At 41.9% G+C, this 72089-nt stretch overlaps 1 pseudogene across 1 annotated transcript; it reads left to right on the top strand.

Annotated features, from left to right (window-relative positions):
* Window positions 1-14235: 14235 nt before the first annotated feature.
* LOC307092475 (small ribosomal subunit protein eS1-like) lies at window positions 14236-56805 on the top strand (annotated as a pseudogene). The gene is made up of 2 exons: window positions 14236-14998; window positions 56750-56805. The product of its transcript is annotated as a small ribosomal subunit protein eS1-like (transcript).
* The last annotated feature ends 15284 nt before the right edge of the window (window positions 56806-72089 follow it).

Genomic DNA, 72089 nt, shown 5'->3' with positions numbered 1-72089 from the left:
TGGGAGTAGAGAAATGCCCATGAGAATGTGTGGAGGACCCACCCAGGGCAGGGGGATCCCAGGGCTCTGCATGGAAGGTGATATGGCACCCCAGGACGTGTGTCCTCTTGATAAGGCTGGCCTGAAGTCTGGCTCTGTGGGGGAAGAGGGCCTGGCTCCCCAGAACCACTAGGAATGATGATGAAGGCTCAAGTGTGAAAAGTTCTGGGGAAGCAACCTTGGGCTCTTCGATTCCTTAAGTCTCACCGTGGCACTAGAAGGTTTGGGCTCCTGTCTGCCTGGCAGCTCACTCTCAATGTCCTGTGCACATCACATATAAGAAAACAAACAAGCACCACTCTGCTGGGGACAGGGATTAACCTGTATCCTCACAAAATGCCACAGGAATCAGAAACATCATTCTCTATCTGTCAGGAAGCGGTAGGCAGCTTGCCTACAGGTGGTATTTATTTCTTTACTCACCTGTGCAATGGAAAATCATCTCCACAATGCAGATGTTAAGCCTCGGTAGACACTTGTGAATTTTCAAAGAAAGTTTGAATAATGCCTTGGGGTGTGTTTTTTTTTTTTAATCTGCAAAAGGATATAATAACACTCACTTCATAGAAACATGATAAGGATTAGTATGAAAGAATCTAGGCTTATTATTAACTAGAGGCCCAGTGCCTGCACCCTCTTGCAATCCAGGACCCCTCGGGGGATGTCCCTGTGGGATCAGGCCTAAACTGGCAGTTGGACATCCCTCTCGCAATCTGGGACCGCTGGCTTCTAACCGCTCACCTGCCTGCCTGCCTCATCACTCCTAACCACTTGCCTGCCTGATCACGCCTAACTGCTCGCCTGCCTACTTGATAGCCCCTAACGGCTCACCTGCCTGCCTCATTGCCCCTAACCGCCTCTGCCCCGGTCCCTGCCACCGTGGCTTTGTCCAGAAGGACATCTGAAATGATGTCCGGAAGGCTGTTCGGCTATCCAGTTTAATTAGCATGTTACGCTTTTATTATGATTGATGTCATTATTTTCAATATTCTTAAGAATATTCCAATGTCTTAAAAATATAACTAACTTACTAACTGATCACTATATCTCAATATAGGGTATGTAATTGAGGTCAAAATGACATTCACAAGGAGATATCTGGGAGGCTTCAACTCATTTTGTACCATACCACAGTGTGTCATCCATGTGTCCATACTTATATACCTTTTGTTTCACATCCCCACATTCAGAACCATGGAACAAAAAACCATCTTCTGCACCCATCGTTTCAATGATGTAAAACGATTTAGTGATTTTTGCTAAGAGATCCAAATGGATCCCAGTAAGATATGTTGACACTCACATTCCAGCCAATGCAAAATATTCTATGGTGGATTTCAAGTGTGCCAACAGATACAGAATACATTCCTATAAAAAGTGTTATTGAAATCTACTTGAAAATCCCTAATGCAAATAATACCATCTAACATACCATGATTAAAAGCTAGACTCCTTTAATAAAAATGGAGGTACTATGGACAATGACTCTAGCAGTGGTCCCAGCAAGAAAGATACTTAATTATGTTAACAAAGGATATTCTTCCTCCCTTGTTCCCCCTTTTTTCAAACAGTCTCACCACTTTGTTCACAAAAGCCATTCGTTTCCTCTCGCCCTGCCTTGGAAATCATGATTATTAACTGCTACAGGTCATCTGGGTGGGATCCACTCAGCTATTCTTAGGCTCTGATTTCTTCGTGGCCTAGAGAACAGGCCTTTACTGAATTTTAATTTTAGCTAAAATGTTTGACGCTTTCCCATGGCTCAAAGATGAATTCACTAAGTGAGCGAGTCGGAACGGCAATTTCTCTGGAAGTTTTCTACTTTCCAAAGCCATCCCAGAAAATAAACCATTGTCTGCACTGAAGGATTTGATACTCACTCAGAGTCTTCATGGATCCTTAGCTTGAACATGTTATTTTTCTTCCAGTGGGAGTAGAGAAATGCCCTTTGCTTTTTTTGCTTTGTTTTGTTTTAAATAATTCTTTATTCTTGAAAGTATTACATATGTTCTTCTTTTTCCCCAATTGGCTCCCTCCAGGACCCCCACCCCCCACCCCACCACCCCCCCCTCCCCCGCGCCGCATCCCAGGCCTCACCACCCTATTGTCTGTATCAATGGGTTATGTATATATGCATACCAAGGTGTCAAACCTGCTTTTGCATCCATCCCATGCCTTCCATGTGAGTGAGGAATTGTGATGCTGAGGAGTAGGGCTATTTGACCCAAATGGATATGATCCTGAGTTCACAAAGCCCTGTGTATATATTCTTTATTTAGGTTTTGTAATCATGGTCATTCTCAAACATCAGATGAATATATAAGAGCCAGAGTTTTCTTTTCGAGAGAGTGCTGCAGATTTGGCTCTGAGATCCCACTCCACCCACTGCTGCAGAAGGAGAGAAGGCTTCCAGGGCGGGTGATACAGCAGAGGGATGTTTGCCTGCTTCTGCTCCACTCATTTTTACCGAAATGCCAGACCATCCTTGTATAAATGGAATCAAGGAGAAATGGAATTATGCAGGCTCAGGCAAGAGCATTCACACCCCCTCACCAGCACATGCACACACCGGATGGATCTCCAGGTAGAAAATGGTAGAAGGCTAGGTTGAAGGTTGCATTTTTTAGTGAGGTTTAAGTTCCCACTGGGAGCCCAAAGACCAATAAGCAAATTGCTGATAAGTGACAAAGGTGTGATTACTTCTAAGAAAACTATTTCTGGACCCGATATTGGAACTGCTGACACTGGTCATTGTGGGGGCGGCAGGGTGTATAGATACATCTCCTTTCTAACAAGAGCATTAGTGCTTAAATTCTTCAGAAGAAATGACTGTCCCTTCTCTTGGGACATAGCTATGCATTATCTTATTAAAGACTGAAAGAAGCCCTTTAGCCCGCATATCTCCTTAACTTTATTTAAGAATTTCCTAAAGGAATTATCCACAGACCACTGTTTTCCAGGAATACCTCTTAGCATCCTAGGAGATGCATGCTTTCTGGTGTTTATGTTGCAGCAATACATGAAAGAGATGGGCTAGATCAAGCATGTCAAACTCACGGCCCACAGGCTGCATGCCTCCTTTATTTGGCCCGTGTTAGCCTTTGAGTTTGACATGCTTGGGCTAGATGATATGTAAGGACACACCCAGCTCTAAATTTCAGGACTTCTGCTCTCTCGAAGTGTATAGTCCTCCGTTTCTTTCTGCTGCAAACCAGTTTCAGGAGGTATCAGATTCAAGGGCAGGAGCTCCTCAATCTCTTCCTTCTGCTTTAATGCAAATTCACTTTTTTTTCTAGCTCCTCCTTGAATGTTTGGAGAGTCACTTTGAGGCAGCACCCGTATCAGAAATAACCCTTTCCTCAGTCAGAAGACCACACACAAATGTCACCTGTCAGAGTTCTCTAACATTAATTCTTTGATAATTCCCTCAAAAAAGCTATTCTTCCACCTAGGTATCATCTTTTTAAAAAAAAAAAAAATAGAGCCTGTGGATTTGAATATTTTAAATAAAAAGTACAGAGACTTGAAGATATAATAAATTTACAGTTGAATGCATCAACTTCTGAAAAACCTTCCCGAATCCTAACTGTTTCAGACCACAGGCCCTTCCTCGTTTTTCCTTCCCTAACCTCGGGCCTCACCCACATGGTGGTCCAGCTTCAACGAGCTTCTATTCACTCCTTCCCATAACTGCCCATCACAGAGAGAAAATACAGCCCCAGCAGCACTATAGCCCCTAAACCTCACAGAGTTAGAGGGCAATGGGAAGTGGGCTTTAATGTATAATAAGAAAACCTGGACCCCTATTACAACTCACTACACACTCGCAAGGTTTCTAAGCTTCGTGTTTAATTTTGGCCCCCTAAAAAATGTGATCAAAACTGATGTATGTCATTTGGGAGCTATGGTAGCAAATGTCATGCACAAATCACTAGTGTCTGTCTGCCTTTGCTGTGGTGACAAGGTGCAGCTGCAAAATGGAGGGGCCTCAGTCAACCTTGGTCCCTGCAAGACTACCTGCTGGAAAGCCCCCTCTCACCTGAGTGGGTCAGGTAGGGTGAAGGGAGAACTGTTGGTTGAGTGAACCTATCATGGCTGGAGTTGTTTAGTTTCACAGCCCAGCCTGGTGATCCATCCCTCAGAAAGCATTGGGGAAGAATTACCACCAGCTGCATGGTGGGCAGGGACAGGAGACAGATCTCTGGGCACACTAAATGCTGTGGAAAAGGAGGCTGAATATTAGGTATCGAGAGAAAGCAGTTTTCATGCCCATTTGTAAACATGCCTTTAGTATTCTTAACAGATCCATTGCTTATGCATAAAGTCTGATGTTAAGGAATCCTGAAGATTATGTTACAGATTCTTCATTCACATTGAGTCCCTGTCTGGCCATCAAGTCAACATGTTGGTGCCCTGAGTGGCTCAGCTGAGGAAAGCAACACCCCCTTTCTCTTAAATAACTCAGCCTTACCAGGCCTTATTTCAGTCACACTATCTTTATACAGAATGACATAACTAAATAGAAATCAAGTGCTAAGTTCTGATTTATAAATAGGAAAATTTGCTAAAGCCATTCCTAATCCCTTTATGGTTTTACTACAGCCATGTTCTAATACACCTTTCCCCAAAAATGATTAAAAAGGCCAAAATATTTTTTATCTAAGTTGTAGCTAATAATGGTATGAAAAACACATTAAGACTTTCAGTCCAGCTTCCACTAATTAAGTACTTTATGTAAGTGTGTTCTATATAAAAATGTAAAAAAAAAAAAAGTAAATAATAGAGAGACCATTGGCTTAGGATAGCCATGCTATTACCAGGACTCAGCTCTTAAGGGGGAAAAAATATGCCTTGCCCCCTATTTTGACAAGAGCAAGTAGAGTGTAGGTGAATGAAAGGAGGGAGAAAAGACATATAACCAACAATCTTTCAAACTTCCGTTCACGAACATTGTTTTGTGTCATCGCAATTGCACAATGAAATATGAAAGTTCAATTTCCTCTTCATTTCTTCTTAATAAAACTTCCGTTCATTTCATTTCTGAGAGAAGATTGAATCTAAATTACTTTGACTTCCCTTGGCCTAACTTTGGCGAATGTTACCAGACATGAAAACGGAGGCCTTTTTCAGCATCACCCATAGAAATAAAGAGCGACCGCCTCTGTCTCTGTGCTGCTCCGAACCTTCCTCTCCCCACTGTGCATCTCCTGCGGGAATGGATGGGGGAAATCAACAAGGGCTCTTTGTAGACTTCTCTCTCAGCAATTGGACTGGTTAAGAGAGGGAGCAAGGATTAAAACATAGAGGTAGGGCTCCTGCCTAGGAAAGTTCAAAGGAGTGGGAGTTGTCTCTTTCTGTGAATTTTGGAACCTGATCTCCAAGGCTCCCTTTTTGGACAGAGGCACACACTCATTTTTTATTGTCCACTCCATTCTACCCCCACCCCAACCTCTCATGCACTGTCAGCTCTTTGACCTTGCAAAGGACTACCTAGAACCTCGGAACCCAACCTTCTTGCTAGATGCCTTTTCTCCCTCCCAGATCTACTTAACCTCCACATTTTCTGTGATTAGATTGATTGGGAAGAGGAAGATTGGGGCACTGGGCAATGGAATTAAAGTCGTGCTCCCAAGATTAATTACATGTTGCTTGCTAAAAGGGAAGCAGACCAAACCAATGAACACTAAGGAAAGAACAAATCTCTGTCAAAGGATGAATATCAGATGGGAACCAATCCAGAGCTCATTGCTGGTGTCAACATCAGCAATAAGATTTATCCTTAGGGGCAGGCAGAGAGCTGGTCAATAGTGGGAGTGGCCAGAGTGAAAACAACTCCCCCCAAAATCATACATTCTGACTCCTGGGAAGGCTCTGAGCACATAGATCTTCCCCTTGAGACAGGGGTCTTTTAAAGCTGACCTTGGTAATGCTCTTGTACTTACAAGCATATAGACATCTATCTATCTATCTATCTATCTATCTATCTATCTATCTATCTATCTACCTACCTACCTACCTATCTGTTGGCAGCCTAGAATGAAAGAAAGGGCACAGATTATGGCTTAATAGAGATTTAGGTTCAAGACCTAAATCACTTTCTAGCTTTGAACAAGCTACTTATTATCATGAGCCACTGTTTCCTTAAGTTAAAATGGCACCAATAACCTCTATGGATTCCCACAAAAATCAAATTAGAGAAGACAGATAAAGTGCTTTCTTATGGTTATTAGTAATATTACATGAGCTGTTGTAATATATGCATTTGTTAGGACTGCATTTTGCAAACCATATTTTATTCTCCTGTTCCTACATGTATGAGGGTCCTCATGGAGAAGACTGGAGAGAAGATATTAAGATAAAAAATATTTCAGAGAACACAGGAGGGGCGTCTCCCGCAGCTTTGGTGCCTGACCTAGTCCCTGGCTTCAGGACCTGATGCCTGCCTAAGACATTCACTGTCCTCATTAGCACTAAAAGGGTGCGTCCCCAGGGGCTTGAAAGGAGGCTTCTTCTCCTGAATCCACATTTCCTGTGTGGCTGGCTTCCTGGAGTGTAGGCCTCTGGCCAAAGGAGGCAAATCTGTGGGCACAAGCTTTCCTCAGGATGAAGGGAAGAGATGAAAGAAGGAGAGAGAGGGAATGTCAAAGGACTTCTTAATGAGAGCTCTCCTTGTTGTGAGCCCTCTGGGCTGAGGAATTAGTGTGCAGATAGATACTTTGCTAATGAGCATGGCCACAGCTATAGAATAACCTTTAAATGCTTGAAGAATGTACAGTAGTTCTGCCCTGTGCCTTCCTTAACTGGGTGTGCTGAGAAACAAGATGAGCCATTACAAATTGCAACTCCTAAAAAAGACAGTGGAACAAAATCCGCAATCTAGTAAATAACTCTAAGACATATAGCATTAATAAGCACTGTGTGACTCCACCCCTTGTATGTGCCTGTGAGTTTTAAAGAGATAGCTTCTCCTCGGAAATCCATGGTGGGCAGGTGTCCAGCTCAGACCTAAATTGCCTCTTTCTTTGCCCCCCCCCCCCAGCAGACTAATACTGAGCAGTTTCCTCCTTAATTCATGGGAGTTTAGTGAACACTTCATGATACTTCATGGTACTCCTTCCACCTTCCTTCCTTCTTTCTTTCCCCCCCCCCCCAATTTTTCCTTCTTTTGAATTATGTGTAGCCTATAAACACCAAAGACAAGGTTGGGGTGTGATTTTGTGTTTTGTTGTTTTAGTTTTTTTTGTTGTTTTTTTCACTTTTAGGAAATGCAAGATAAGAAGACGCTAAAGTACTCAGTATGTCTCTAAATGGCTGTCCTTGTGTTGACTAATTTCTTATTAGAAATGCATGTCTAATGCATTGTATTTCTAATTGATTTTTATAACATACACATATACACACAACTACACTTTGACCTTTGCTGCTCAACCTCTTTGGAGAAAAGGAAGGCATTTTTCATGGTTCCCCAAGTGCTTACAAGTTTATCAGCAAACCGTGCACATTCAATCACGTTCCCCTAATGAACTGCTGCTGTCAATTTAGTTCTCATAAAAGCACAAGTGAGGCAACACATGGAGTCGTGATTCCTGAGCCCCGGTCTATGAAACCCCAGGGTGTCTCCAATTATTTCCAGGAGGGGGCTGAGGGTGTCATGAAATTCTCTGAGAAAACTAATTTCAATCCACTTCAATTTGCAAAATTGGAGGCCACACAGCACTTTGATTAAGAAGGACATTTCAGAAAAATCAAGTGAGTCACAGGAGGGGTATTGAGCATGGAAAAACAAACAAACAAAAAATTCTGTACAGAAATTCATAACCAATTATCGTTCTTCTTTTGTCCACATAGCAGGTGGTGACTTCTATTGCAATCCCAATACTTAGGTAGATGTGAAGGTGCTAAGGAGAAGAAAACCAGGGAATCTCATATTTATTGAGAATTTGCAATGTGCAAGCATTATAAGAGAAGTTTTTGCATATTCCATTTCATATCATGCCTACAACATGCTTACGAAATAAAACCAATATGAAAGGAAGCTGAGAGCTTAGAGACTCTAAATCAGTAGTAGCCCAATGCCCCAAGCGGACAAAGCATGAAGCTAGAAGCTGAGCTTATATCTCTCTAAGTTCAAAGCTTACATTTTTCTCATTAATGTCCTATATAATAAAACCCTAATATGCCAATCATCTGAACAGCAGAATGACCAACAGAACAACTGGTCACTATGATGCACACTGACCGCCATGGGGCAGACAATGCAGGAGCTGCTTCCTTGTGGTCAGTGCGATCCCACTGACCACAGGGGGACCACTGCTTAGCCAGAAGCTGGGCTCACGGCTGGCAAGCTCAACGGCAGTGGCGGGAGCCTCTCCCACCTCCACTGCAGGCGGACGGTAAGGAGAGAGGGGTCCCAGACTAGGAGAGTTCCGGACTGCGAGAGGGATATCTGACTGCCGGCTTAGGCCCTATCCCTTTGGGCCTAAGCCAAGAGGCAGACATCCTCCTAGGGGTCCCAGACTGAGAGAGGGTGCAGGCCAGGCTGAGGGACCCTCACCCCCCACCCCAGTGCATGAATATCGTGCACTGGGCCTCTAGTATTTTCATAAATAGGGTATGAGAACCCACAAAGAGGATATGGTCTGACCCAAAAGAAAACCACTTGAGAACCCAAGAACAGTTAAGTAGATATTAGACAATAGAGGGGTGTTGAATTTTAAAATATATATATATATATATATATATATATATATATATATATATATATATATATATAGAGAGAGAGAGAGAGAGAGAGAGAGAGAGAGAGAGGATATCAATGTGGGCTAGGGGAAATAAAAGAAGATTTCATGAACTAATGAAGAGTGAGTAAAGTTGGAAGACACTGAGAAGGGCAAAAAGAGGATTTTAGGTAAAGAAATAGGTCAGAGAATTTAGTTGGATGTAAGAAAGGCCACCTTGGTGGTTTGGAGGTTTGATTGCCCGGAGTGGGCAATGTGGGGAGAGTAATAGTGTGAAATCCACTGAGTTAAGCAGTGTATGGCCAGGCCAAGAACTGTGAGCCCATGGCAGATAGCTTCTCCTTGACTTACCTAGTTGTTGTTTTTCAGGGATGTTGACTACCTACTCTGCATGCAGGAGGAGGCCAGGAAAAAGCTCTGTTGGAAGTTACTTGTCTGGGGAGTCCTAGCATCTCCACCCACCTGTGACTGAACAAGCCACTGAGTCTCACTTAATCCAAAATGTCCTTATACCTTGAAATGAAACCATAGCAATATTTGTATGATTGCTAAAATTATAATTTACAGCCCTGACCTCTTAACTGATTTCCAGACCTCTGACTTCAAGTATCTATTTGACAGCTCTAATGTCTAATCAGACATTATAATTTAACTAGAAGCCCGGTGCATGAAATTCATGCACGGCGGGGGGTTGTCCCTCAGCCCAGCCTGTACCCTCTCCAATATGGGACTCCTGGAGGGATGTCCGACTGCCCGTTTAGGCCCAATCCTGGTGGGATCGGGCCTAAACGGGCAGTCGGACATCCCTCTCACAATCCAGGACTGCTGGCTTCCAACTGCTTGCCTGCCTGCCTTCCTGATTGCCCCTAACCGCTTCTGCCTGCCAGCCTGATTACCCCCTAACCACTCCGCTGCCAGCCTGGTTGATGCTTAACTGCTCCCCTGCCAGCCTGTTTGCCCCCAACTTCCCTCCTCTGCCGGCCTGGTCACCCCTAACTGCCCTCTCCTGCAGGGTTGATCACCTCCAACTGCCCTCCCTTGCAAGCCTGGTCCCTCTCAACTGCCCTCCCTTGCAGGCCGGGTGCCTCCCAACTGCCCTCCCTTGCAGGCCGGGTGCCTCCCAACTGCCCTCTCCTGCTGGCCGTCTTGTAGTGGCCATCTTGTGTCCACATGGGGGCAGGATCTTTGACCACATGGGGGCAGCTATATTGTGTGTTGCAGTGATGATCAATCTGTATATTACTCTTTTATTAGATAGGATAGAGGCCTGGTACAGGGGTGGGGGCCAGCTGGTTTGCCCTGAAGGGTGTCCCGGATCAGGGTGGGGTTCCCTTGGGGCCTGGGGTGGCCTGAGCGAGGGGCCTGTGGTGGTTTGCAGGCCGGCCACGCCTCCTGGCAACCCAAGGGGAGGCCCTGGTATCTGGAATTTATTTTCCTTCTACAATTGAAACTTTGTAGCCTGGGGCGGCAACCATTTCTGGGGCGGCAGCCATTTCTGTGGCAGTTAATTCACCTTCTACAATTGAAACTTTGTAGCCTTAAGCGGGTGAGCCCGGCCAGGGTGTGCAGAAAGCTTTGCTTCCCCTGTTGCCGCCGGCAACCCTGGCCTGCTCTCTCAAGCTCCATTCTGCCGCCATTTGTTTGAATTTGTTTACCTTCTACAATTGAAACTTTGTAGCTTGAGTGGAGGCTTAGGCCTGCAATGGCTAGGGAAAGCTTGGCTTCCTCTGTTACCTGGGAAACCTTGCTCACTGTGGCTGTATAGCCATCTTGGATTGGGGTTAATTTTCATACTCGCCCTGATTGGCTGGCGGGCGTGGCTTATGTAGCGGAGTGATGGTTAATTTGCATATTACCATTTTATTAGAGAGGATATGTCAATACAACTCCTGATTCCACCCCTTCCCGAAACAAAGCACACAATATAAAACATAATCTTTTTAAAGGGAAAGATTGAAATGTTATCTTGGCCATGTCATTTTTGCTTTCTTCTTCAGTCCCTGAAAACTTGTGTGCAATCAAATCTCCAAAGCATAGCCAAAATGTACTCTACTAGGGTAAAAGAATGTAAGTCCCTATCTTTAAAATATTGGAACTAAAGGTGAAGAAAGATTTTTGGTAGGAATATGCAAACTGATGCCCCTTAGAAATGATGTGGTACATCAAGGAAAAAATATCCAATAGGGAATTTACTAACCTAACATGTTGGGAAGACCATAAAACTTCAGGTACTGATGTTGGCAAATGTGGTAGATGGGGCTATTGTTGAAAACTTTTCACCCCTTCCATGATTCTATGTAGGGAATGGACTTCTCTGCCCCTTAATTTTGAGCTGTTATTTGACATTTTTGGATGATATGAGACAGGCTGCAGGCACTTTTGAAATCTACTCTGAGAAGCTTAGCTGCTGTTCTGAAGGAGGAAAATAGACACATGAGAAAAACTGGATCCAACATGTAGCCTGAAGCCAAGCCCAGACAAGTCCAGACCAGGCCAACTGAATCCCAACCAGTGTGAAGTCATATGAGCAAAAATAAGTAATTGTTGTCTTAAGGTAATAATTTTGGAGTGGTGTGTTAAGCCGCATTGTGGCATTTTTTGATTGATGCAGAATTGTGAGAAAAGTTGAGGACTTAAAACTGTTAAAATAATTCAACTTACTGAACGAGCGAGCATATGACATTACAAGCTGATAATTAATGATTAAATAGGGAAAATTTTCTTCATTTGAAATATTTATTTTGATATAACTCCTCTCTCTAATAATATTTTAATTCACTCCCTTATGCACTTAGTTATTCATTTATTCAAAAATATATATTGAGTGATATAGCCATTTATGTGTCAAGGTTATGGCAGAAAAAATATATATATACTAGATTCCCAGTGGGGTCCCTCGGCCTTGCCTATGGGATCGGGCTGAAACCAGCTCTCTGACATCCCTGGAGGGGTCCTGGATTGCAAGAAGGTGCAGGCCAGACCAAGGGACCCTGCTGGTGCACGATTGGGGCTGGGGAGGGAGACGGGAGGTTGGCCAGCCGGAGAGGGGTGTGGGAGGGCTCCAGAGTGTTTCTGGCCCATCTCACTCAGTCTCTATCAGCAGGACCCCAGCAGCAAGCTAACCTACTGGTCAGAGCGTCTTCCCCCTGGTGGTCAGTGCACATCATAGCAAGAGGTTGAGCATCCTTAGCATATCATTAGCATATTATGCTTTGATTGGTTGAATTGACAACCAGACACTTAGCATATTAGGCTTTTATTATATAGGGTATGTCAGCCTTGGTATCCAGACTTTCTAATGCACTTTTCTGCAAACTCTTCCAAGATGTACTACTATGCCCTCAGCTGTCTACTATACTTGAGACATATATTTCAAAATGTCCCCAGAATCTCTTGGATGTCCCAAAGGTATCTTGAATTCAGCATATCCAAATATTAGTTTATTAACTCTCTCGCCTTTTAACCAAGAATCTACTCCTCTTCATGTCTTTTCCACATGTAAATCTGCCATCAGTTCACTCAAACCAGGAAATCTGGAATGTTAATTTCTTCCTTCTTATCCTATTCCCAATCAACCTTCTCCCACCATCAAGTGTATCTTGTAAATGTCCCTTTGGTCAATTCTCTCCTATCAAATGTTGCACTACTCCCAAGAAAAGTCTCTATTCCATGAGAACAGGCTTTATGTGTGTGTGAGAAATAAATGATGAAAAATATGTAAGGAGTTATACAGTTTCTAATACAAGTATATCATTAGTTTTTTCTCTGCTAGGTAATTCATAGTTACTGCTGAACACTAGCAGAAATGCCATTGTTATGTTGAGAATGAGTATAACAAGGTCTAGGGGATGGTAAGTTGACAGGCCTAAGGAAATATAGAAATATTTCTCCTAGCAGTTTATCCTATGAGCCTAAAAGGGGGGGGGGGGGCGTCGAAGGGAGACTTAAATAGATTACTTGCACATAGAACCAGTTTTCATTTCAAAACTTTAATGCATAATTCAGAAATTAGAGCATTACATTTATTTCTTTAGAATTCCTACCAAATATTTTACAAAGAATCTTCTGACAGAGTAGTTTATTTAGAGAAGGAAACACTAGACCTTCAGAACCTCAATTTGCCTTTATTAAAATAAATGAACTTTGGCTTTGTTTGTGCTTAATCTTGGCTGGAAATTTACATTACCCAATCAGGAGTTAATAAGCCCCACAGGGGAAATCAAGTGTCACATAAAAATTCCACAGGAAATCCACCAATAAATCAGTGCAGGCAAGGCTGAATATATGGAGATTGCTAGGCCTTCTAAAGTCTATTAAAAACCTTTCAATCCTATTTTAGACGAAACATAAAGGAGGGTTGGGAACGCTGTCATTCCTGAGAGGCCCTTCAATAACTACAGACTAATATTTAATCATCAAAAATGTCTATATATCCAAAATTAAGTCATTTAGGCTTGGTATATATAACACATTAATTTTATATAAACTCATATTCTGACATAAAGTAGTTTACATAAGAGGGAAATAAAATCTTCTGGAGCTGAGCACAGAACATTGCTCCTCTATCCATCCTTTATCAAAAGAGGGTTGTGATGATGGTTTACTATAACATTTGGGAAGCAATTCTTGATGGCATCTTTCCCACCCCTGTGCCATAATACCTGTGAAGACACTAAAGGGGTGAGAAATCCCATCTCTGAAAATTAGACATGACTGTCAATTTTACTGCCACGATTTCAGAGGAATTTCTATGCACCCCAAGTCTGAAGGCAAGAGATGGAAAAGCACTAGACTTAGAATAAAAAGGTTATAAGTAGGATGGTCCCTAATTGTTTCTGCCATTTTTTGGTCCTTATTTCACAAGTTCATATTGTGTAATATGCTGAATATTGAATAAGCTGTTACCCACCCCTAACATTGAATGCCAACTTGTCATCATTTGATTATGTGCCTGAAAGTCGGGGGGAGGGCGGGGGGAGGGGGAAGGGGAGTGGGTCTCCCAAATGCTGCTACTTTTAATACCCCTCCTCCATAGAAATTTTCCTTTTTAAGGAAAGTGTGAAACTTCAAGAAAACTATTGGGCAGGAAGTAAACTAAAATGATGGACAATTGCAATTCTGAAGGTAGAAAAAAGTCATAAGTAAAAGTGGTGTCATGGTCTTGGTGATAAAGAACTCTTGCAATGGCTCATCCAGCTATAAATTTCCATCCTGTCCAACCATACACAGCATCAGAGGACCAGGAGCTGGAGAGAGTAAACAGGCATTTCTTGTACAGCAAAGTTGAACCCTGCAACAGGGAGAGTCCCATCGACTTTGAAAGGGAGGTTGACCAGCACTGAAATGAACTGTGAGGCCAAAATAAATCCATGTGCTCTGTTTATTGTCAAGTACCCAAAACAAAGGGAAAACAAACAAACAAAAAGCACTCTGGGCCATCTGTCTCTACTGGTACGTGATGAAAACAGACCTCGGGCTCTCTGAGCAGCACCATGGCAGGCAGCAAGAACAGTTCCTTAGGAAAGGCAGCAGCAAGGGAGCTGAGAAGTGGTTGATCCATTTCCTAAGGAAGATTGCTGTGATGTGGAAGCCCCAGCTTTGTTCAATGTAAGAAATACTGGAAAAACACTAGTTATGAGAACCCAAGGAACCGAGCTTACCTCTGATGGTATCAAGAGTTGTGTTTTTGAAGTGAGCTTAGCTGAGCTACAGAATGATGAAGTTGCACTTAGAAAATTCAAGAAAATCGCTGAAGATGTTCAGGGCAAAAACTGCCGGATTAATTTCCATGGCATGGAGCTTACCTGTGACAAAATGTGCAAAAAATGGCAGACCATAGTCAAAAAATGGCAGACCATGATTGAAGGTCATGTTGATGTCCAGACTATGGATGTTTATTTGCTTCATCTATTCTGTGTTGGCTTTACTAAAAAATAATTTTTAAAAAATGCAGCAATCAGATTCAGAAGACCTCTCGTGCTCAGCATCAACAGGTTCATCAAATCTGGAAGAAGATGATGAAAATCATGACCTGAGAGTTGCAGACAAATGACCTGAAAGAAGCGGTCAGTACATTGATTCCAGACAGCATTGGAAAAGACATAGAAAGGGCTTGCCAACATATTTATCTGCTCCATGATGTCTTGTTAGAAAAGTCAAAACGCTGAAGAAGCCCAAATTTGAACTGGGGAAACTCATGGAGCTCCATGGTGAAGGTTGAAGTTCTGGGGATGAGGCAGGTGCTAAAATTGAATGCACTGATGGATATGAACCCCCCTGTCCTAGAATCTGTTTAAAATTCAGACATTTAATGGTACAGATAAAAATATTATTTGTTATTTATAAAAAGAGAATAGAATATTATCCTAAAGAGCCAATGAGAGGATGAACAGACCTTCCCTTCATAAAATATCTGACTGAAGCAAATATTATGCATATTACAGTGAGACCAGCAATGGACAGGAATAGACTTTGCCTCACTCATGTGGTTTTAAAATACCATACTTTTTATCCCCTAGGGTCTAGGCCATTTTTACAAATGACATAGAGCATATTAAATTATTCTATGATTTGTGGCAAGGAATGAAAAATTAGGTTATCTGTATTCTCCACATTAAAATCTCTGTCCTGAGAATTAGAAGGTTGGCACAAAAGAGACCTCTTTTCCCCTCCTAAAATTCTGAGAATTAGAAGGTTGGCACAAAAGAGACCTCTTTTCCCCTCCTAAAATTCTCAAGTTACTTCACAGTGATGTGATTCCCATGTTTCCAGTTTCTTCCCATTGGAAATGATACTTTAATTTTATTTTCAAAGTTCTCAAATTGGAAACCAAGGTACAAAAGCTTGACTTAGTAAGTCCCCCATTTCAGGCTGGTCCATTAACTTCTCTCAGTCTCCATTTCCACCCCTTTAGAAGGAAGTGATGGGACTTAAATCCATGCTTTTCTACTATAGTCTGTGGAGTTGAGGAGCTCTATGGTTGGATTTAGGAGAGAGGTAATTGGATAGGTCTCCAATCCCTGGGATGGTTTCAACCAGGGCAGTTTAGCATCACACACTGCTCTTCTGCATGAGAATACATCATGTTTCAGTTTTCCACAGAAATAGAAACAATAGGAGATTGATTAAGCAGATCTATTATAAGCAACTGGATCACATAATTATAGAGCCTGAGAAGTCCTGCTGTCTGCTGTCTACAGATGAGACCCAGGAGCCAGTAGTGTAATTCAGTGCAAGTCTGGGAGCCTGAGAGCCAGGAACAGTAGGGGCAAGAAAGAGGTGATGGATGCTGCAACTCAGGCAAAGGGGAATTCATTCTGCCTCCCAACTTTTTCTTCTACTCAGGCCTTCAAAGGATTGGATGATGGTGAGCTCCCAGGATGCAGAGGGAAGATTGCTTCACTAAGTCCGCCGAGTCAAATGGAAGTTTTATCCAGGACAAAATGGCCATGCCATTGAATAACTTTTTTTTAATTGTAAAATGGATTTATTCTAAGTCAACTCTTAGAGTGTTTTTTGCTATCCGTGAATTTTCCGTATTCACAATGAAAAGTGGGAATAGTTTTCTCTAACATATCTAACCTGTCTTTGTCAGAGATGTAATCTAGACCAAATTTATAACATTAGAGCATTGGTGATGATAAAATAAATTATTGTTCATTTTTTCTAATATCAAATATACTACAATGAGTGTGCTGGAAAAGGAGGGTACGGATAAAGAAATGTTTAAAAATGTGTTTCTGATGCTAGGTATGCAGGAAACTTTCCTTGCCTTAGACTTGACAGAATAACATGTGGAAAATCCACTTTTATTTTTCCAACTTACAAAAATATATAGAAATAACACGATTAATGGGGAAAAGCTACTGTTGCACAATTTTGTCATCAAGTGTTTTATTCAAAACAATGAAAATCAAGGATTTTGGCTTTTCTGTTTTTATCATAAATTTTACCTTTATGTCTGGATAGAGCTGATTAGGAAATGTAAAGTGTAATTCAAAAGAAATACAGCCACAGCAAGGGTCTATAGAAAGATCTCCTTGAGAGATGTAGTACCTAAGCTCTATCTAGACCACTCATAAATTTTGGGAGGGAAATTGATTTTGTTTTCTCTTCACAGCAGCAGTAAATAATTTCATAGCTTAGAAACAATTCCTATGTAAACTTTTCAGTGTATACTTAAAGAGAATAGAATTTATCTCTTGCAGAGATATCACTCACACAACTGTAACTCTATGCCTTAATTAAAAGTAAAAAAAAAAACACATTTTAAACCATTTTGGATGATATATGCATTATAATGAATTTTATTCTGAAAGGTGTAATATAACTGAAATAGAAAGCAAAATAATAGCAGACAACAACTGTGTGATCAAATTGCATCCATCCATCCATCCATCCATCCATCCATCCATCCATCCATCCATTTATCCAATATATATTGTTACCACATCTAGTCTGTATCCAGCCCCATGCTGATGGCTGAACACACCTTTTATGAAGAAGCTCATAAAATCCTAAGTGAGTGGGTATCAACACCCATAGTATAGTACATGCTATATAAGTGATGCCTAGTAATATGTGTATGTTGGAGTGTGGATGACTAGAGAAGTCTGAGCTGGCAAGCAGACTGTGTGAAGTTGCTAAAATGAGAAGCAAAATAATATTGACTATAAGGAAGTGGGCTTTGGCTTAAGACAAGTTACAGTATAAAAAAAAAAATCCCCTTTGACGCCTGGCCAGTTGCATGACTTGGCCAAATTCTCAACATCTAGAAAATTTAGAATGTCTGGTATGAAAATAGGAAGAGAATTCCACTCAAAAAATGTTGTGAGAATAAAATGATACAGAAATAATTATGAATATTGTCAGGCATGTAGAAAATGTCTGACAGACAGTATTTGTCCTCCCTTCCTCTTTTTTATAAATTTACCAGGTGAAGAGGAGGCATCAGTGGGTATAAGAGTGTCAGGTCCTAAAAGAAGGGACATAGCAGAATCGGGGATCAGGTGGATGTTCCCTGTACTGGCGTATGCTTTCTATGAACCAATAGCTAATGTAGGGTGGTGGGCTGCATGTCAGAGAAGGGAGTTATGTCTGAACTTTTAGGAACCTTGTGTGCCATGCTGACTTTATATATTATCTCCATAAACCTACTTTATTTTTTTAAAAAATCTTTATTGTTGAAAGTATTACATATGTCCCTCTTTTCCCCCCATCAACATCTTCTAGCCTGCCCTGTCCCCCTACCCCAGGCTTTTACCACCCTATTGTCTGTGTCCATGGGTTATGCATATATGCATACAAGTTCCTTGATTGGTCTCTTCCCACCCACCCACCTTCCCCTGCCTTCCCTCTGAGGTTCGATAATCTGTTCCATGCTTCTGTGTCTCTGGATCTATTTTTCTTCATCAGTTTACTTTGTTCATTAGATTCCACATGAGTGAGGTCATGGGATACTTATCTTTCTCTGACTGGCTTAATAAAATGGCATAAATATCATGAAAAGAATTCAAAATTACTTGTATATGGCAAATAGTTTCTAACCACTGGTATTAAAAATCAAATTGGTTCCTTGTATCAGAACATATGTTAAAATTAATTCCAAATAGATTAAATTATAATGTAAAATTCAGAAAGATATATTTTAAATAAGAAGCACATACTAATAAATCATGGAGAGGCAGGACTTTTCTACTTACTAAGCAATAAAATGACAGCAGAAAGGATTAAGAGATTTGTCTTCAGAAAATTGAAAATTTCTCAAATACTGGAAAAATAAAAATTAAAAAACAAACTGAATTAAAAAATTATAGATCTACATGTATTAACATATGACTAAGGAATTGTTTTGTTTAACCTTCTTAGACTGTGCATATATTTAGTTAATATCGTGTCCTTCTTCAAATTTGTATTAAATGTAAAAAGGAAGATCATTAATGTCACTCCTACTAATCCCAGATCATGAGGAGCCATAAGAACAAAGTTTAGTTTCTCAGACTGAACCATGCAAATGTTTCTATCAAAAAAATAACAACCACATTAATAAATAATCATTAATTTACCTGGTAATATTTGGTCAGGTAGAGTGAAATGTTGCTTATTTATCAAAATACATTGATACAATTTCAGCATTCTAATTAAAATAAAGTTTTCTACTCTGTGTCTTCCCTGCTTAATTGTGAAGCATAGCATTGGCACTTATCCTAAAAATAAGAAGAGCTATATTGAAATTAATAATCTAGAATCAACTACCACTTATTGAGTATTGACTATGTACCTGAAACTGTCCTGGCTGCTTTGGCTGTATTTTATTGTTTATTCCTTCACAGAAGCCTGTGACACAGGTATTTTGATTGGGATAAAAATGTTGAAACTAAATGTGAGAGAGATGAAGTTAAATAAGTTGCCCTAAGTAATTAGTGTAGCTAAGAAGAGTTAGTTTCTGGATTCTTATCCAAATTCTAAATTCTAACATCCACTTACATCCCATGATTGCTCTGGGAAGGTTTAATTTACAATAAAGATTATAAAACAACACAAGAGAGGAGATGAAACCAAAAAACTCTTTTTTTTTTTAAGAGAACAGTGACCCTGAATGAGCTGACCCATTACTGGTCAGTGCGTTTAACTGTCTTTGTCAAAGCAGGTAACTCCATCTTTATGAAAACGTGTCTCATCTGTGTGATTTAAATAATTTGTATTAGCAGGGGTTGAGAGTCTTAATCTCTGTTGCAACTGAGAATAATCTGGAGGCCCTTAAAAAAATACTATCTCAGAGATTCAGAACGAAATGCTTTGGGATGAGGCTTAGGCACCGACCCTTCTTCTCCAAGGCTCTCTGGAAGATTCCAAGTGCAAAGCTGAGAACCACTGCTCCAGATGCCTGGTGATTTCCACAGCCTGAATTTGGGTTTCTAAGCTGCATTTCATGTTTAAAAAAAATTACTTCTAACTAGATTGTACAGTTTAACTAATAAAACAATCACACACGTTTTATTTTATTTTAATTTTGGGTTGAAATTATATGCAGTCTCTGTCATTAGTTAGTTCTTGCTGGTAAGGCTCTGAGTGAAACGCCTAACAATCTAAGGAAGCCAATGAGCTATTAATAAATGCAGTTTATTTGGTAAGTAAACTCAGGTCATGAGATTAATAGAATAAAGACAGTAATTTGATAATGAAAAATTTGGAAACCACCCCACACACAATTATAAATTATATCTTAATTGCTAGATCCAAGCAGGCCAAGAATTTTTTTTTTTGGGGGGGGGGGCAATAAGGGGTTATAGAATTTGCAGAAAGTATTAAACAAAAATAAGACAAATTCGGGAAAAGACTGAATTTCTAATAATTGAATTAATAAGCTGCAGAATTCTGGGAAATTTTAGAGCAGGTTTTCCAGTCCCCTCTACATTTCTCCAACTCCTGGGTATTGGGAGGCAGCCATGTAACAATTCTGAGTTACAATAAGAGAAATGTTTCTTGGCTTTAGGGCATGTCAGAGACTTTAAGACAGTAATGCACATTTTTCAGTCTCTAAAAAAAAAAAATACACCGTGGAATTTGTTTTCCTACCATATTATAGGACAAATAACTGTAAGTCCCACATTCTCCTGTAAGCAGCAGCACAATCAACACATCCCACAAAAAGTACCAAGCTCCTATTGTATGCTAAGGCTGGGTTTGAAATACCTCAGGACCTGATTTCAGCTTTCATGTGACTTTCGCTTCGAGATTTCACAAGGCAAAGGACTGTTCAATAATGGCAAATGTCAGATTCTCTTATGGCAGATGATGCTAACAAAACTATTCAAAGTCTTGACGCAGCTCACTTCAGGACATGAAGGAAACCGGTCTTACGGAGTGGAATGAATATACCCTTGAAGATTGACAGAGGTGTGCTAGAGAGGAAGGGAGGGAGGGAGAGAAGGAAGGAAAGAAAATACTCAGGTTTCCTGGTAGCAATGTGGAAGGTAAAATCACTGGCATGGGTACAAGTGCCAATAATTAACATGTTTTGGGGTGTGTTTTTTTTCTTTTTAAAACATATTTTTGTTGATTTTTAGAGAAGGGGGAGGGAGAGGGAGAGAGAAAGAAATATCAATAATAAGAAAGAATCATTGATCCCCTGCCTCCTGCACGCCCCACACTGAGGATCGAGCCCATAACCTAGGCACATGCCCTGATGGGGAATTGAACTAGGCTTAGAGGGCATGTCACGAGTCGCAACTATCTCCTAGTTCATGGGTTGATGCTCAGCCACTGAGCCACCCAGGCTGGGCCAGTAATTTACAGTTTTTAAAAGTTTTCTTTACACCACTTTTAAAGCGTGCCTCCAGACCATTGTGGTTTGAGATGACTGCTATCTTCTCCCCTCCTTGCCATGCTCTTTTGTAGAAAGCAGTGCCAGGAATAAAGATGAAGAGAATAGCAGATTTCAAAACAAAGAGTTAAAAGAAATGGCCAGCAGGAGATCTAATTACCCTCTTCTAAATTGACACTATAAAGTCTTGTGATAATGCTGCCACCAGAGAGACCAAAGATGGAATTTGCCTTAAAAGTTGTTAATTAAAAAATTAAACTGCCCTGGCAGGGTGGCTCTGTTGGTTGGAGTGTCATCCAAAAGATAGTAGGATGGATTCCCAGTCAGGGCACAAGCCTAGGTTGTGGGTTCAATCCCATTTCAGGAGTGTGAGGAAGGCAACCAGTTGATGTTTCCCTTTCACATCTATGTCCCTCTCTCTCTCTCTCTCTCTCTCTCTCTCTCTCTCTCTCTCTCTCTCTCCTCCTTCCTCTCTCTAAAATCAATTTTTAAAATTAAACTAAGATGTGCATAAATACTTACAGTGGACCAGGTTTACCCTTATATCTTTACTTGACCATTGTTTGGTAAGCAAACTTAGATCATAGGGTTAATAGAAAAATAATAGAAACAGTACTCTCATAATGAAAAACTTAGAAACTATACCTCACACAAAACCACATTTCCTATCTCAGTTGGACTCTTGACCCATCTGTGTGAAATGTATCACTATTATTTCTGTTCCCTAAGCCTGAGGATAGGAAAGATGAAGTCACTGGCTCAGTGACACTCAGCAGGGCTAGAAATGAAAGGCAGGTGTTCTGACTCCAAATTCAGGGCATTTTCCTCCATGTTCCATTATGCTCACTGAGCTTTCCCTTTCCTTACTTCTCTAAGGCCTCAGAGAGCAGGTGCTGGGTAACATTTATCTGGCCCTCTCTCATGTTGCTTCAGCACTTCCCAGAACGCTTTTCATAGAACACTTCATAATTTGGGCATCCCTTAAAGTGCTCTATGAAAAAAGAGATCTATGATCAAATGCATTTAGGAATGCTTTATCATACATTAATTATTTTTAAGAGAATAATGAATATTATAGCATACTAGAGGCCCAGTGCTTGAATTTGTGCACCTTGAAAGGGACTGTGGGCCGCAAGGCTGAAATAGGCACAGGGGTGGGTCTCAACCCATCCTCTGCACTGCTGCCCGGCCCCTCCCGCCACAGCCTCCAGTTCCCTGTCTGCTGGCAGCCCCGCTCCCACTGTCGCTCCCACACATTGATGGTGCTGGCCCCACTCACACCCTCTGAAGGTGCAGAGTAATTGGGGCCGGTGCCGGCAGTGGGTGTGAATGGCTGCTGCTGCCCTGATTGCCCCTCAGGAGCAGGGGGAGGTGGAGAAGCCCTCATCAGTGATCAGGGCCAGTAGCACTGCTCGCACCAGTGATTCGGACCGGTGCCAGGCACTGGCAGCAGATGCTAGCAGCGGCTCTGGCACCAGCTGTGGGTGCGAGTGGGGCTGGCACTGGCAGTGGGTGCGAGCAGTAGCTCCAGCACCAGCAGCAGGTGTGAGCGGGGCTGTCGCCGGCAGCGAGTGCAAGAGGTGCAAGAGGCGGCTGCTAGCCCCAATCTTGCCTCAGGAGCCAGGGGAGGTGGAGAAGCCCTGAGGGGAAATCGAGGCCAGCAGCTGCTGCTTGCACCCACTGATGGTGCTGAGCAATGGCAGTGGGTGTGAGCAGTGGCTCCAGCACCAGCAGTGGGTGCGAGCGGGGCTGGTGCTGGCAGCAGGTGTGAGCGCTGGGCAGGACCACGGCATTCGCTGGAGCAAAGAATTTTCAGTACCCACCAGAAGCTTGCCCCAATGACAGCAACTGGCACCCCACCTTGGTCTGGTGCCCCCACTCACCTGCTCCACCATTCCGCCATGGCTGACGCCCGCCATGTTCCACGCACAATCCCTGGTGGTCAGCGCACGTCATAGCAACCAGTTGTTCAGTTGTTACTGTTGTTCTGCTGTTTGGTCTATTTACATATTAGCCTTTTATTATATAGGATTATAAGCTCTGAGAAGTCCTGCAGAAATTCTGCAGGTCTCAGAAGTAAGGAGTTTTTGTTTGACTTAAGTCCACTCGAGCATTTTCCAAACTTCTGTGACTGCAGGGAGTGTCTCTAATTTCCCCATTTTCATTCTTCAAACTCCACAGAACCAAGTCTCTATTTGGTCTTCTTCCTATACATTGAAACATCTTTTACCCACTCCTTAAATAAAACATACACATGGAAAATAGTTTTATATAATTGCAATTTGGTATTTTCTGAATTCTTCCATTAACCAGAGTATAGTAGATTATCTCCAAGGAAAGCTCAAATAATACAGAAAATTGTATCAAGTGACTGAGTGTGTTTACACTGGCATTATATAAACTAATAGATGTGGCAGAAATAGCCCTGTTCCAGATCGAAGACTAGCCCTTTAAGAGGTATGTTCAGTGTCAACTTTTGCTTTCATTTAAAACAGTGTGGATCTGAGCTACTGAATAAGAACAGACCAGGAAGACCACAAGAGGCCACATGTAGAATAGACAACAGCCAGAACTAAGATCCCAGACCTTGGAGGAACATCTAGAACAGTGATGGGCAACCTTTTGAGCTTGGTGTGTCAAACTTCGCCAAAAAACTGAGCATAACTCGGGTAGTGTTTCACTTTGAGGAAAAAACATTATTTCGCAAATGTTTCATCCTCAGGAGCAGCAAATGTTTCATCCTCAGGAGCAGCAAATGTTTCATCCTCGGTGTGCGGCCGCCTCAGCAGCCGCGTGTCATCAGAAATGGCTACGCGTGTCATCAGAAATGGCTACGCGTGTCAGTGCTGACACTTGTGTCATAGGTTCGCCATCACTGATCTAGAATGTTCCAGGTCTATAAGCTCCCAGCAGAATAAACCATATGGTGTTCTTCTTCAGTCAACACCACATGGAGAAGAACCAATCAGCCAAGCTCAGCATCATAAGAATGAGTAGATTGTTATTGCTTTAAGCCACTCCATTTGGGGGTTGTCTTTTATGTCAGAATTGATAAACAAAGCACACAGTATCTTACACAACAGGGCAGAATGTGGGGCAGGCCCTGCGTTTGTAACTTTCCATTGCTTTTTAGTATAGACTGCACAAGGACATTGAAAAACTAGATGGCCTCAGGGTTAAAAATTGCAGTCAGGAGAGGAAATTCCTCTTTCTCAAGCTGACACTTGGTATATGCTTACTTCTCTGCCACCATTAAACAACTTCTGTCTTAACCATAATTCCTGCTAAATGCACATCACCAGCATGGATAAATGGATAGATAACTCCAGTTTCTGCAGGCCCTGTCCTTGTCCACTTCTTCACTTGTCTCTCCCCAGTCAGTCCCCCATCCTTCCTATCAGATGTTTCTGTTCCTCTTCTGTGAGATATTTGTCAATGAAGACCCCAGAGTGAGAACTATTCAGTCCATTGTAGACTTAGACTTATAAATGCAATTTTTGTTGTTATTCTTTATTTGGCTGTTAAGTTGGAATTGCCAAACTATTTCAGGCAAGATAGATATCCAGACTGACAGTGGTGTTTGCAAAGGAATTTGATTTAGTAGCTGACTTGGAGGAGGAATGCCCAAATTATGAATGTGTAGTAATAGTTTCCAGACAAAATCTCTGTATGAACTATTTTTTTTAAATCTTTATTTTATGAAGGTCCCCACAGGAATGGGCACAGTCAGTATTAGAAAAACTCATGCACTGTTGGTGGGAATGAAGACTGGTACAGCCACTATGGAAAACAGTATGGAGTTTTCTCAAAAAATTAAAAATGGGATTGCCTTTTGACCCAGCTGTCCCACTTCTTGAATACAGACAATCCTTAGGTTATGTTGGATTCCACATACGTCGTTTCGTGGTTACATCACCATCTCCCATTTATTTATAAAAAAAAAAGTTGCGTCATTTCGACATATATACATATGTGCTTTATGTTTTTTATTATTTATTTACCACAAGTAAAAGTCAGGAATTATTATCTTTGTTTTAATTTTTTTTTTTTTTTTACTGTTTTACTTCGTTACTGCTGTGCATGTGCTCCATGCGAGTGACGTAGGTGCTTATGTAGGTGAGTTCCGACTTAAGGCGAAAATCGTGTTATGTCGCGCCTTAGGTACGGATCTCCTACGTAATCCGAGGGCATACTGTATATCCTAAGAATCTCAAAACACCAATCAGAAAGAATATATGCATCCCTATGTTCATTTCAGTGTTATGTACAATAGCCAAAATTTGGAAATAGCCCAACTGTCCATCAGTAGATGATTGGATTAAATAGCTATGGTGCATTTACACAATGAAATACTAGTTGGCCATGAAAAAGAAGAAAATGTTACCCTTTGTGACAGCATGGATGGACCTGGAGAACAGTATGCTAAGTGAAATTAGCCAGTCAGAGAAAAATAAGTACCATGTGATTTCACTCACATGTGGAATCTAATGAACAAAGTAAACTGACCAACAAAATATAAACAGAGGCATGGATACATGGAACAGACTGACAAGAATCCGAGCAGAGGGGAGTAGGGGAAACTGGAGGAAAGAAGGTGAAGGGATTACCCAAAGAACATACAAACATTACCCATGGACACAAACAACAGTGTAATGATGGCTGGTGGGGAGGGTGGCAGATACTGGGTAGAAGTGGGTGAAGGGAGGATAAATGGGGACATCTATAACGGTGTCAACAATAAATGTAAAATATAAATAAAAACAATAAATTCCATTTATTTAGATTTGTTCTTTCCTTCACATTCTAACCCAACTGACAAAATCAACAAATATTCCATCTAAACTAGTGGTTTGTAGACTCTTTATATTCTCCTCCTTTTTCCTTTAACATATACCCAGGGGTTTGTAAAGATAAATTTTGTTGTGCTATGGAATTATAGACACTAAGAGCCAGAAGGAACCATTAAAGCTGCCTATGTCACACCAAAACAGTGTCAGAAATGACATAATGTGAACTGGGCTCTACTGCAGAAAATGTTAACTCCAATGGGAAGTCAGCTAAACCTGAGTCTCCCTGTCCCTCTCTTCCACCCCTAACTGGGCCCAGATGCCTATGTAAATAATCCCAATTAGAAATGCATTCACGACATAAAAACTCAACAAACGAATGCCTACAGGAAATAACACTGCAATAAATCTTGCAAAATGTCTGCTACTCACCATCTTGGAAGTTATGAGCATATGGAAATGAACATAATGTTTGCAATTAAAGGGCTTACTTGACTTCAGGTACAGTAAAAACATGCCTGAACCTTTCAAACGTATTCCGGGACTATGAATAAGGTTCTATAAAAATTGGAGTACACTTTATTATACAGAGATCTATCATTTATTTCTTAAAAATTGCATCTTCCTCTGACTTGCTTCCCTCCATCAATGTGCTTTGTATGCATACATTACAGAGATGAGATCTGAAATTCTTCCATGTATTGCAGAAAGAACAAGGTAATAATATTTTGTTGATGATCATGAAAATGACTTTGCAGTAGCTATTATGAACAGTTAAACTTGGAATATTAATGCCTCCCACTCATGATTATTTTAATGAGGTAATCCATAAATTCTCCATCAAGCTATAATTCCCTTTATAGTACTTATTCATAAGGGTGTGTTTCTGCAAAATATTTTTAGAAATTAAATCATTTTCTTCTCCATTGCTTCCAAATAGAGATTACTCTCTTTTAAAAAAAAAATCAGCAAGCCAAAGTCAGAAAATTTAACCTCTCAGGGTCTTTCTTAGTGTGCACACTTGAGTTTCTTCTACAGTGGAGATTAGCAAACTTTTTTATTTAAAGAGTCAGATAGTAAGTAGTGTAGAGTGTTGGAGCCATATAGTCTCAATTGCAAATGCTCAGATCTTTATAGAATTAAGGCAGGTATAGACTATGTAAATGAAAGGCTGAGGTAAGTCCCAATAACACCAGCAGCAAGCAGGCTGAACTTGGCCAGGGCCCTCCTTTACTGGTTCCTCCTCCACAACATCCTATTGGGATGCTTTTGCAAGATCTCAGTAACCATCTAGTGACTGGGATTTTACTATATCCTATAAAGAATGTGTTTCCATTTATTTGAGGATGAATCTGGTCTTTACAAAGTAATCTTAATTTATTGAGATATATATTCAAACTTTGAAAATTACTGGGGGGAAAAAGGTCTTACCTTCATTGGATACGTCTTCAAATATACCCATTTTACCTTCATATCCTCTCGTTCATTTTCTTCTCTGGGCTCCAGTTCCTTAATTTTTCCTAAAAGTATATTTGTTTTCCTCCATTCTTGCCATTTGAACACAATTTGCTTGTCAAAGTGTATTTAGTGTGGTACCCAGAATGAAAACTAACACTCCAGGTGTGAGACAGCCACGGTCACAGAGTAGAAAGTTCATGTTCCTCACTTTGGACATTATTTTTCCCTCAGCAACATTCACAAAGCTATTGTTTGACCCACCATGAGCTAGCCACCAATTACACTTAGCAGGGAATTTTTAAAAAGGAGGTATTTGGCAGGTAAAAAGATAAATGCCATGTAGAATGAGTAGAATAACAGAAAGAAATGTGAATTTCATTGTGCAGTCTTGGGAAGGAAGATTAAATTAAACCCTGGTGCACTGAGGCCAAAGGAGTGGTCCCTGAAGTTTCAAGGGGGGTGCTGAGACTCATATGGGCTGGTGTACCCTCATCTGTACACCAGTGTGATGCTTTCCTAGGCCATCTAAAGCCCACTCCTGTGCATTACCTTTTGAGATGCCCATGAAAAGGATGGAGAAATGGCTGGGATATACACAAGATTTCTCCCCCAGCTACACCTGGCTGAGGAGATGAAAACAAGATCACTTACTATTTTAGGTAGCTCTAGCACTGGGCTTATATTCATTCATTTCTAGGGCTAAGACCAATCCATGAGGTTGAAGTTAACAAATCCCTAGAATCATTTTGTTTTTCTCCCTACAAGCGCATGCCTCCACCATCCTGACACTGGGCTCTCCAGCTCACTTAAGCACTCACACCCCAATGCAGAGGCCCAGCCCATGGCAGCTGCCTGGCTTCCCTGTGGAGGTGGAACCCTATGACTTCCTCAGTGGAATCCTGAGAATGAGAGTCCAGGGTTAACTGAGGTCTTGGCACAGCAAGAAGCAGAGGGCAAGGGACAGAGCAGAAGCTAAGTGTAGTCTCCCAACTCCTTCAGATTGGCTCTGCAAGGTCAGAGGTTGTCCGAAAGGATTGCATGGCAACCTGCAAGGGATCCGCCTCTACTTTCTGACAGCTTCTGCGAATTTTAGACCTCGGTGCTCACTTGTTTCACATCTGTGGTGCCCAACCTTACTGCAGCCTTCCCCAAAGCCCCACTTTTGGTTCTCAAAGGATGTCCTAATAACTCTTCCTAAAAATGCTTGAGGAATTAGTTAATTATAGCTTTTAGATATATGACATGAGTAAGCAATGAAAGGTTTATCTTTATATTTTTCTTTCATTTTCAAGAGAATTCTAATAATGCATAAAACATTGTCAAACTTGCTATTTCTTGTCTATTCTTAATTTTATTTTTTGCTAGGCCAATCCCTCTTCTGTTAGAACTTTTGTCTATGACTACTTTGGGGAAAATGAGGAACCTTGTTGAAGTAGACAGGTGCACATCATTGCTCACATTTAAGTGGTTCCAGGTCTTTGCTTAGATGTGCAAAGTGATGATAATGCTTTCTGGTACCCAGGTTTGCAGCATTATATTTGCAAAGATGATATTTCTGCAATATTAGACATTCTCAAATTTCAATATCATTCTCTTCTAGTGCAACAATGGACTCTTCCCTCATCCTTTCTTTCACAAAATATTCTTGAGCTCCTATGTGCCAGGCTCAGTTCTAGATGCTAATACTTGGGACACAACAGTGTAAAAGCTCACACTTCATGTGCTGCATCTCTCCCATCAATATTGGCAAAGGGTTCAGCACATATCCCCCTGCCTCTTCACTCCCCCCGCCGTCCCCCCCTCCACCCGCCATACACACACACTGATGTGAAACATCCATGGAAAGAGACGTCAAATGTTTCATATGCAGTCACTTCACATGCAGAGGGCATTTCTTCTTTTTTCATGACTACCCTTTCCTTTGAAAAAATGGCAGTGAAATAATCACATTTTCCAAGTCCTTAGAGCCACATCGAGTTTCCTAATGATGGAGCTTCCCTCTAGCCATCGTCTTAATCTCAGTTTTGACTAATGTGTACTTAGTCATTTTAAGTATTTGAGTTTATCTGCTATACACTTACTTCTAGGTCAACTAATCTATTGTCTCACTGACAAGGAAACAGATTTTCATTTTGCACATTTGGAAAAAAAAATGCAAGTAATTATCTTTAAGGAAGTCAGCTCACTTCTTCAGGGAGAAGAAAAGCCACGCTCTCTATCAATTTCTTAAGGAAAGAAACAGATGGAATCAATGATAACCGAGAGCACACCCTTCCTTGATGTTGACTATGTTCACGGCTGTAAGCAAAGTGTGCTTTGATTATGATGAATGGGTGTTGCAGTCTTTTCATGAGTGTGCAACATACAATCTGTGATGAAGCTGTGAGGTTCTCCTTTCTCAAGGAACAAATCTGGAATTTACCCAAGCTTAGCGGGGGCATGCTCGGTGCAGATCAATCCGCGCACGCTGTGTTTTGATGCTTCTAGCAGAAGTCTCTGATAAGCTTGAACACGTTGTCTTTTCTGTCTCAGTGCAGTGGTTCATTACACTGGTTTTTGTCTGGGATCACTTTCTCTTTTATAACCGACACAATCACTGACAGCTGAAGGCAGTTATCAGCTGTTCTTGACTCATCAAGTTAAATGCCCACCCACTTCCAAGGGCCTGAAACTTGGTATCTTCTATAATTTGTTACAAGAGATCCTGGCTCCTTTTATGAATTCCAAAGCAAAAGGTTCTACTTGACAACAAAACACTATGAATACATTTTGTTTATTTTTGGTGCACAAGTTACAACACTATTTTGCCGTTTACCAGTCTAATTTTTTAAATATTTTAAAACTCTCTTTCATACCAGCCCACATCTAATATGATATAATATAATAGGATATATTATAATATATATGATATAATATATTATTATATGTTTTTATTTTCTTTCCAAATTACAGTCTACATTAGAAACCATTCTGCATTAGTTTCAGATGTATAGCACAGTATCTAGAAAAGCATGTATTTTACAGATGGCCCCTCCCCTCCCCAGTGCTTGAAGCACGCACCTGACCCATGCATAATTATTATGATATTATTGACTATATTCCTTATTCTGTAACCTACATCTCTGTGAGTATTCTGTAACTATCAATTTGTACTTCTTAATCCTTTAACTTTTTCACCCAGCCTCCCATCCGCCCGTCCCCCTGATACTGTCAGTTTGTTCTCTGTATCTATGAGTCTGTATCTATTTTGTTTGTTTCTTTGCTTTGCTCTTTAGATATAAGTGAACTCATATGGTATTTGTTTGGAGCCGCACCACTTCCACGGAAGGTGGGCCCCTCTCCTCTCTGGGCCTGTGCTTGGCCATGGAGGCTGCGAGCCGGCCCCCCTGTCCCTGTCCGTGTCCATTTCAGCTCCAGCGGGCTGGCCCAAGCCAGGCATGACGGCTTGCCTGCGCCCTGTCTCTGTCTCCGTCTCTGCTCAGGGCCTCACCTGCGTGTGCAACCTCCTCCTGTCTGGTCGTGACCCATTACAGAGTCCCACCTAATTTGCATATTTCCTCTTTATATAGATAGATAATATATAAGATATTATATAAAACATAGTTATATATATCTATACTTATAAAAGCCTAAGAGACCGTTCAGCTGGTAACTATGATGCGCACTAACCACCAGGGGGCAGACGCTCAATGCACAGTCATGAAAACATGGAACAGACTGATGAATCTCAGAGGGAATGGGGTGGGGGAAGGGCAGGAAGAGATTAATTAAAGATCTTATATGCATACTAGAGGCCCAATGCATGGATTTGTGCACTGGTGGGGTCCCTTGGCCTGGCCTGCAGGGATTGGGCCAAAACCGGCTCTCCGATATCCCCCAAGGGGTCCCAGATTGCGAGAGGTCACAGGCCAGGCTGAGGGACCCCCCACCAGTGCACGAATCCGTAATATTATATTACACCTTGATACTAATGCAAATTCTTATGTTTTATGTTTGTATGAAAGGAACATAACATAAACTGGAATAAGCAAAATAGTCGCTATTGACTCATGTAATTAAGAAGTCCAGATGTGGTTATGATTTCAGGATGGGCTGGATCCAGGGGCGCACTCCACCTATTTGAAATAAGGCTTTTCTTCATCATTTTACTCTCTGTTAGCTTCTGTGTTGTTTTTGTCCTAAAAGAAGTTATTTTTACATATTGATTACTTCCCTGTCCCATAGCAGCTAGAAATATATATCCTCTAATCTCTAAGTTAAGTAAGAAATTGTGTCTTCCCTTTAAATAAAATTTAAAAAATTCTGTGTGTTTTTTTTATGTGTTTTTTGTTTGTTTGTTTTTTGTAATGTCAACTAGATTGGCCCTGCCTGGGCCCTCTCACTATCTCTGAATCAAGCTTTGAGAAATGTGAGGCTCCAGGAGAGAAAACCTGGTTATATACTCAACTCCTGGCACTAAAATCAGTCAGCTTCAGCATACCCAGAAGACTGAAGGGAATGTCTCCAGAATCTGAGTATCTTTACCAGTAGAAGGAGAGTTCAGTGCAGAGCAGGTAGAAACCATAAATATTCTGTATAATATCAATTGTATGCTTAGCAAGGACTTCCCTAGTGACCAAGTTCTAAATGTCTTCAAAGTTCGGCTGTCATCATATCAGGAACTGGTAGACTTCAGTGTGTCAGTGTCATATCCAACTTCACTTCCAGGTAACATTTCAGTTCAGGCAGCATCTATGGTTTGAGATTGACATTTAGAAATAATGTGTTGCAGAGAATACATTACAGTCCCCGAGTTCTGTCTACTTTATATCACCTAAATATATCTATTATAAACAAACAAGGTCCTTACATTTGTACTTCAACATGACACTGACAAAAATCCACGGATATTAGTAGAAATGGCACAGGGTATTTTTGTGGGAGTCTGCTCTTTCCAACATATATAGTTAAGGCCTAACTGAATTCATAGGAAGACTTTGTACAGCCAGATCATCATATTGGTGCACATAAAAAAACAACACACCCACAGAAATGCAGAAGGTCAGGTTTAACTCTGACTATATAATTTAACTCAGGCATCTTTCCTCTACGTAGCACATTACAGATCCTTCATTGAATCATCAACATACTAAAAATGCCCCAGCACAAATTTATGAGTTCAGTATCTCCTGTTTGGGGTTTCAGCTTAATTTATACTTGTAATGGTTTGACTTTTAAATCACATGTCTTATATTCCAAGAAAAAGTAGCTTGCACCCTTAGTTACCATACATGGTATCATAAGCTGAAATGCAAGTATATTGATGTCCCATGGTTATATGCCTAGGAAGCTATGGACTGAGAAGTTAAGTATACAACAGTCTCTGAAAGAAGTAGCCAATGATTATCGTGGCTATGTTGAATATAATCAGAAAGATGAAAATGCCACTTTCTGATTCTCATGACATTCTTACACTCTCCCCCATTCTATTGCTACAAAAACCAGGAATTCCTTATCTACTTGCACATTCGTTTCTGCTGGACACTCACAAATCCAAACCATGCCTCCCATTTATCTCTTCAATGGAATCAAAAACTCTCTTCATTGAATGGAACCTTTAAAATCACCTGACTCTGTACTTAACTTACCTCTACATATTCCCAATAAGTAATTCATCTTTGAGGCTCTGCTTTATAAAGGGGAGGTATTTGGAATAGTCAAAATCATGGGTGTTGGGGACTAACCACTATGGTTTCCAATCCCAGGTCCCTTAGAAGAGTGGGTAATATTGGTAATTTATCCCCTAAGATCCAATTCCATCATATGGAATTAATGATGGAGATAATTATACTTACTCCCTGAGATTCTGGCATAGAATTTATGAGGCAATGCCTATATAATGAGTTTAACACAAGACCAGGTATGTGTGGTAAGAGCTCAATAAATGGTATCTACATATCTAAATCTATCTATGCATTTATAGTAACTCTATATTCAATATGGTTTTATTTAAATACATAAAATAGGCTCAAAAAAAGAAAGCTTGGGTAATATATCCAATGAGAGCCAAAGTTTCTTAAATTTGGTGCTTTTTCCTTCAAGTTTTTCCCTCTGAATATTTTCCTTTGCATAGTTGAGATCATATTACATATATATATATATATATATATATATATATATATATATATATATTTAAATTACATTTTAAATATTATATTGTAAGTCATTCTCCATGTTATTAAAAATGCTACACCAACATAATTTTTAATGGCTGATTAACTTTCCATCATACAGCCTTACCCCAATTTACCTAACAATGCTTATTTTTGAAAATTGAGGATAAACATCTTTTAAAGCCACATTTGCATAAAAATATGAGAACTATCCATATTGACATAGGGTTTGTTGGAAAGGAAATAGGGTACTACACACCCAACATGAGCATGAGACAAAAGGTAGAGGATAAGATACTGAGAATGGCTGTGCCTCTTCTAATTCTTCATCATACTGATACTAATGCTAATACTATTACCAGTAATAACTCTTATTGAGTGCCTACTATGTGCCAAAATTCTGCATTATTTAATTTAATCATCTCAAAGACTCATGAGTTAGCTTTTAATATCCTGTTTCAAAGAGAGAAAATGAGACAAAAGAGTTGTAAGAATCTTGCAACATTCATGGCACTAGTGGCTGAGTCAAGATTTTAATCTAAATCTTAAATGTGCTAGTTTTTTCACAAGCCCAGGTGGCTAGCCCAATCTTGGTCTACCTGAGATTCTCACCCTGGTGACAGGTCTGATTCCCCTGACAGCAATAGCAGAGCTGATATTCTTCTTTAGATTCCAAGAGAACCCCAGTTCAGATGCTATCAGAATAAGGGATCCATCCATTAAGAAGGAGATGCTGCTCCAGGAATTGAAAACCATGTTATACCTAGGTGTTATTCTGGTTGATTTCTTACCATCCTAACTTCCATGTGACATGATGAGTCCAAGCCAATTACGGAAACCCCATTCCCTTTGCCAAGAATTCCTTTAGGAATAGTCATGTGACCCAATTCTGGCAATAAGCTTTGAGGGGATTTTTACAAGAAAGTGACGGAAGGGTAGAATTTATGTAAATATTTCTTCAGGCTGAAGGAAGACAACCAATGAATAATAATGACCCTTCTTCTTGCTCTTACTGTTTTATCTGGGTATGTCACCTGGAACAGACTAAGGATGAAGTTAGCATGAAGGAATCAATGTGGAGACGTGACACAGACTCGAATTAGCAAAGTCTGCCATGTTAACCTTCCTCTGGACTTGCATTAGGAAAGATAAGGGGTGTCCTCATTGTTTAAATCTGTATTAAGTTGGCTCATCTGTTATTTGGTGCTGAAAACATCCTATCTGACTTCACGAGGGTCTATAGGGACCTAAAACCTTCAACTCGATCTATCAATATGTTACACTTACAAAAGACAATGATTTTGACCATACTTATTTTTCTTCTTCTAAAAGAAAACCTCATAACTCACACATCATAGTTATAGAGTAAATATATGTGATTCCATTTAAATAATGGGACATATGAAACTTTAAAAATAGTATGCAGCTTGATAAAAAGTAGCTTAAATAAGTGTTTCTGTCAGAATGTGAACAAAGATACCATGGCACTAGGATGCACATTTTTCATGATATATATAAACTTACCTTTGGATTCTGCTTTGAGAAAGGCCCATTATTTCATGGCCATTATTCCACTTGATCTTTGACACAATCCTACCACTTGAAATACGGTTTTGTGTTCAAGCTTTATAAGGTTATGAGGCAAAGTGAGACATTCATGATCCAGCCTAAAAGAGATCTGCTGTAGCAAAACAGTGAAACAGTGGTGCTCGCTGTGCAACTTCCCTTATTTCAGTCTCTCTCCGGTAAAGTTAGGGCTGTGTGGCTAGTTCTGGGCAGTAGGCTATGAGCAGAATCGGCATGTGTTATTATTAGTTCAAGGTAGTTGGGAAAAGATGTGAGTCTTTTATGCTCCCTTATCTCTTTGTTTGATGAAAATGAAAAGCACCAAAGTATCAAAGTTGCTAAGAGAAAAGTAGCCAAGATACAGCATGGATCTCCAAATTGATGTGGGTGAGCATTGCAAACCTCTGACCTGCGTTGCACTGAGCATAAGAATGAAGTTAAATCTGACAGGTGAAGCCACAGAAACTTTGGGAGTGTGTATGTTACTCCAGCACACATATTCTAGTCTAATTCAGCTGCAATAAACTTGACCTAAGAAAAGGTTTGGTCTAACTTGTGAGTGCCTAGTAGACCATTTCAGCATGTCATAGCTTTCTAGGTTTTTAGCTTCTGCTCTGAAGTCCTTGGATACAAAGTTCTGGTGATTTCTAAAGCTCTTTATTTCCTTTGTTTTACATGGGTGAATAGTTGCTTTATTTATTATGCAGTTGGTGGTGGTTATGGAGAATTTTTCTTCACTATGCTTGAGATTTATAGAGCTGGGCTGCCCTTTTATTAGGCAATATATTCAGTTTGGCGTTCTTAGGTGCCTAGAGAATTTGGCATAGATGTACTTTTATCATAAAAACATCCTCATAATGATCATTATTAGCATACCCTGTTGTTTATCAAGACTTGGTGCAAAAAAAACATACACATGTAATTCTGAGAGGCTAAGTATTTTGGTCTTTGAGTAGAACAAATAATGGCATAAATATTTCTGAGGGTTGGCAAATACACTCGCCAAGAAATACATGAGCTACTAAAATTACAAATAGGGCATTGCTGCTGGCATCCTTGAAACGAAGGTTCCCCACTGTACAATGGATTTAACTAAGCACCTGAATTTTGCCTCCCGGGCACAGGGACAATTTGTTTGAATTTTGAAACCATCAAATCCCTTCTGACCGACTACTGCTCCCAAGAACAAATGAAAAGCTTTCTCTCTCACCCCTAACATTGTAAAGTTCGAAGAAACATTGACTATCACCCAATTAAACTCCTTAAATTATAGGCAAGAAAAAGAAAGGTCAAGAGAATAGGAAATTATTTTCAGGTCACAGAGCAGTCAGGGCCCAGCTGGATATATTTTTGCCCATCTTCTTCTGGACCTCAGAATAAGGAAGGACTGGGCCACAGCACATATCCTCCAACATGTTTTCTGTAGCAACCGTCATCTTGCTCTGCATCTAGGACTTAACAGAACAAAAATATAGACTGTTAAGCTGGGCATTATCTGAAATCATTAACTACTACCATACCATTTGTTGAACACCTACTAAGTGCTAGAAACTAAGCTACAGTCCTGTAATTCTTGCAAGAATCCCATGAGTTAGGTGGATTCATGATCTTAAGGAGGTTTGGAAAAGTTAAGTGGTTTGTCCTAGTACCTTCAGTGATTTATGACCAAGTCAGGACCTTCCCAGCTAGTGCTCCCACATAAACTGTGTTCTTGGAAACAAAGCAAAGTGTCATTATCTCCATTAACATAAAGACCGATACAGCAAAGGAATGTTAAACGTGTTATTTAAAACATTTAAACTATCACAGAACTCCCAAGGATCAGAGATTATTTTTCTCCTAGCTACATCATTGTTTTCTGTGTTGAAGTTAATGTCAGATGAAGTTAAGAATAGAATGAGTATAGTCTGGAAAACACTTCCAAACTTCTGTTTTCCATAGAAAGTAGTGTCTACATAGCATTTGCATTTCACGCCTTAAAATGTACCTGAAAGTAGGGTTTCATGTTTTAGAAGAAAAGAGAAGAGGGAATTTGGCACCTAGCAGCACCCAGCTGATGCTGCGTTGTCATCTGTGAGGATATAACTGTGGTCACCAGAGCCAGGCAAAGTCCAGACAACTCCTAACAGTCTATCCGCATCACCCGTTCACAAGAAAACTCTCCATCTGACAATTTATTTCAGAGTTTACTTACTTCTGGAATGAGGGTAGAAATGGAATTTAGATCATTAAGGGCCTTGAAAACCAGTGACCCTGCTGCCTTCTTTTGCTCATGGAAAAATTGTGGTTCAGAGAGGGCAGTAGCTTGTTTGAGGCCTTGAAGTTAGATTGGTAGCAAAGTCTAAACCAAAAGGAAGGTTGATATGAATCTCACGTTGTGATCAGCCAAATGCCGGGAAACTAGATACATAATCTGTGAACAAAGTCATGATGAGCTGGAGGCAAAGAATGCTGGAGGAAAGAGTTGGTGGTGGTGACTCTAAGCCAAAGGCAGAGTTGAGGAAGTAAAGTGGGCAAGAGATGGTTCTGTATTCATTTAGCCTGTATTTATCAATTAATGCATCCATGTAAAAGCATAGCCCTGGTGCTAAGGGCACTGGGGGATGAACAATTACATTGAGTGTGTCTTTGAGGCACTCAGGTTCTAGTATGGGAGAGGAGACCTGAGTCACAAAGATGGGAAGAGATACATTTTGGAAGACTTTAGATAAATGGTATTGGGGATGGTGAACAAACAGATTTTACAGATGATCAATCATCTTTAGCCTACTTAACTTGAAGGACATCTGTTCATAATTGGAGAGTCTCACATTGTTAGAGCTTATACAATTAGAAAGCTTTGAGAAAAAGTACAGAGCATCTGATTAAAATAAAAAAGATGTTACATCTTCTCTTCCTCAGCTCCCTCCATCCACATAGGTACCTCAGATGGCCCTTGAATGTCATTTTTTTTCTTTCAAAGGCCTTGTTGATGGGCCCTTGTATAAATAACTTAATTTCTCATTTATTAATATCTACTGTCTGCTGACCACTAAGGCCACCATTGATATACATTCTACCAACCACCAGCCAACATAATAGACATATGACAAAATCAACTCTATTTTCAGAAGGAAAGATGCTGAGTAGAGATGGTAATGCCCTTTACCAAAAGTCACACAGCTAGAAAGCATTGGAGCCAAATTTCTAACTATAAAGGTGAAAAAATCAATTAGACCATAATTAAATAAAAACTGTACATTCATATAAGATACCATTAAAACTATGTATAGATCTATTCAAATGATCAATATATCTAAACTAAATACCTATCTATTATCTCTATATTTATTTACCTGGATGAGATGGAGAGAAAGGGCAGAAGGGATGAAGAGGTGGGGGAGGGAGGAGAAGAGAAATGGAATTTTCATTTAAAATTTTATATATTTTTTTCTCCATACTGGATACTGGTGATATGAGGACACCACTCTAGCAAAGTTCTGCTATATTTTCTGCTATATTAGGCAACTCAATTTCCTTTCCCTGGGCTTCAGGAAAGCAAAAGCTGATTAAACTAAAGAGGCATGTAATGAATGAAATTAACTATGCAGATGTCAGCCTCAGAGTGTTCTGGTTGCAGATTCCAGGTTCAATAAATCGCTAGTTTGTGGACAAACTACTCCATTTCACTGTAATGTAGTTTTATAATCTGTAAAATGGGAAAACAGTAGTAAGTATCATACCTAGCTGTACAAACATGAAAGGTGATCATGTATGTAGAATGCTCAAAACAGTGCCTTCCATCAGACAGTCCAAAATTAAAAATTGTGGATCTTTCAATGCTTTGCAGAAACGAACATTTTCAGTCAGAGAGGGATGTCCGACTGCCCATTTAGGGATCCGACTGCCCACCGGGATCGGGCCTAAATGGGCAGTCGGACATCCCTCAAGGGGTCCCATATTGGAGAGGGTACAGGCTGGGCTGAGGGACAACCCCCCTCCGTGCACGAATTTCGTGCACCGGGCCTCTAGTATATATATTATTCATTTTTTACAGAGAAGAAGGGAAAGGTATAAAGAGTTAGAAACATTGATGAGAGAGAAACATCGATCAGCTGCCTCCTGCACACCTCCTACTGGGGATGTGCCTGCAACCAAGGTACATGCCTTTGACTAGAATCGAACCTGGGACCCCTCAGTCCGCAGGCCAATGCTCTATCCACTGAGCCAAACCAGCCGGGGCAAGTGACATCCTTTTACATCCAACATTTTCTCATGGTCATTTTCTCATGGACATGGGCCAGTCTACCATCCTGGTTCAGCCACCTCCCTCTGGTTACCAGGGGCCAGCTTCTTCTAGACACTTATGTTAGTACCTGGGACACTTCTGGAAGGAACCTCAGAGACAAAAAGCATCATCCCTCCTGTCCATTTTTAAACAAATATTAAATGAAGGCCCAGAGAGGGGAAGTGACTTGACTAAGATTTTACATTATGAGACACTAGAGGCCCAGTGCATGAAATTCGTGCACTCAGGGGGTTGTCCCCCAGCCTAGCCTGCACCTTCTTGCAGTCCAGGAGCCCAAAGTCTCTTACCACCTTCACTGTGCTTGCCAGCCATGAGTCTGGCTTCTGGTTGAGCGGCGCTCCCCCTGTGGGAGCACACTGACCACCAGGGGGAAGCTCCTGCATTGAGCGTCTGTCCCCTGGTGGTCAGTGCGCGTCATATCGACCTTTCATTCAGCCATTTGGTTGATTTGCATATTAGCCTTTTATTATATAGGATTATATCAGAGCTAGATGTAGACCTAGGTAGACTTGACCTGAGTCCTAAGTACCATTGTGGGAAGATAACTCCTTTTCTTTTCTTTTTTAAAATATATTTATTGATTTCAGAAAGGAAGGGAGAGGGAGAGAGAGAAACATCAATGATGAGAGAGAATCATTCATCAGCTGCCTCCTGCACACCCCCACTGGGGATCAAGCCCGCAATTGGGGTATGTGCCCTGACCGGGAATTGAACCGTGACGTCCTGGTTTATAGGTTGATACTCAACCACTGAGCCTCACCAGCTTGTCATTCCTTTTCTTTTCTTTCTTTTAATGCATTGTAGATACAGGGATATGTCCAAGTAGCAGGGCTATTCCCATGGCCACATGCCCAGGCCCTCGTTCTACATTCCACTAACTCTCTTCACACCTCTCCCTCTCCCAGTAAGTCAGCACAAAGGGAAGAGGCTGCTCCTCCACTCTCCCTCTTTTCACATCCCATTGCAGCTTAGGCTCAGAATACCTGCACCACCACCCCCCGCCCCGCCCCCCAGCCCAATACACACATACCTAAGTCTTAATGTAGGGGAAGACTTGAGATATACTGAATAACCTACTGAATACAGGCAAACACAGGAGTGCAACTAGTTCAGTCTTATTATAGTTCATTTTCATGTAAATTCCGTGATCACTAAGGGGTTCCCCAAAGCAATGACTCTGTTCCCCCCAGTGAAACTCCCCAGCATCTTGGGGAAAATAGACAGAAAGAGAAACAAGACCCACATGTTTCACGTCTGTTCACTGCAGCATGTGGCAACCACCTAGGTTGCTGTAATAGGAAACTGTTATAATTAGGCCCTGTGCTCCCCGTGCCTCGCTGGAGCCGAGAGTCTGCCGGGAGCGATAAGAAAGTTCCTTTCTACTGAATGTTTTGACGTTGTCTTTTGAAATTTACAGCTATCGTATATAAAACCTTTTTATTTTATCTGGGTTGTGGGAAGCTGAGAACCTTATAAACAATTATATGTGACGTGGAAATGCAATATGGAATGGTGAACAAAGGGTATATTTTCTCCTAACTCCAGTGAAGCTGTATTTTTCTAATGGATGCCCATGATGCAAAGATATTTAAATTGAAGAGGGCCAGGGAGCCTTCAGTCTTCCATTTCCTTGTAAGACCCTAGTATACATAGCAACTTTATAGCAGCATGCGAGTTTATAATCCCCAGCATGAGGAGAAGAAATTTGTGATGACAAAAGTCTTTAATCTTACACTTACATAACTGCACTTTTATTTTTTAGATTTAACTTGTACAAATAAAAAAAATGAAGATCCTTTTGTTCTTTTCTAAAGGGTACTCAGAGATAAATGATGGCTGGTTAGAGCCTATTGAACATTGGAAACATTTGTAGAATGTAATTTATTCATACCTAATACATCAGAGAAGCAACTCTAGTGTTAAATTACAGCGTGAAGAAATGAAAAGGCAAAAGTGAACAGTTGGATTGAAATGGATACTCTGAGGTTTGTAGAAAATGTCAAAAGAGTTCACATGTTCATAATGTGAAAGTAAATATTTGGGCATGCTGTAGGAAGGCGTTAGCCCAGTGCAAGATAATAGAGTTCTTGATGGGATGTGCTATGAAGAAAAGACTGTTTAGTCTAGCTCATTTAATGTCCATATATTTTATTAATAAACAATCATGCCAGCAAGGTAATATTATTGCCCCCTTTCTTCTATTTAACTCGATGTATTTTCCCCATAAAGTTAATTCCTGAGGAAACCAAATTAATAATAATTTTCATTTTATCTTATTGATTTTTTTATTTATCAGAAAATCCACTAGATCAACAAGATATATATTTGTGGGACTTGAGGGTGGGAGGCTAGGGTACTAGGTCCTCAGGATCTAGAACTGCCTAAACACTATAGTCATCTGGGCACAGTTCCTCCCCATCGTGTGAGGGAAGATACCCATCTGCACCTCTCACATGTCATCCTTCAAAGCAAGTCAAATGGCCATGCCTAACACCACCCTAGGCCTTGTAGAAAAGGGCACAAACTTTTCAACTAGATCTCTCGTAACATCAGCTAGTGCTCACTTCTATCACCCCAATCAGAGTGCTTTAACACAATGTGATCAAAGGACACTGGGAACACATCACAGATACATGTGGGTAAATACAAATCACCTTCCATTAATGTCCCTTGCATAGCAGCATGCTTGATATACGGCAATGCTCCCTGGATATTTGTTGAATGAATGAAGACAGCTGAAGGTATAATGAATCTGTGCAAATGATATAAGTATCAGAAAAAGATACCAAACAAAAGGTGAAGAATGCTGAGAAAGTATCTGAAAGAGGAGAGAAAAAAGAAAATCAGGAAGGAGGGTAAATGGAATACTATAAGTAATGACAAGGAAGGAGGAAAAATGCATGTTGGAGAAATTTAAATGTCTATAACGGCCAAGTACATATGATAAATGAACAAAACAACCGAGTGATAAGATAGGAAAGGATAGGGACTGTGCAAACAGAATTCCTTCCTCATCTATGCAGTTCCAACATTATTGCCAGGCAGGAATATGTGCTCACTATTTCTAGACATATTCATGTTTTTATAGTGTTACCAAATTTTTAGCTTTTTAAGTAAAATATCCTAATTTTCAAACACCAACTAGGTCAAACAAAACACATCTGTCCATCAGATTTAGAGTGTGGGATCCCGATGTGTCACCACCTAACGCTTGATACAAGTGAAATGTAGGGAACAGTGATTGTAGTGCTGACATTGAAGCTGAAGGATGAAATTTGGTTGTGGACAACTTCACAGGAAGAGCCTTAAATATTTTACTTCCAAATTTACAGACATGTAAATAGCCCTGGCCTGTGTGGCTCAGTTGGTTGAACATTATGGCATGCACCTAGAAGTCACAGGTTAGATTCCTGGTCAGGGCACATGCCCAGGTTGTGAGCTGGAGTACCAGTAGGGAGTGTGCAGGAGGCAGCTGATCTATGTTCCATTATTTCCCTCCCTCCTTTCTTCTTTCTTTTCCTCTTTCTTTAAAATCAATAAAAACATTTTTAAAAAGATTGATGCAACTTAAAAATACATAAAATTGATTTTAATGGTTCCAAAACTTACCCTGGTTTCAAAAGATTCCAAGCAGTCATTGTAGGTCTACAAGAAAAAGAAAAACATTGTTTTCTCAGTTGGTGTTGTTGATTTTGTGGGATAATAGTTCAAGAGTATCAACAGTAAAAACAATACAATGTGTACTACCAGTATTTTGCTGTTGTTAAAATACTCAATACGATTTGGCTTTCATCATAATCAAACATTTATTGAGTAAATACAATGCAAAAAGTTTCTGCCTAAGTTAAGTAGATATAGTAAGGTCAAAATGTTCCCATAGCCTAAACATTTCAGATCCAAGAAAAAAAAAAGAATGCCTCTTATTAAGTATTTAATTTAATTATTTTTCTGTGCTTGGGGCTCATAGTGCCTGAGCACATAGTTCTTTATTTCATTAGTAGGCATTTATGAGTCCCTGCGGCAGGTAGATGGAAGAAATAAAAACTTTAGGGTATTTTTCTTTCTTATTAAGATAAAATGCAAAGCAATTCATTGTAACTTTCAGGGTCAAAATAGAGCAATCTTTTGTGGCTGCTTCTGGGGAGCATTTGTCAACCTCCCCATTCAATAAAAGAAGGCATCAGTCCAGATTTCTAGACTGAAATTCATCCAGTGGACATATTTTAATACTCAAAAGTTTCTGTTAAGTCCTCGATTCTAAAGAGAGCTCAAAAGTGACCACTGTGACGAATTCGTGCACATTGAAAGGAAATTGATTAGAAGAAATATTTTAATATTGCTATTCGCCCTTTCTCTATAATAGAAGTGTCAACCAAATTCACGATTGACAATGACAGATCGAAATACACACGTGCGATTGGCACCAGCGAGAGCTTTATATGTATTGCACATGTATGAGTCAACTTAGTCTTTTATATATATAAAATAAACTTGCTTAATTAGACCTGCTTTCTGATTTAACTACACTTTTTCTAGCCCAGTGAAGCACCCCAACTTCTCTTTCAGGTAATTGTCAGCAACACAGCAGTAAATATCAACACAAAGCAGATTATTGTAGATCAAGCAGGGAGAACAAAGGGTAAAATATTTAACTGCAGCAGTGTTTGACTATATTCTGCACAGTGAGAAAACCTGAAGTCATTTTCAAGGTCCACCATTTCTTACTTCTTTTCAGTTGGGTCAAGTTTCTAAACTTTCTAAATCTCCATTTTCTGGCTAATGAAAAGAAAATAGGATTCCACCAAGTGTCCCATCTACCTACTCCAAGACTTCTGTAAGGATCAAATGAGATGAGGCATGGGAAAATGCTTCACAGACATTTGGTTAAAGTGTAAAATGTTTGCACCTGGCTATAAAGCAAGTCTTGTTCCTGGACTGAAGAAACTTCAAGGAGGCTAGTCGCTAGGGAGAGGAAGCCAGGTGTTGCTATGTGACATCATTACCTGGTGCCCACAGCCACCTTTTCTGGGCTGGGCTCTGGGCCGCATTTTGCACCATGAGGTCTCAGCAGCATCAACTGCAATTTGGTGGGCTGTCACTCTGGGGTGGTGGTGGGGCCTGTGTCCCACTTGGGGCCCCGAGTGTTGCTTTGTGGGTGCCAGATCCGCAGTGCCTTTTCTCTGTAAATGGCCGGTGCGCACCACAGCATCTCCTGCGTTGAATGTCTGCCCCCTGGTGGTCAGTGCATGTCATAGCGACTGTTCAGGCAGCTGGATACTTAGCATATTAGCCTTTTATATATATAAACACACTCCTGTCCAATTGCCCACATATAGGGTTTCATTTGATTCAAACCACATTATGTCTGTGAATGGAGGGTTCAACCCTAATATCTCATTCCCAACTTCTAATGCCCTCAACAGCCTTCAAGGCACTTAGCCAAGCAGAGGAAAATTCCATCTCCAGTGGGGAATCTGAGGAAATTCCACCTTGGGTTATACAGATAAATCTCACTCAGAGAAACAAGAAAGGAGTAGAGATACTGATCAAAATGACAAGGTAGTATCCTGAGGAGGTAAGCATTTACTCAATTCAACAGTCTTCTCACATCCAAAAGAGCTATACACACTCAGAGTGTTGTTCAATGGGCATGGATGGATATGCCCCATGGATAAGAAGATGAAGAGAGACTAGAGCACTGAAGGGCAGAATTTCCATTAAGAATCCTGCCTATCTTGTTCTTGAATATACCAGGAGCTGAGAAATCAGAAGCATGCTCTTGGTATTTGTCTTATTTGGTCCCCAGTTTGATTGGGCTCTGGCATCAGACTAAAGGGGATGAAAACCCAGCTTCATACCTTTAGTTTGTGGCATTGTGTGAATCTCTTAACCTAACTGTACCTTAATCCTATCATCAATAAAATGGGATTATAATACTACCTGCTCGGTAGCACTATTGTGTCTAAAGAGATATTACCACAGAGACAAGGTACTTGGTACAAAATAAGAATCCAATTGTTATCACTGCTTTAGTTGTTGTTGGGGAGGGGGGACTTATTATTTTTTTATCTGTTTCCAGAATAGGGAATGTTTTATTATAGCTGTGAATTAACTTACACTTGAAAATTTCTTTGAATATTTATATTTTCCCTCTTTTTCTTCAGGAAGTGTGGGCTTGTTTATTTTGGCCTTCAGATATTCACCCAACTAAAGGAGGTGATTCCAGGTCCTTCTGGTTTCCATAGGTTTTGGGATATTGATATTCAGGAACGTGCAAATTCACACACAGACACATTCTCTCTCTGTCTGTCTCTGTCTCTGTCTCTGTCTCTGTCTCTCTCTCTCTCTCTCTCTCTCTCTCTCTCTCTCTCTCACACACACACACACACACACACACACACACAGCTGCAGACTCATAGATCCCTTTGCCTCAGTCATTTATGCATTCATTCCACACACACTTATTTGCATACCATGACTCTGTGCTATATCTCAAGGTTGCCTTGGCTGCAGTCTATCAAATCTGTAAGGAAGACAGTTTTAATGCATTTTCAAAGCATGCTATGTGTGTGGAGGAGGTGGTGTTCAGGGTATATAATTGCTATAAGATTGTTTATTTTTCAGCTGGGGGACTGCTACAAAGCAAAGTTAAATAAGTGATGTGAAAGCTTTTGAAAGTTTGCCCTCAGGGCACAACCACAGGCTTTAGCCAGAGCCCTCTGCCAACAGCCACCTTCCAGGAGCATCCCTCTTTCTTAAAGTGCCCAAACCCTGCTGTCAGTTCACTGCTCTTGCTTCTCACCTGGAGCCCGGCCAGGTTTAGCCGTTTTAGCTGTGTCACTTAGTGATGGGCACTGCTCCTTCCTGGGACTTCCCTTGTGACACACTGATTGGCATGTGGGCTTCTTCCTGAGATTTTGACTGACAGCCTATTCCTGAGTTTGGCTTCAAATGCTTTTCTAAGAGCTCACCCCAGCCCCCCTTATCTTCACCAGCTGTTTCTTTTCTGTTGTTGTTTCCACCTAATTAATTGTAAGTTGGGGACCACTTTGCAGTTACCTGCCTCTAGATCTCTGTGTTTAGAAATCCTCCCTGGTCTAGAAGCTCACTTCCTGCTTCTTCTCTGCCCCTCCTCCCCTGCATAAATTTTCCTGGAACAATTTGGGTCTCTAATGAAAGGAATGGGAATCTTATTGCTCCATAACTACTGGCCTACTGGATGCACTCCCCTCCTCGGAGCTCCTCCCGTGCTCCTGAGACTGTTAGCTGGATTTAGTTAGTGTCTGTTGAGTTAATTGATCAAATTTCACCCATGTTCATTTTCCATAGCCCACTTTTATTCAGGGCTGGTGCACTTCAAAAAGAGGAAGTGATTATCATTTAACAGCTGTTGTGCAGACCATTTGCAGAGAATCGTTCTCAGTTTTCTTTACCAAAGCACAGCTCCCCAATACAGTCTGCTCCATCATCTCTCAGAACACAAGCCCTGGTGCTGATTACCCCACTCACCCACAACAAGCAGGCAGGGTGGTGCAGAGTACATGGGTATGTAGGCAAACAGGCCTGGGTTCCAATCCCAGTTCACTTCCTATTAGTTGTAGGAACTGAGGCAGGTTTCGTAACTTCTGGGTCTCACAGCAACCATCCATATATTAGGGATATTGTCTGCATTCCAGGGCTTCACCAAATAGTAAATTATATCATATAATTTATATAATTTACCTATGTATATGTAGGTAGGCAGATAGATTAGATATAGATAGATATAGATATAGATATAGATATAGATATAGATATAGATATAGATATAGATATATAGGTATATAGATAAATAGATATGTCACTAAATTATATTATATATGTGTGGAATTTGATCCCAAGAAAATACCTAATGAACAAAATAGTTATTGTTATTATTCTTCAGTATGGAAAAGGAAAAGGCAAGATTTCCTTGGGCCAAAAGTTTATGTGATTTAGGTTTAAGGCAGATTTCTTAAAAATTACAAAACATTAGATAGATAGATAGATGATAGATAGATAGAAAGAATTAATTTTAAAAATTCTTGAGGCTAAATATATACAAGTTCAACCCATAAAGTAGCCCACCAACTCCAAGACTGCCTGGGCCCACCCTCTGGGACCCTTTGTGCCTATGAAATTGACTTAAAGTCCATGCTGTCCATGGATGTCTGCATCCAAATCAGAAAGGAATCAGCCCCAGAGCTTGATACCCCCTTCTGTTTCCATAGAGTCCACTTGCTGCACTTGAACTCCAGTCCCTGAGGGTTTGGTCAGATCTTGTTTGTTGCTATAATGTTGCTGCCAACTTTCTGCCCCAGCCAGCTCTGTGGGTTATCCCATCAGGGCTCCCACTTCAGGGTCCCCCCAGCCCACCAGGGCACTCATGTAGTCTATCACTCAGCCTTAACCCAGGGACTCACAGCAGCCTCTGGTTTCAATTGCTTGTTTGAAAAGAAAAACCAAAATTGACAGAGAGAACGAAAATGCTGACATTCCTCTCTTCCATCCAGCGGCACCAAAGACTTTCTCCAAGGAGAATGTCCTCTCCATTAGCCTCACCTGATTGCATCACCTGGGCACCCCTGAGAGTTTGCACATGCTGGTGGGCAGCCACTCCTGCCAAGCTTCTGCTCTCTCCTGCCTGATGGCTTCCTATGCCCCAGAATCCCTTCCTGCTAGATGTGGGTCTAATTTACTGCCTTTCAGGGAAGTGGCAAGAGAGGCTTCTGACAAGAGCTGATTAGAGGGATCTCTGGTGAGACCATGAGTTCAGAAAAGCTCAGTGACTGACGGGTTTGGTTTCAAGTTAACCACTTTTTATACAAATTCCTGAGCTTCAGTATATGTCAAATTAGGTACCATTCATAGGGAACGCTATGTAAAGGTCTCCCTGGTGTGTTGACATCAAAAGCTACCTTCACACCTTTTTGCCCACCCCTACCTCCAGCCCCCAGTTCCTTAAACAATGCTTGCCATCTTCCCCCATGCAGTGCCACCTCCACAAATAAACCCTCGGTTTATTACCATTCCCAAAGTGTCTAAATATCTCACCTCCCTTCATTCTTGCACTGTATTATCTGTGAATATCATTCTAAAATAGCATTTCCTTCAAAAGGCTTTTCCTGATTTTTTTCCCCAACACAATCCTCAAATTAAAAAACCATACAAACCAAAACAAAGCACAAAGACCCACATCTGTTAATTTCTTGCGGCATGGCACATGTTAACATAGATTATTACTATGGGAATGGTAGTGACAATTATGATGGTGGTGGTGATGTTGACAATGATAGTAATGATAATTTAGGTGCATGTCTTCTTTTCAGTGTTAAAAGGTGGAGTTCTTACAGAAGATCTTAATGTTCCTGCCTCTTGAGCATGTTGAATGGCACATAATGAGCACTCAACAACGTTGGTTGCATTGGATTGAGTAGGACATAGAGACAACTCAAAGCAACTCATGTTCTTGGTATATTTGGTGCTAAAACTTCATAGTTATTTTCATAGCAATTACTTTTCTTTAGACCTTTTCTCCATCTTCCAAAAATAGATTGTATCTTTGGAAACTACCAGGGTAAGGGTAATTGAAGGCTTACAAATGCAAAAGATATAGGCTTTACATTTTGAACAATTACTTTACATTAGTTCTCTTGTACTATTTTATGGCTGGGATCTCTTATCTAAGCCGAAGCAAAGAGCATATTAAGCTGAGATTATTCATATGTATTTTGAATCCCATTTGGTGTACAGAATTCTGATTATTTCTATCTGCCACACTCTTTCTTTAAAAGAAGTAAAATAAATGTAGCAAGAAGCACTCTTGTTAGAACAAAAAAAAAAGATAGTGGATAGCAAATGATAATAATTGTGGCTGCTAAAACAACCACTGTGCTACATCATTTGGAACTTCTTTAATTTTGATCCCTAGAAAAATTAAAGTACATGGGAGCAAGGAAGTTGAGTTATTACTCCTCTGGCCACCAGAGAATCCCATGTCCACCTGAAGGTGGAATGAACCAGAACCCAGGCATGATGTCACAGTGAGGTAGAGAAGGAGGAGCGACGATGGAAACGGTCATTTATGATCTACAGTCACACAATTTCAAGGGTAGGCAAAATGCGTGTGTGTACATCTTCCTCAGCCCAGGAGACAGGACAGTGGTTTGTTTTGCGTTTAATCACAGGACTCCACTGAATATACTTAAATTTGCTTATGCTCTAATAATGTGAAGTGACTGTGGGTCAAGACAGGCACATAAGGGAGGCATTTTGTATTTTGGAAATAGACATTCAGAGATTTTATTTTTTGTGAGGAATGCTCATTCTCACCCTCACCTTTCTTCCTCCACCACACTCCTCAAGGTCACTGACTGTACGTGGAGCCCATATACAGAGACCTTATAGGTAAGGTCCCCTGTTTTGTCATCTGACTCAGAGAAAATAAACTAATATCTAGGCAGTTCCACCAATCCAGTTATGGTACATTTGATTTGGCTTTTTGAATCACGATTATGGTATATTCATAACAATGACATATTACACAATATGTGCACAATATTTACAATATTTGATCTGATCAAATAGTGAGTATGGTAACCTGGGACCCACCATGGTGCTCTCCTGGGTTGTCAGCCAGTTGGAACTGTTGCTAAAAGGTTGAGACAAGTGATTCTTAACCAAGTGGAAGTTACCTTCAAGGGAGACAGAGCCTGGGAGGGAATCGGAGGGAGATTCCGATTTGTTGTAATGGTTCCTTTCTGCCTTTGGGTGGGTGGGGTTATGAGTCTACATGTTTTATGACATTCAGTGAACTCTATATTTAGGTGCATGCTTGGATATGTATACAGTACTTGTGTTGTACACAACTAGATTTTGCCTTTATTTATCTCTCATTCTTTTATTCTTGGTTCTTAGCACAGTGTCTGACATCCTAAAGTCACTCAGTAAATATTTGTTGAAAAAGTTAATAATTGAACAAGTGAAAGAACATTTTCTCTCAGGAAAGGCAGAATGGATAAACATTCCTTGAATACCAGATATGCTCTGTCCACATGCCAGGCACCTAGTGATCTTAAGCCAATTGGTAGCCATGGCACATTGTAAAGGTGGATATGAGTATCCTCATCTGAAAGCTTAAGTAAAACATGAGGCCCAGTACGTGTAAGAAGAGTCCCAAGGTCACAGGTCCTTTGGCAAAGCTCAGATCCAAACTCTGATCCATTGTAGTTTGTTCCCCTGCTGCAGGCATCCCACTCCGTGGATCAGTGGGGCAGTGATGAGCTTGGGATATAGTCCATCCAGGCCCATCTGGCCGCTGCGCTCGTATGGGGCTGAGTGCCTTCCCACATCTCTTCTACCACCAAGCCTGGCTTTCCTCTCACTGCTCATCTTTACAACTCAGCATCAAATTATCTTATTGACGTCATGCTGATTAAGATAGGCTAGAGGTGTCACTATGGAATCAGACTTGTTTCCATGGAAACTAAGCGGCAAGCCCCTTTCCCAACAGGAAGTTTTATTTGAGTCTCCTGAGGGAAAGGGGGTGGTAGAGACAGAATTTTGAGAATAGCCAGTTTTTGTTGAAAAGTAAGCTCATAAGTTGCCAGGAGAAAAAGTAAGAAAACTCTTTAACACTTGCTGGACCTACCCTCCCTCTCCCCTTTCTCTTTCCCTCTTTCTTCTCCTCCCCCTCTTCCTTCTCCTTCCCACTCCCTGGGCTGCCCTCTCTCCTAAGCATTTCTGCTCTTATCAGGCATCAAGAGCACATTATTGAAGCCTGAGTCCTCAGAAATCCCTTTTGTCTGGCTAGGGAAGCAATGGGCTCCCGAGTTTTTATGGAAAATTTCAACTTCTCACTGGTTACAGATCTAAATAAAGTCTTTACTTAGAAATGTAGGTTTGACCCTTATCTGGATTACTCTGTGCTATATTTTCTCCTTTGCTTAATGTCTATGTTAGTCTAGGTTCTCAAGAGGAACAAAAGCAATAGGATAGGTAGAAAACAGAGATAGATAGATAGATAGATAGATAGATAGATAGATAGATAGATAGACAGACAGATGGATAGAAAGATAGATGATAGATAGGTAGACAGATGATTTATGTACAAATAGCAGGAGACATTTCTATTTATCTATCTATCTATCATATATCTATTGAGAGATATTTATTTGCTACAAGGAATTGGTTCATACAATAATGGAGGCTAAGAAGTCCCAAGACCTGCAGTGGGCCAGCTGGAGTCCCAGGGGAGCTGCTGGTGTGGAGAGCACTCTGCTTCACAAAGTCTGCTGATTCAGGGGTTAATCTCATCTAGAAACATCCTCACAGACACACTCAGCAACAATGTTTGACCAAATATCTGGGCATCGCATGGTCTAGTCTCTATCACAACCTCCATTTTAGCAATTTAACCATTGTTCTATTTAATTATCTTATAATTTGTCTTCTGAGAATGTGTTCATTAGCTTCAGATCTTCTGTTCTCTTTCTCTCTCTCAATCTCAGAGCCCAGACAGAATCCCCCAAACTGCCACCCCCCAAGTCTAGACTGTCACTGAGACAAACCTGCAGACCACTCTCATTCCCTTAGTATCTGACTAATTGCAGGCGCCAAAGTCAGGATGGGGCCCCTCCCTTGGTACTTGTAAGAACAGTAATTCCCACATTGTGTCCCACATCAGTTCCATGTCAAGCTGGTAAGAACATGATAGGAAAATAGTTGTTAGAGAGATGGGTATAAATGGGAGTTAATCTGCAAAATAGCTCCATGTCCAAATTGTTGAAAAGCACCAAGAATCATATTCTTCTCTGGGTTTTTATCATTTACTAGCGTTCCCGTTGCAGGAAAAATCCTGCAATAGGGTTTCCTGCTGCACTCTACCCCACCCTGCCTGCTCTCCTCCCTTGTCCCCCGCCCCGCGATCTCCACCAGCCCCCCTGCTTTTCTAACTTCTCCGCCAGCCCGCTCTCCTTCCTTCTTCCCTGGCCCCGCCTCCGCTCCTCCCTTCTCCCCCCGCCCACCTTCTCCGCCAGCCCCCCTGCTTTTCAAACTTCTCCACCAGCCCGCTCTCCTTCCTTCTCCCCCGGCCCCGCCTGCTCAACTTCCTTCTCCCCCGGCCCCGCCTCCGCTCCTCCCTTCTCCCCCGGCCCCGCCTCTGCTCCTCCCTTCTCCCCCGGCCCCGCCTCTGCTCCTCCCTTCTCCCTGGCCCCGCCCCTTCACCCCAGGCCCCGCCTGCTCAACTTCCTTCTCCCCCGGCCCCGCCTCCGCTCCTCCCTTCTCCCCTGGCCCCGCCCCTTCTCCCCCGGCCCCGCCCCTTCTCCCCCGGCCCCGCCTGCTCAACTTCCTTCTCCCCCGGCCCCGCCTCCGCTCCTCCCTTCTCCCCTGGCCCCGCCTCCACTCCTCCCTTCTCCCCTGGCCCCGCCCCTTCTCCCCCGGCCCCGCCTGCTCAACTTCCTTCTCCCCCGGCCCCGCCTCTGCTCCTCCCTTCTCCCCCGGCCCCGCCTCTGCTCCTCCCTTCTCCCCTGGCCCCGCCTCCACTCCTCCCTTCTCCCCTGGCCTCGCCCCTTCTCCCCCGGCCCCGCCTGCTCAACTTCCTTCTCCCCCGGCCCCGCCTCCGCTCCTCCCTTCTCCCCCGGCCCCGCCTCCGCTCCTCCCTTCTCCCCTGGCCCCGCCTCCACTCCTCCCTTCTCCCGTGGCCCCGCCCCTTCTCCCCAGGCCCCGCCTGCTCAACTTCCTTCTCCCCCGGCCCCGCCTCCGCTCCTCCCTTCTCCCCCGGCCCCGCCTCTGCTCCTCCCTTCTCCCCTGGCCCCGCCTCCACTCCTCCCTTCTCCCCTGGCCCCGCCCCTTCTCCCCCGGCCCCGCCTGCTCAACTTCCTTCTCCCCCGGCCCCGCCTCTGCTCCTCCCTTCTCCTCCCCCCGGCTTGCTTGCTTCTCTGCAGCTTTGCTCCCTTCTGCAGCTCTTGGCTTCTTTCTACTCTGTCGTGATATGCAAATTAGCCGCCATCTTTGTTTGGATAATTTGCATATTCGTCCTGATTGGTTGGTGGGCGTGGTTTGACTGGTGGGCGTGGCTTGGGCGTAGCGAAGGTGCGGTCAATTTGCATATTTGTCTATTATTAGATTAGATTTTATTTATATAATGCATTACTCCTGGGTAAAGTCTCAGAAAGGCATTTGTTCATTTCCTTAGTGATTGTCTATTGAGGATCTACTATGTGTGAGACATTGTTCTAAGCACAGGGATATGAAATATTCCCTGCTTTCATGAAGCTTGTACATGGGTGGGTAAAAGTGGGTTAACAACAAAAATAAATAAATAAATAAATAAATAAATAAATAAATAAATAAATAAGAATAAACTCTGTTTTGTATATCCACACCTGTAAACCTACTTTTGCCTCACCCTATATTTTTAATTGGAGGTTAATCAACAATAAATAAGTGCTAATAAAACAGACAAGGAGCTAAAGTATTGGAGAACATGCTATTCCATAAAGGGCCATCAGAGAAATCATCTCTGAATAACTCATCTCTATAATAAAGTGCCAGAGTGTAACAACTCATCACGACCAAAGGCTGACCATCTGGAAGGCAGCGCTGGGCAACCCAGCACTGACTACTGCGGCTGCAGGCCCGGTGTCCCAGCATTGACTGCTGAGGGGGCTTTGAATCAGGCCCGGAAAGAGACCTGAAGAGAGAAGCAGGGGCTGATCTATAGCATCTGTGGCAGCTTTTGAACAGCACTTGCCTCTCTCTTTCCCTCAGAGCCTGGCCAGTAACCTTGCCTCCATTTCTCTTCAAACCTCCACTGGGGGTACTGATCAGCCCTGCCTTTCTGATAGGCCGAGAGACGCTGATTGGCATAGAAACTGGCCAATCAGAACCAAATCTGGGTCAACTGTGAGGAGGTAGTGACTGTGTAGGAGACAGAGCTTTTGACGCTGACTGGCATAGAAACTGACCAATCAGAACCGAATCTGGGTTAACTGTGAGGAGCCAATGGCTGCCTAGGAGGCAGAGCTTTTGATGCTAATTGGTATAGAAACTGACCAATTAGAACCAAATTGACCAGCAGAGGAGGGCAATTGGGGGTGAGATCAGGCCAGCAGGGGAGGGCCATTGGGGGAAAGATCAGGCCGGCAGGCAGGAGAGGGCATTTGGGGGCAAGATCAGGCCGGCAGGGGAGGGCAGTTGGGGGCAACCAGGCTGGCAGGGGAGGGCAGTTGGGGGCGAGATCAGGCTGGCAGGGGAGGGCAGTTGGGGGCAACCAGGCTGGCAGGGGAGGGCAGTTGGGGGTGAGATCAGGCTGGCAAGGGAGGACAATTAGGGGTGATCAGGCAGGCAGAGGCAGTTAGGGGTGATCAGGCAGGCAGGCAGGTGAGTGGTTAGGAGCCAGTGGTCCCAGATTGCGAGAGGGATGTCCGATCGGGCCTAAACCAGAAGTTGGACATCCCCCATTGAGAGAGGGTGCAGGCTGGGCTGAGGGAACTACCCCCTCCATGCACGAATTTCATGCACCGGGTCACTAGTATTTAAATAAAAGCCTACATGAAGACAGGAAGCAATAGATGAGTATTATGAAGGAATAATGCAGCAGTCTTGAAATAGAAACATGGTTTGTAGATTTCAAAAGGAACAAAAGCTGTGTGTCTAGAACTAGGTGGGAAGGCTGGTGGAGGGGAGACCAGTGAGGTATCAAGAGGCCAGAGTATCTACTGTTTTTGATGCCAGTGTAGGGACTGTCGGGATTTATTTTCCCTGAGACAGACAGCTGTTGGAGAAGAAGAGTGACGGGACGGAATCTGGCTAGTGTTTTGGAAGGGTGACTCAGTGTGGCTTACACATTGCAGAGAGGCAGGAGATGAGCCTGGAAATCATTATGGTCCTCCAGATGTGACATGGCTGAGGTTTGGGCTAAATGAGCAATAGTGGAGGTGAGAAAAAGTAGGAAACTTCTAAAAGTGCTTCATTCTCCAGTGATAAATGTGTTTAACTCCATACAATCCAGAAGCTCCCAAATTTTTTTGACCATTGGCCATTTTCCCAGTTGGCTCTCTGCTCAATTATTTTTTTGAGTTAAGAATTCACATTGAGATTATTAAGTTAGTCCATTAGCCTCTAATTACTAAATATTATACAGTTTAGCCTATGTCTAGTATATTTCTATCTCAGATTGTTCTTTTGTGTTTCCTGTGTGTATGCAAGCACCCCAGAGTGGTAACATATGAATCTACCACTAAGAGCTTATATGGATTTATTTATCCCTTTTTCAAATGTGAAAATCGGTGCAAGTGAGTTCCACCTAATGTGGACCCAAGGCCTCCTTCTGAGTGCTACATTACTTCTATCCAGTGTAAACCTCTGTCTACATTCCCCCATCAGATTCCTATTCATCCTTCAATGTCACTTTCTCTGTGAAGCCCTCTCTGAACATGTAAAACACAGGTATACCCTCTCCTGGGTAAGTTCAGAGAAGCCTGAGCATATCCTTCTGGTAGCATTGCTTCCTTCCTTTGGTAGGTTCTGGGTATGTGGACCAACCTTACTGCACAGTGGATATCTAGAGGCAGGGGTGGTACATAGCCCTCAGTGCATCTGCAGAACCTCTCACCATGCACAGCACCACACAGTTAGGGACAAATGCCTGATGAGTGAGTGGAAATCTGTTATTATTTCTTTAGGAAATATTGATGTATCCATTTGTTTAACAAATATTTACTTAGTGCTCACTACTGTCACAGGATCTGATATCAAACACATACATATATATGCATATTAATCTACTGGAAGAGGTGATCAAGTCTAGTAGGCATGATGCAGAGTATAAAATGTATAAGGAGTTGGTTGAGCATACTAAGGATTTAGGCAATAGTAACTTATTCAGTGGAAATTCTAGCCCAAGAAAAATCCAGAAGGCAGGGAATGCCATGTGTTTTCTGAAAATAGGTAGTTCAGAATGGTTGGAAGTGTTGGGGGAGGGGGCAATAAATAAATGCAGTGGGTTTGTACTCTAATGGGTACAATGGGTTCAAATTGATGCAGCTTTAAAAAAAGGTAGTTTCCCATAGCCAGTTTTGCTCAGTGGTTGGAGCGTCGGCCAGTGGACTGAAGGGTCTCTAGTTCAATTCCAGTCAAGGCACATGCCTCGGTTGCAGGCTAGATCCCCGGCGCCAGGCGGGTGCTTGTGGGGAGCAACCAATAGATGTGTCTCTCTCACATCCATGTTTCTCTCTCTGTGTCTCTCCTGCTTCCTCCCACTCTCTCTAAAAATCAATGGAGAAAATATCATTGGATATGGATTAATAACAAAAAAAGGTATTTTGTCAAGTAGTTGAATTCCACTTATGTGGGCTTTCTCCCCGTTTTTTCTACAGTTGCCATTGAGGCTGAAGTCAGCATTTTCTTCAACATGCACATAGAAAATTATTAGAGGATAAATATATTGGGGGGAAAGGGGATTATGCCATTCATCAGAAAACACTGAGACCCATGCAATTAGGGAGCATGAGCTCTGTCTCATAATGATAATAAACACAAAGGGATTGATGAATAGTGTGGTGATATCCTACAATTGGTAGATGGGATTAGACTGAATTAATGCTGGGGAATGTTATTTATGCACTTTAATTTTTCTCAGTTGGTCTACCTGACATTCTCGTGTTATTGTGAAGAAGAAATTTGATACTGATACAAGTGGCAAAAAAGGGCAGCTACAATTTGTATGGGGATAAATCACAATTATCTTTATCATAATTATCATCGCATTTCTTTGCTCAGACAATTAAGCATATTTCACTTTTTTTTCCTCATTAGACCTAAAATTCAATACAACAATAGCAATGGGCCTATGCATTTAAGGAATACATTAAATATAATAAAAATGATTGACATTCAAGTTAATAACTCATAATAATAGTTAATCTTCTGCCTACAAGAAGTGCCTTTTGTGAATGGTATTTTCAGGTTATATTTCTCTCTTTTAAGCAGCCTTATAAAGAAAACCTCTGCTTTAGGTGGCCAATGATTTTTGAGGGCACAGTATCTTCTATTGTTAGTGCCTGCCCGAAACATTCATTAAATAATAGAGCATCAGAAAAGTGGTTTCCATACATGTGAACCATAGGCTTTCTCTTTCTATGGGCTACGCAGAACCGTGACTGCTCTTTAGGCCTTGCTACCCAGGAAGCTCAGAACTGGCTTTACCACCAAAGTCCCAATATGAATTTTTTAAGGATGTATTTCCTCCCACTTCAATGCTGTTTTTCTTTATGCCTGCTATTTTATCATATGCCACTTCAAATCAGCCTTGGAAATGGATGGAATATAAATGAATATATTAGCAAGCAACGGCATAAATAAATGGGAGATGAGAGAGAGCGATATGGAAATTGTAAGATCCAAAAGGGTAATTCTTCCTGTGTCATTTACAGTCAGAAAATATAGCCGGCGCCCAGAAGTAATGCATTGTTTTAAAACAATGATTTGAAAATAGAAACAGATATTTGACAATTATTAAGAGGTCAGGGGGGTGGGTGATGCATTAACAATTTATGTGAAGAAACACTAGAAATCATTAAGATGCCATAATTTACTAATATCACGATGTAGAAAAAAAATTGGCAATGCTCTATTTTGAACAACTGAGGAAATGGACACTGCTCTACATGGTTAGATGAAATGAAAATTGGTGCAACCATTTTGCAGGGCATTTTAGCAATTCCTGTCAACATTTCAAATGCATGCATTTTTTACCCAGCCGCATTTAGAAATCTGTACACTACATTCATTCACTTAAGTGTACAAAGGTATTCATACAAAAATATTTATTGAAGAACTTTATTGAATCTTAACGTGCTAGGAAAATTATTTTAAGGTATTCAAAGATAGGGGCTAAACAAATGATGGCAATGTATATAATGGAATTATATTCAGCCAGTAGAAAATGGAGCAACTCTTAGTGAATAAATATGGGAAATTATTGCAAATACACAATTTCAAATGTTGCAGGATATATGTTTACTTCATTTATATTTGCTTATAGCAAACCATTGTTTGTAGCTAGATATATAAATAATGATAGACAAATACACTTATATATGCAAAATACTCTTAAGAGTGGTGCTCCAGAATATGGCATTCATAGAGTGACTTTTAGTACTTAACTGATTTTCATTCTGAAGCATTTTACTGTTTCCCATAAATATCGATAATTGTTATAGTAATAATAACAAAATTAGTTTTAGGAAAAAACTTATACAAAACAAATGTACTCTACAAAAACAAAAGGATATACATCATATCACTCTCTCAACAAAGTCCATGGAACAGACCAAGCATGTCAAACTCAAAGGCTAACATGGGCCAAATAAACAAGGTTTAAGTTTATGTGGGTTGCAAAAAATCAAAAGCTTCAATTTTATAGAAATGTAGGTTTATTTTGATAGAGACATGCTGAATACAAAGGGCTGAAATAAGTGAGTAATTGTTAACATAAAATAATAGAACATTTTAATAAAAATTAATATTTTTTCTTGAACATTAACTTACCAGACACTGAATAACTGCACAAATTAATAAGCGTAATGTGAATAAACCTATTTTTCTTGTTCTCCAAAAGCAAAATATTTCCTGTTGTGCACACCAAACAAGTTAGTACAAGACTAATGATGTGGCAATCGGCTGCTAAAATATTCACTGCTAGTATCAGTGGAGAGAAATGGTGTGCCTGCACGTAAAGCGCGTAAGGGAAATGAATACAATACTATTATAATAATCAGTCATTTGTTATTAATAATAATGTATAACAGGATATTGTAAAAATTAAGTTACAAATTTTATTTTTGAAACATTTTTCACATACTGTTATATTGGCTGGGTTGCAAACTAATTCCTTGTGGGCCACATGCGGCCTGCGGGCCGCGAGTTTGACATGCTTGGTATAGAGCAGGCGTCCTCAAACTACGGCCCGCGGGCCACATGCGGGTGTTTTGCCTTTTTTTTTTTTTTACTTCAAAATAAGAAATGTGCAGTGTGCATAGGAATTTGTTCATAGTTTTTTTTTAAACTATAGTCCGGCCCCTGGTCTGAGGGACAGTGAACTGGCCTCCTATTTAAAAAGTTTAAGGACCCCTGGTATAGAGAGTCGATTCGTCATGAGACTGACCAATGTATAGATTTATACAGGCTAAAAAAAAGAATAAATAAAAACATATGTTTACCTCTGATCACTCCTCCACCACTGCCAGTTGCCACTGCCCCCCCCCCCCCCCAATCGCTGTCCCCTCCCTCTGCCCACTGACACCTACCTTAGCTGGCCTGGCACAATCCAGTCGCTGGCCCCGCCCCCTGCCGACCAGTTGTTTTGCTGTTTGGTCTATTTGCATATTAGGCTTTTTTATATAGGATAGATATATACATGTATAATAATATGTACATAGATACACAGCTGATTGCAACATATTGCTATTTTCCAGTTTCATGGTAATTAGGAAAGGGTCCATTGCCCATCTCTGTCCATTCTTCAATCTCAACTTGAGGAAGGGTTAGAATTCCTACAATACAGATATTCAAAGAAAGATGCCTGCCTCAAATTAATTGGCAGTATTCCATAGACATTTGGACACAGACTAAGATGACATTCAAATCCACATTTACTGATGTACCCCTGGACAATCATTTTCCCATCACTAAAATGAGGATAGCAAAATCAACTTGTAGATTTGTTGCATTGATTAATGAAATAGATATATATTAACCATTTGCACTCGCTTGCTTTTTTTCTCGATTCCTTTATTCTACTTGGGATTTAATTTTTTAAATACCCCAGATTTTACAAAGCGTGGCAGTAGAATAAAAAACTGGAGTTTCTTTTCATATAAACTTACTTATTTGGATTTTTTTAATATTTTAAATTATTGATACATTCAATAATTTAGCTACCGATGCTAACCGTGTCGAGTCACACTCGACATCCGAGTGCAAAAGGTTAAAGACTCAGTGTATCCACCATCCTGAAACTCTTAACCTGAAAACCAAAACCCTCCTGGTAGGAGTTTGGGGGTCCCTAAATGAACACCAGGCATGCATAGTCCCTTTGATACTGTGAGTGTTTCCTGCATGTAAACCTATTTTTCTTTGAGAGAAAGTCCCTAACCATTATTAGATTCTCAAAGTTTTCTGTGTTCCCTATCATATTAAGAAACCTAACTTAAATAGAAGCTGTGATTGCTGATGTTAATAATCCTATCTAATAAAAAGATAATATGCTAATTGACTGTCGTGCCCTCACAAAGATGGCGGTGCCCACAGCCAATAAGGAGGGAATGTGCTAATTGACTGCCACGCCCTCAAAGATGGCGACGCCTAGAGCCACAAGATGGTGGCGCCCAGTCCCCTCAGCCCCGCCAGAGCAGCAGGAGTGCAGGACAGCCGGGCCCGCCTCCAGGTGGGTCTGGCCACTCTGCAAACCTGCCTCCAGAGTCCCCCAGTCCCCTCAGCCCCCCAGCTGCCCAGGGCCAGCCTAAAGTGCAGGCAAGCCTCAGATGTCAGCTTCCCAGCTGCCCAGGACCAGCCTGAGGAGCAGGCAAGCCTCGGATGGCGGCTGCCCAGCCACCCAGAGCCGCCCAAGGCTCAGGTAACCAGGACCAGCTGAGGCTTGTGCTGCTGGCAGTGGCAGCAGCAGAGGTGTGATGGGGGCATCACTTTCTCCTGATCACCGGGCCGCCTCCTTCCCCTGATGGCTCCTGGACTGTGAGAGGGGCAAGCCAGGCTGAGGGAGCCCCCCCGCCCCCCAGTGCATGAATTTTCATGCACTGGGCCTCTAGTAATTATTATAACCACAATAACATTACTAATTGTTGACTACAAACAAATAATATTATTATGATTATTAATACTCAGTTCCTTGAAGATGAGCCAAAATCTGTAGGTGAATCACATTTGAATCATTGGGTGCTTTGCTTTTACCAGGTAGAAGGTTCTAATTTCTCATATTACATGAGCCCTCGACATCTTATATCCCTCTCATCCACAAGAAGGAACTCATTTACCCCAGAAAGGCAGGCTAATGAGGTCTGCTTAATTTATAGCTAAGTCCATTTATGTAGTCTCTTCGTTAATAGGGATGTCTATGTAATTCAATACAATCCTACACGTGGTCCGTGCAGCCGACACTGTGACCCCTTCTGCTCCACATCCATTTATTACCCTAATGCCTCTGACATACACAAACAAACCATGTTTTACAAACTGCTTAGAGATTTGATTAAGTCGCATCATGCATTTTGTTGGAACGAGAAGGGTGATTTAAAATCATTAGGCCTAAAATTAAGGCCTCGGTGTGCTTTGAAGTCAAGGGGAACAATTTGTCAGCTGGTTGATCTTTTGCTGCTCGAGCTAGTTAACTGATCAATCTAATGTCAAAGGGGCAGAGACAAATGGGAGACATTTTACTATGTGGAGAACTGTACAGGAAGATAAATCCAACATGCTGCCTCATTTCATCTGCAGTTATCTTTGCAGTAATTGCTTTGGAACACTCAAGGTGCTCTTTGCATCTAGACAATGCTATGAGCCTTTAAATCATATGCATCACCTCGGAGCTTTTTGAGTAGAATCTTTCTTTGCTCCATTTTTGGGGAGGGAGGGCCCTGCTCTCTGGCTTTTCAATGCACACTTGGCAATGAACAAAGGTTGGGATTCTTGACTCGTTGTTTACTGCATAATCAGTTCACATGTTTCTGAAATTTCCTGACATGTTTGTAAAGCAGATCTATTCCTTCATGAATATATTTTACTTTTGCTATGAACATAGTGATGAAACTGGATGGAGAGAATAGATGCGGTTGTACCAGCTGTTTCGGGTATCTACTGCTGCACAAAAATGACTCCCAGACTAATTGGCTCAAAACAGCAGCTCTACAGCTGTATTTCATTTCTTTGTGGACCAGGAATTGAAACGAGGTAGCAATGGCAAAGGTCACTTAGCAGATGGACTGTGGGGTCCAATATACCATCTTCCCTCATGTATCTGGTGTTTTCGGTGGGATGAGGGAGGGGTGACAAGAAGGCTGGGCTCAACTGGGATTATCAACCACAGCATCTCCAGCAGGCAGTATTAGACAGTCAACCTTCTTACTTGGCAGCTCAGGGCTCTCAGAGAGTTCCAAAAGGCCCTGTTGGAATCTGCAAGAGTTCTTATAACCTAGCATCTCCAAGCCCAAGAACATCACTTGCTACTGGTCAAGCATAAGGTCATTTCAAACTCAAGGAGAGAGAAACAAGACCTCACCTCATAAAGGGAGGAAGAATGAGGTGTCTACAACCATCTTGAATCTACCACACCAGCACATTGTGATTCTTCAAGAGCTCCATTCACAAATCGTGTTATTACCATCAACTCAAGCTTCTATGATATGTGCTAGAATTTTCAGCAAGATGGATGGTGGGGAGAGAGGAGAGGTGATTGATTTGATAGCTAATGTTCTCATAGCCTACAATGGGAATGTGCATTTGCTTAGCTCTCAGTAATCATGCTGTGTTAGGAACATCAACAAATAATGTTTTGACCTAAAAAAGAGATTATAAACTTTGGGGGGATTTTATTCATACCCCCCCCCCTGACATCCCTTGACATTATCCCTTGACATTCCCTCCTCAAATTGTAGACTGAGATTGCTTTGGAAAATTACTATTATTTTTTTTCCACATCTCTGAAAACAGGAAATGATTTTGGTGATTTTTACTAATTTTGAATGCAATATTTTGTTCAAAGTGTTATTCTCACTTTGATTTTAGATTTTGAACCATCTGGCTATGCTTCACTTAGGACACTCATGTATATTTTATAGACCATTGGACACAGAACAGGTTTTCCACAACTAAACTTTTAATCTATCAACCCTTTATTAAGCAACTCTTAGGCAAATGAGAAAAGCAAATGAGAACAAATGAAATATAATCTCAAGAATGGTTTGTGGTGTGTTGTAGTTTATTGATAAATATAAAAAATATGTATCTTATACATATATTGCAAAGCAAAAAAAATAATATTTTTGTTTTTAAAGGAGCTTGAATAATTTTTGTTGGCATTGCACTTCTACATATGGCTAGCAGGGCAACTTTGGACAGTTACTAGAGCTTCTATTTTTCCTGTCTCTAAAGTGAGAGTAACAGCCGGTAGAATTGTTAAATGACAAAAGTGATACGAAGCTTTGCTTCTCAACCCATCTTCCAGGTGCTTAAAATTCACCTGAATTCTTGCAGAAAGGGACTGTGGTCCTAAGGAGGAGGACCTGTGATTCAGCATGTTTAACAAGCTCCGGGGTGCTGCAGGCCCCTCCATGAAGCCCATGGACCACAGCTTGAATAACAGGGTTGCACTCAGAAATGTTGGCTCCTCATCTCCATTCCCTCCATCTCTCTGTGAGAAATTTCCAGGAGACAGGAATGGATTTTTGTGTTTGTTCCCCATCTCCAGTGTGATAGATCTCAGTTGTGCCTCTCATTTAAAACACTGTGGCTCCTGCACTTTGTTTAACTCTGTTTGATGATCAGTGATTTGTGATTCTCCTCTTTCCTGGGCATTTATAAGATAATGACCTTGGGACTGGAGATTCTGCTGCCCAGACTCAGGGAGCAGACTTCCTATGGAAGGGCTATGAATGGCCATTTTACTCTCCTGTTTCCTTCCTTCCTTCCTTCCTTCCTTCCTTCCTTCCTTCCTTCCTTCCTTCCTTCCTTCCCTCCCCCCTCCCCCCTCCCTCCCTCCCTCCCTCCCTCTCTCCCTCCCTCCCTCCCTCCCTCCCTCCTTCTTTCTTTCTTTCTTTCTTTCTTTCTTTCTTTCTTTCTTTCTTTCTTTCTTTCTTTCTTTCTTTCTTCCTTTCTTTCTTTCTTTTGTTCTTTCTTGTTTTGCTTTATCTTCATAAGCTAATAGAGTCAACATCCCATTTGCCATTTTAATGTATCTTAGGAAGCTTTATTTCAGAACTTCCTATGATTTTTGTGCTCGTTAGTTGTCTAGGTCAGTGGTTGGCAAACTGCGGCCCTGTTGACTAATGAGTTTGCCGACCGCTGGGATAGGGGCTTAATCACAAGGAAAAACAACAGCCTGATATTATTGGAATTGAGAGTCTAGGTCAGTGGTCGGCAAACTGCAGCTCGCGGCCACATGCGGTTCTTTGGTCCCTTGAGTGTGGCTCTTCCACAAAATACCACATGTGGGTACGCACGTACAGTGCAATTGAAACTTCGTGGCCCATGAGCAGAAGTTGGTTTTCGGCTCTCAAAAGAAATTTCAATCGTTGTACTGTTGATATTTGGCTCTGTTGACTAATGAGTTTGCTGACCACTGGTCTAGGTGAATCAGAGATTTCCTCCTGTGTCACCACGAGGTTCTCAGTAGACCCTCCTGGCTCCTTGTTGAGTCCTGTGAATGACTTCATTATGACAAAGTTGACTTGGAGCCAGAGAAGGCAGAATTCCACAGCGGGGCTTTCTTTCTAGTGTTACGGGTTTTTCTCAGAAGTCTAATGCCGGTTTAATGATGTTTTTTAGCTATTAATAGACCAGTACTCTAGCTGCTCTAAGAAATATTTAACTAAACAATAACTTAAAAAAGGTAAATTCGTGATTAAATTGCACCAAAAACTAACATCTTAGTCACAGTTCATAATTTCCAAACGCACATCATCTAGAATGATTGGTTAACTTTAGCCTTGTAACTCCTTCAAGGAGAAAGGCTATGAACTTAAATCACTACAATAAGCTGACAGTGGAACTCATATTTTCTGAGTTAAAGATATATTTTTATGGTGACACAGTGGACTCTGTCACTCATCATAAACCATAGCAAACCATTTCTGTTTTAAATTAGGTGCTTAGGCTTTTTTGTCCTGCTCTCTGTTTATTTCTCATTTCTGCTTTTGTTGGTCCATTTTCAATAGCTCCCAATTGTCTCCCATTTCCTGAAAATGGCTCAGATGTTATAGCTCAGTTTTCTTGTAGGTATTGCATCCTAGTTGCGGTCACCTTAATTTACACCTTCAATTACGTTTCCAAAGCCAACTTCCATCCTGCAGATATTCAATAACCCCGCAAAAGAGTCTAATTTTAACATAAGGAACAGTCTTATCCTAAAATGCCAGGCATAAGATACCCATGAATTTTGCATATCTCTTTAGTACTATTGAATTACATTTCTCCCCTTCCTTTGAGCTACTTAGTCTATTACACTTCATTTTACTGCCAAGTCTGGTTTTCAAGGGTGCCCTTTCTTACAGACCACGAGTAAGTAAGTCACTGTTTCCCAGTCAAGGCAACAGCCCCAAATCATGGGAAAGGTAAATGACTCTGGAATTTGGGCCTTAATGGTTTTAAAGCCATCTCCATTATAGTTATTAAAATGGAAGATCTTGCCAAAGTACATTTCTCTTCTTCTTCTTCTTCTTCTTCTTCTTCTTCTTCTTCTTCTTCTTCTTCTTCTTCTTCTTCTTCTCTCTCTCTCTCTCTCTCTCTCTCTCTCTCTCTCTCTCTCCTCCCTCCCTCCCTCCCTCCCTCCCTCCCTCCCTCCCTCCCTCCCTCCCTCTCTCCTCCCCTCCCTCTCTCCCTCCCTCCTGCCCACCAAGACTCATATCTTTGTTGCCTTATTTTACACTATTGGATCCAGGTCACACACATGGCAGCTGCCACAGCCCACTAACTGAGTAGATGGAGGACAAGTGATAGGCAGGCACAGAAGTCTCCTTGATGAAAATGCTTTACTTTTAACATGTATGGACTTATTAAAATACACTTAGCAATCTATAAATGGCAAAAAAGAGCAAATAAACATAGGGTGTTACATCATACTCAAAATAATTTTTTTGCATAATTTCTAGGGCAATTACAAGAAAGAGGTGGATCACCATTTTCACATATAAATGAATAAGAACGTGGGCCTACTCTTCAGAATCACAGGCAATAGAAATCTGCATAGTTTGCTTCTGAGTGCTCTTCAAAGGTGAGTTTGATTTTTTTTTCTTTATTTCCTCACTTAGCTCTATCCACGTTTCTATTTTTCTTCTCTATTTATAGGCTTGCCTGATCTTCTAGACCTGAACTGTTTAATGAGGTCACTAGTCGTTACACATGGCAATTGAGTATTAGATCTATGGCTAGCCCAAACTGGGCTGTGGATAATGGATTTCAAAGACTTAGTACAAAAAAGCAGGATGCAAAATATCATAATGACTCTTATATGTTGAAGTGATACTATTTTGGATATATTGGGTTAATTAAAATATGTTAGAATTAATATCATCTGTTTCTTCATACCTTCCTGGAAATTTTAGAATTACATATGTGGCTCTCATTTAAAGCTCATTTCTATTGGACACTACTATTCTAGACCATGAGACCCTCACAAGCAGGAAATGGGTCTTATCCCTTCCCATATAAGGAATAAGTAGATCAGGGGACACTTATGGTTGGTTATTAAATGGATATATTGACTAATTTATTATTTATTCCAATTTATATTCCACTCCCAAGTATAGCTATAGTAGTTCATATTCTATTCATATGTGAAAAACATTTCTGTGTCCTAGCTCGGAGTTTCCCAAGTCCTAGCCTCTGGTATTGCTGACTGGGCTGCAAATAGGCTAAAAGATTCGAGTCTGGCAGCATTAGGGGCTGTCAGATGGGCCATGGAGCTGTGTGGGCCCCCACGCCCATTGCTTCCAATTGCAAGTAACCTCATCCATTTAATTCAGAGTATTGTGCAAACATGATCACATTCTCCAGTTATCATAACATAGAAATGACTGGAAAATGCTGTCTATATTTTATGTAATGGAATGGAAGTTTTATACTTAAAGGAAACATCTCAAAAATTAATGTAACTATAAATTCTATATGAGGATCTTTCTTTTTTTCTCTCTCTCTCTTTCAGCCATTAGAATTAATGGGTGTCAGTCTGAGGGTTAATCTCACTTTATTGTGTTATAGTCTGAAGATTATTTCAAACTGGTGTAAAGTTTCCTTTCAAGCCCCCTGAATGTGGTAGGTATACTAGTAAATACTGTTATCTCCGGGATATATCATTCCTCTGGTTTGATTAAAGACATCCTAGGCAATGGAGATCCAATTTTGGGGGCACATGATACAGTGCAGCCTTAGAACTTTTGATACAGACCTTATGCCAGCCTGCCAGGGTGAGTTTTATTAGCCTTATTTTGTAGTAGCTACCTTCTGCCCAAGTTCACATTTTGGGGCATTGAATCTCAACCTGTTTGTGTCTAATGCCTCCACCTTTTTCATAAGGTTGCTTCTTAGGAGAGAACAAGGAAACAAAAAGAAGCTTAATTACTTTTATGATTTATTGATCTACTTTTGTAAATTTTACTATATTTTCCCTGTTGACTGTGTTTCTTTTCATTTTAGTTTCTTGCATCCAAAGTCTATTCCTAAATACTAAAAAGAAATGCTCTGGTTGTAGAGGGAGAGCAGGGAGGAAAGAAAGCAGTGATTACTAAATCGAAAGTAGATAGGATGGGCCCTGCTCACACAGGGCCCTGGGCTTATGAGACACCCTTACCCCGTAGTGGATACAGAGGCAGCAGGATGCTGGGCCTGAAACAACTACACTGGTTCTCTCAGGCAGGGGGTGTCGCCAATGTGGGGTGCAATGCTGGATTTATTATAAGAAATATATATATTTGACCTTCACCTCCATTCCCTGAACAGGGCTCCTAAAATCCTTGGCATTTCCTAATCCATGAATGCAGCAAGGGTGTTGTTTGTTACAATGAGGTGACTTCTGGACCCCACCTAAAAATGAGGAAAAGCCAACCCTCTGACTAGCTGGTTGGAACCTCAGTCATACAGCGCTGAGCCCTTAACCTGTGGGATCAGACTCCATTTCCAGGTGCATAGTGTCAGATTTGGGTTGAATAGTAGGACACCCTGCTGGTGCTGATAATTGCTTGTTGTTGGGGGGAAAATTACATGTTGGAATTGGTGTCAGGATCATACTGGGATAGGACAGGGAGTGGTAGGAATTGGTGTCAGGATCATACTGGGATAGGACAGGGAGTGGGTAGGAATTGGTGTCAGGATCATACTGGGATAGGACAGGGAGTGGGTAGGAGTTGGTGTCAGGATCATGCTGGGATAGGATAGGGAGTGGGTAGGAATTGGTGTCAGGATCATACTGGGATAGGACAGGGAGTGGGTAGAAATTGGTGTCAGGATCATGCTGGGATAGGACAGGGAGTGGGTAGGAATTGGTGTCGGGATCATGCTGGGATAGGACAGGGAGTGGGTAGGAATTGGTGTCAGGATCATACTGGGATAGGACAGGGAGTGGGTAGGAATTGGTGTCAGGATCATACTGGGATAGGACAGGGAGTGGGTAGGAGTTGGTGTCAGGATCATGCTGGGATAGGATAGGGAGTGGGTAGGAATTGGTGTCAGGATCATACTGGGATAGGACAGGGAGTGGTAGGAATTGGTGTCAGGATCATACTGGGATAGGACAGGGAGTGGGTAGGAATTGGTGTCAGGATCATACTGGGATAGGACAGGGAGTGGGTAGGAGTTGGTGTCAGGATCATGCTGGGATAGGATAGGGAGTGGGTAGGAATTGGTGTCAGGATCATACTGGGATAGGACAGGGAGTGGGTAGAAATTGGTGTCAGGATCATGCTGGGATAGGACAGGGAGTGGGTAGGAATTGGTGTCGGGATCATGCTGGGATAGGACAGGGAGTGGGTAGGAATTGGTGTCAGGATCATACTGGGATAGGACAGGGAGTGGGTAGGAATTGGTGTCAGGATCATACTGGGATAGGACAGGGAGTGGGTAGGAATTGGTGTCGGGATCATAGTAGGTAAGATAGGTATTGGGTAGGAATTGGTATCAGGATCATGCTGGGATAGGACAGGGAGTGGGTAGGAATTGGTGTCAGGATCATACTGGGATAGGACAGGGAGTGGGTAGGAATTGGTGTCAGGATCATGCTGGGATAGGACAGGGAGTGGGTAGGAATTGGTGTCGGGATCATACTGGGATAGGACAGGGAGTGGGTAGGAATTGGTGTCAGGATCATGCTGGGATAGGACAGGGAGTGGGTAGGAATTGGTGTCGGGATCATGCTGGGATAGGACAGGGAGTGGGTAGGAATTGGTGTCAGGATCATGCTGGGATAGGACAGGGAGTGGGTAGGAATTGGTGTCAGGATCATGCTGGGATAGGACAGGGAGTGGGTAGGAATTGGTGTCAGGATCATGCTGGGATAGGACAGGGAGTGGGTAGGAATTGGTGTCAGGATCATCCTACATAATAAAAAGGTAATATGTAAATTACCATCACTCCGCTACGCCCACGATTGGGCCAGCAGGAGGCGCAGGGGGCGGGACTCGGGGTGGCTGGGGTGGTGATTGGGCCGGCAGGATGCTGAGCTCGTGTCGCCAGCAGCGGCGTGAGCTCAGCGTCTGCGCCATGGCTGTGCTGCGGCCCAGAAGGGGCCTCTGGGGCAGCAAGCTGGGCGTTTGGAGGCCCCAGCTGATGAGGCGGTGCGGGCGGGCGGCGCGGCTCCCAGGGGAGGAGTCTGGCGGCAGTTGGGCCGCAGAAGCGCGAGGCGGTGTCTGCAGGGGACGCAGGTTTCCACACGCAGCCCGGGCAGGCCGAGGGAGGGCTCATGAGGGAGCCAGAAGGCAGAGGAGGCGGTGGCCCCAGCCTTCCTGGGCGGGAGGCGAAGTCAAGACCCCGGCCTGGGCTCCGGCCACCTCGCCCTAGGGGCCCAGGGACTTCGGAGCTGCCGGCCACACCGGTCCCGACCAGCGGACAGACAGTCTACACGTGCATGATTAAATCATGCACTGGGCCTCTAGTAGTAGGATAAAATAGGTATTGGGTAGGATTTGGTGTTAGAATAATACTGGGATAGGATAGGGAGTGGGTAGGAATTGGTGTCGGGATCATACTGGGATAGGACAGGGAGTGGGTAGGAATTGGTGTCAGGATCATGCTGGGATAGGACAGGGAATGGGTAGGAATTGGTGTCGGGATCATACTGGGATAGGACAGGGAGTGGGTAGGAATTGGTGTCAGGATCATACTGGGATAGGACAGGGAGTGGGTAGGAATTGGTGTCGGGATCATACTGGGATAGGACAGGGAGTGGGTAGGAATTGGTGTCAGGATCATGCTGGGATAGGACAGGGAGTGGGTGGGAATTGGTGTCAGGATCATACTGGGATAGGACAGGGAGTGGGTAGGAATTGGTGTCAGGATCATACTGGGATAGGACAGGGAGTGGGTAGGAATTGGTGTCAGGATCATACTGGGATAGGACAGGGAGTGGGTAGGAATTGGTGTCGGGATCATACTGGGATAGGACAGGGAGTGGGTAGGAATTGGTGTCAGGATCATACTGGGATAGGACAGGGAGTGGGTAGGAATTGGTGTCGGGATCATACTGGGATAGGACAGGGAGTGGGTAGGAATTGGTGTCAGGATCATGCTGGGATAGGACAGGGAGTGGGTAGGAATTGGTGTCAGGATCATACTGGGATAGGACAGGGAGTGGGTAGGAATTGGTGTCAGGATCATACTGGGATAGGACAGGGAGTGGGTAGGAATTGGTGTCAGGATCATGCTGGGATAGGACAGGGAGTGGGTAGGAATTGGTATCAGGATCATACTGGGATAGGACAGGGAGTGGGTAGGAATTGGTGTCGGGATCATGCTGGGATAGGACAGGGAGTGGGTAGGAATTGGTGTCAGGATCATGCTGGGATAGGACAGGGAATGGGTAGGAATTGGTGTCGGGATCATGCTGGGATAGGACAGGGAGTGGGTAGGAATTGGTGTCGGGATCATGCTGGGATAGGACAGGGAGTGGGTAGGAATTGGTGTCGGGATCATGCTGGGATAGGACAGGGAGTGGTTAGGAGTTGGTGTCGGGATCATGCTGGCATAGGACAGGGAGTGGGTAGGAATAGAGGAGACCTCACTGACAAACACATGTCTTTTTCCCACAAAAGCTTCCCTGCATCCCAGCTGCCTTTTGCACTGACTGCAAAGCCCCCTCTGTGCCCGATCTGGAGACTGGAATGGGGGTTATGGTGGCAGACAGACGGTTCTGGTGGCTGCCCTTCCCCCCAGCAGGCTCCGAGCTGGGGAGCTGCCCCAGTCTACATTCTAGCACAGCTTTGCCAGTGCTTGCTCTGACCCTGAAAGCACAGTGTTTCCTCTTTGGAAGCAGAGGTACGGCGGGAGAACGGGCTTTTCCACTCTGAGAAAATGGTCCTTTTCAAGTTGGCTGTGTCTCTCTGTGTCCTCTCGCCCACCCCCAGTGCTTTGCACTGCTTATCAACCTTAATCAACATGAGTGACAGAAAACCTGATAACCGCCAAGGGCTGGTACCGCTGGTGGGGGTGACCTCTTTTAAAATGTCAGGGCTGAATGAGCTGTATTTACATTTCTTTGGGCTCCAGCTTTTAAAAGATTTTCATTTTCCACCTAGGAGGGATGAAAGTAAGAATTATTTTAGTATCTGCCCGAAATTGCATCTTAGGGAAGCACTGCAAGCTCTCCACACAGCCTGCAAGCTGACGGCTCCCGTGCGGGGACCAGGAGCCACCCGTAAAGCGGCTGCCATAAGCTGCACACGCCTCCTGCCTTGGAAACATTGAAATCCATTAAACAATAAACAAGTTCAAAGATGCCACCGT

This window comes from Cnephaeus nilssonii, assembly GCF_951640355.1.
Source record: "Cnephaeus nilssonii genome assembly, chromosome: 20".
Classification (NCBI taxonomy): domain Eukaryota; kingdom Metazoa; phylum Chordata; class Mammalia; order Chiroptera; family Vespertilionidae; genus Cnephaeus; species Cnephaeus nilssonii.
This window is presented reverse-complemented; position numbering and strand designations above follow the sequence as displayed.